This window comes from Vicia villosa, linkage group LG5 (assembly GCF_029867415.1).
Source record: "Vicia villosa cultivar HV-30 ecotype Madison, WI linkage group LG5, Vvil1.0, whole genome shotgun sequence".
NCBI classification, from domain to species: Eukaryota; Viridiplantae; Streptophyta; class Magnoliopsida; order Fabales; family Fabaceae; genus Vicia; species Vicia villosa.
The window spans coordinates 122,858,091-122,930,179 of NC_081184.1; the positions used below are offsets into that span (position 1 = coordinate 122,858,091).

At 36.0% G+C, this 72,089-nt stretch overlaps 2 protein-coding genes across 2 annotated transcripts; one reads left to right on the forward strand and one right to left on the reverse strand.

Moving 5' to 3' along the window:
* Nucleotides 1-17,638: 17,638 nt before the first annotated feature.
* LOC131607195 (cation/H(+) antiporter 19-like) lies at nucleotides 17,639-21,587 on the reverse strand. Its single transcript, XM_058879216.1, has 3 exons — nucleotides 21,202-21,587; nucleotides 19,348-20,349; nucleotides 17,639-19,140 (listed from the first exon to the last, which is right to left on the reverse strand). Exons 1-3 carry the CDS (start codon nucleotides 21,391-21,393, stop codon nucleotides 17,884-17,886), a joined length of 2,451 nt encoding a protein of 816 aa, XP_058735199.1. The 5' UTR covers nucleotides 21,394-21,587; the 3' UTR covers nucleotides 17,639-17,883.
* Nucleotides 21,588-48,924: 27,337 nt separating this feature from the next.
* On the forward strand, nucleotides 48,925-49,725 carry LOC131607196 (norbelladine synthase-like). The gene is made up of 2 exons (XM_058879217.1): nucleotides 48,925-49,155; nucleotides 49,240-49,725. The coding sequence occupies exons 1-2, from the start codon at nucleotides 48,972-48,974 to the stop codon at nucleotides 49,533-49,535; spliced, it is 480 nt and encodes a 159-aa protein (XP_058735200.1). The 5' UTR covers nucleotides 48,925-48,971; the 3' UTR covers nucleotides 49,536-49,725.
* The last annotated feature ends 22,364 nt before the right edge of the window (nucleotides 49,726-72,089 follow it).

Consider the following 72,089-nt stretch of genomic DNA (forward strand, 5'->3'; position numbering starts at 1 on the left):
TTCACTCCTTGCAGCAGATATATGATGTCGGGCTTCTTGCGGCACATAAGGCTGCTGGTCATGAGGCAGAGGCGAATATAAACTGAGAGCGGGTGCTGAGATATTACTTCCTATATTTGATAGGCAATCAACTCTTTGTGGATACGAGCTCGACATACACAGACGTCGTTTACCTGACGTACTCATCGAATATCACACGTGTCCATGAGTACAACTGGGGAGCGGCTACATTGGCGTACACCTACCACAGACTCGGAGAGGGATGCCTGTGGAAGGCAAGGACTGTGGCTGGGAGTTGTACCCTCTTAGTAGTAACAATCTTATACCCTTCTACATTTTCTCAAAGTTAATTATATATTTGTGATAATATGTTTGATCACTGTTTTTTTTAAGGTTGGATACTACAACACTTCCCTAACATTATTGGCTGGGGAGAGGTGTCGGGTTACACTGAAGACATGCCACGTGCTAGAGCCTTCGCCCCTCTCGGAGAGAATCAGGTGTCGGATCCTTACAGGCGTTGTCTTGACTGCATCGCCGCTGAGGACGTCCGATATGACTGCTATGATGATCATCGTGAGACGGTTCCGTGGGATGACATCGCCCTGTATTCTGGATGATTGGCTGCCAGTTCGACCACTATTGTTCGTTATCTTCCGGAGTGTGTCATGCGTCAGTTTGGCTACCATCAGATGATACCCCGCCACCCTTCTGACTCTGCTCCCATCGCCATGACCCGTCGGCAGCTAGATGATGTCTTTGCAGGCTGGGAGCATCACATGGTTCCTGACGAGGCTCGGGCGACCAGATCATAGGTAGACTAGAACTGCGTCGATGGGTACATCACCTGGTATCACAGAGTGTCACACCCATACATGATTCCCACCGCACCTAGATCGCCGTTCAGACTAGCCCACGAGAAGATTTTGCAGACTCATCAGGCTCAGTTGGACCACACTCACGATCTTCTTACTCGGTGTCGTCAGATAGCTGACATGGGACATACAGGCATTGCAGATGGTTTCTTCCCTGAAGAGTCTGATGCCAGGCATGTAGTGGATAGTATGATTAGACTGACAGAGGAGACATTTCTCTTGATATAATGAGATGTATATATCCAATTTTGAAACGTTTCTATTTCTATTCCCTTTTCATTTCTTTTTACTGAATATAGGATGCTTTATCTTGCCTTTAGAATTTGAATAGACAAATTTTTCATTATTCACTTCTCTTTTTGATGATACACTGAGTATAATTGTCTCTGATAAATATATTCTATAAAATATCAAAAATGAAAAAACTCTATCACTTTTGTATTCATAAAAAAGTGGATTTCCTTTTTTAAAGATTGCCTTAAAAACTTTGAAAAAAATAAAATCAACATGCTAGACACTATGCGCATGAAAAAATGAATTTAATTTATCTTTTTGAGAACACATTAAACATTATTCTCTTAAATATTATTGTATCTGATAAGAAAAATTCTTAGGTAGACACATACATAAGAATTTTTTTTACACATAACCAATCATAAAATTTTAATTAATTAAAAAATAAATACAGAATTTTCTCTTTCTTTCATAATCTCAACCACCCCATAAATCCAATTAAAAACAAAATTTAAATTTAAATATTTAAAAAAAAAAATTTTTATTGATTATTCTTAAAATATGAATTTATAGTGGTTTCTATGCAAGAATTTCTCATCGTACCTATAAATATAAAAGTTATAAAAACTCTGTATTATTTCCATGTTTCAAGCATATATTTTTAGGGGAAAAAATTATCATATTAGACACTGAGCATAAATTATGAATTTTATTTAGTTTTTTTAAGATAATACGAACATTTTTTTCTTAAATATAATTATTTTGAATAATTACAATTTATAAAGAAAATAAAAAATATTAGTTTTACATATTATTACCAGATTCCAAACATATGATTTTCCTTTATGAAATATAAAAATTATTTCAACTTGAATATAAACATATGGTTTTACATATTAGTTTTACATATTATTTCCAGATTCCAATATTAGTTTTACATATTTTCAACTTCAATAAAATAAAAATTAATCCACGCCTTAAAACATGGTATCTTGAAAATATGAAACTGTTCCACAATAAAGATCCTCCTATGCTAGAAGTCAAATATGGAGGGAGTGCTGGGCCTTGTTTTAGGTTTTGCTGATGTTTGAGGGTTTGGTTCAGCCCCCCTCTCTTGTTTCCTTCTGACTTCTTATTAATACAATTTTTGAGTTAAAAAAATTTCAATTGAAATACCTATCAAAAATTATGGGGATGGTTTGAAAAATCCCCCTGCAAAAAAAAAAGTTACAAGAATTCCCCTAACATTTGAATATTCTCTCGTTTTAAACCTTGTAAAATTTTTATTTTTGAAACCAACCTTGCCACTTGAAGGACTCTATCATTTTGAACCCTGTAAATTATTTTTTATAGTAAAACCAACATTGCCCGTCATATTCCAGAGGGTTTTAAAATGATATAATCTACAAGATTATAGGGTTCAAAATGACCGAATCTTCAAATGGCAAGGTTTGTTTTATAAACAAATATTTTACAGATTTAAAACGAGAGAATCTTCAAATGTTAGGGGAATTCTTGCAACTTTTTTTTTGTAGGGGGATTTTTCAAACCAACGTCATATGACAGGAGTGAAAATAGGTATTAACCCTTAATTAATTGGTTATGGCAACAGTAGTCTTCAATAATGCAACAAAAAAATATCCATGTCTGTCAATCCAATACAGTGATCCAAATTGTAACTTTCCCATTTTTTTTCTCTTGAAATTTAATAAGTCACCATGTTAGGTGGACGCGTATTTAAGCTACTATTTTATTAGCCCGTTTGAATAAGACCTATTATTTAGGAGAAATAGGGTTTGTTATTTGTTTTACTACTCTTTAGGTATGTAAAGAGTAGAGTTGATTATTTTCTTTTGCTTGTAAGATGGCTATATATTAGCTACTGATTAATTGACTAATATTACATTCCTCCACTTATTTTTTGAAGCTTTGTTTAAATCTGATTTCCAGCATTTGGTATCAGGAGCTTTCAAAAGGGGGCTGCTAAATAGGAGTGTGAGAGTGAGTGAAGCATGACAACCTCTGAGAAATTTGTGACTCCAATATTTGACGGCTATTACGTTCATTGGTCGATGTTGATGGAAAATTTCTTGAGGAGCAAAGAGATGTGGAACCTGGTAGATGAAGGTATTCCAGTACCAGCAGTCGGGATTTCATCGGCAAGTAAGGCCCAGAGGAAATGTATCGAAGAAACAAAACTCAAAGATACGAAAGTTAAGAACTATCTCTTTCAAGTGATTGACAGAGAGATCATGGAAACCATTTTTGACAAAAGAACCCCAAAGGCGATATGGGATTCGATGAAACAGAAGTACCGGGTATCCACCAAAGTAAAGAGAGCGCAACTGTAGGCATTGAGGAAGGAGTTTGAAATGTTGGTTATGAAAGAAGGAGAAAAGATCGATAGCTTCATTTCACGAACCCTCATGGTGGTAAATAAAATGAAAGTGAATGGAGAAGATATGAAGCAAAGCATAGTGGTGGGTAAGATTTTGAGATCTTTGACTCCCAAATTCAATTTTGTATGTTCAGTTGAGGAGTCAAATGACATAGATACTAGGGGTGATCGTATCCGAACCAATCCAAAAGCAAAACCGCAAATCGAACCAATCCAAACCGAAACCGCAAAAAACCGCGTTTGATTTGGATGATTTTGGATGATTTTTGGACTGAACCGCGCGGTTCGGTTTGGTTTGCGGTTTTTATTTCACAAAAACCGAACCGCATATTTAACTTAAGTTTTGAATTTTAATAATTAATTTACTATCTTTCCAAATCCAATTGCACGCAGCCACACCTCACGTTTTGAATTTTAATAATTAATTTATTAACTTAAGTTTTGGCATAATCCACTTAGTTTTTGTATTTTATTGAGCTACATATATATGTAATTCTCTACTGTCTAATATATGTATTTCATTTATAATGTATTTTTAGTTCTTTACTGTTCTTGTAATATAATTTCTTTTGTAAGGTATAATATCATATATTATATTGACATTGAATTACTTTCCTTTTTCTTTTTATTTCAGTACATTTTTATTTTATAGTGTAAACCGCAGTCCACCGAACCGATCCTAACCGCATTGGTTTGGTTTGGTTTGGTTTGGATCACTTTTTAAAAATCAACCGAACCAAACCGAACCGCATGCATTTTTATCTCGCGGTTAGGATGGCTTTTATGCTCAAAACCGAACCAAACCGCACCGCGAACATCCCTAATAGATACTATGACTGTTGATGAGCTCCATGGAAGTTTACTTGTTCAAGAGCAAAGAATTCAGGGGAATCATACGGAAGAATAAGCATTAAGAATTTCTTACAAGCCACGACGGGGAAGAGGCTCATTCCGAGGGGGTCGATGTAGAGGAAGAGGGAGGTCATCTCTGAATAAAGCCACTATAGAATGTTTCAAATGTCATCAGTTGGGACACTTTCAATATGAGTGTCCTAATTGGGAGAAACGGGATAACTACGCTGAACATGTAGAAGAAGGAGAAGAGGTTCTGCTAATGTCTTATGTTGATGCTAATCAAACCAAAATAGAAGAAGCTTGGTTTCTTAACTCTGGGTGTTAAATCACATGACAGGAAACAAATAATCGTTCTCAGAGCTAGAGGATGGATTTAAACAAACAATGAAGCTTGGGAATGACACTAGAATGGCAGTGGAAGCTAAAGGGAGTGTACGGCTTCAAGTGAACGGTGTTATTCAGGCAATCTAAAATGTTTCTTACATACCTGAGTTGAAAAGTAATTTGTTGAGCATAGGGAAACTTCAGGAGAAAGGTGTAGATATCCTAAAAGAGGGTTAATTATGCAAACTAACATGAGTGGAAATAGAATGTTTTATATGTTAGGATATATGGCAGGGAAAGGAAATTCTATGTGTCTTCAGGATGAACTTTCCTCTGAAAAAGAATCGCACCTTGGCATCATCGATTTGGCCATCTGAATTATTCAGGATTAAGAACACTTACATACAATAAAATGATAGACGGTGTGTCTCTGCTCATAGTTCCAGAACAATTATGTGAAACGTGTTTGGTTGGCAAACAACATGGAGGACCGAAACAAAATTCTTGGAGAGAATCAAAGCAACTTCAAATTGTGCATTCTGATATGTGTGGGCCTATCAAACCTTCTTCCAACAGTGAAAAAAGGTATATCATAAGTTTTATTGATGATTTTTCATGTAAAACATGGGTTTATTTTTTACATGAAAAATCAGAAGCCTTTAGTGTATTCAAGAATTTCAAAGCATTTATTGAAAAAGAGGCTGGTGCGTATATAACTTGTTTGAGAACAGATAGAGGAGGCAAGTTTAACTCAAATGAATTTGGAGAATTTTGTAAAGCTCATGGTGTAAGCAGGCAGTTGACAGCAGCATACACTCCACAACATAATGGAGTTGTCAAACGAAAGAACAGAACAATCATGAATGTAGACGCTCAATATTAGCCGATAAGAAAGTTCCAAAAGTGTTTTGACCAGAAGCTGTAAATTGGTGTGTTCACGTTCAAAATAGGAGCCTGACCGCGGCGGTAAAAGAGAAAACTCCAGAGGAAGCATGAAGTTGAGTGAAGCCAACAATAACTTATTTTCGGGTGTTCGGTTCCATAGCACACGCTCATGTTCCATACCAAAAGAGTAGCAAGTTAGATGCCAAAAGCAAGAAGTGTGTATTCCTGGGTGTTAGCAATGAATCTAAGGCCTATAGATTATATTATCCAACCACTAAGAAGATCATCATTAGTAGCGATGTTCAATTTGAAGAAGAAGAAGAAAGCTGGGATTGAGGAAGAACAGAAGAAGAACTGAATTTGGATGTTCTAGAAGATGATAATGAAAGTGAAAAAGAGAACGCCGAGGAGGATAATATCGAGGAGGTCATGGGAAGAAATGCTACTTCTTATTGTTCACCAGAAAATGAAGTAGACATTCAAGAAGTTGCAGATGAAGGGAGGGGTGAAAGAGTCAGAACAAAACCAGTATGGATGGAGGACTATGAAACTGGCTAAGGCCTCTCGGTAGAAGAAAATATGCATGAAATGATAATGGTAAGAGAGAATGATCCAATTTCATTTGTAGAGGCAGTCAATAGCAAGAAGTGGAAACAGGCTATGGAAGCAGAAATGGAAGCTATAGAGAAGAACCAAATTTGGGAACTGATGAATTTACCTAAGGATGCCAATCCTATTGGAGTTAGGTGGGTCTTTAAGACCAAACTTAATGAAAATGGGGATGTTGAGAAACATAAAAGTGAGATTGGTAGCTAAGGGTTATGCACAACGTATGGAGTTGATTAAACCGAAGTATTTGCACCAGTAGCAAGGCTCGATACCATTCGAATAATACTTGCAGTAGCAGCACAGTGTGGCTGGGAGGTTTTTCAGCTTGACGTAAAAAGTGTTATTCTTCATGGTGAACTCAAGGAGGAAGTATTTGTACAACAACCTGAAGGGTTTGTTAAGAAGGGAGAAGAAGGGGAGTTTTACAAGCTAAAAAGGGCTCTATATGGCCTTAAGCAAGCGCCAAGGGCATGGTATAATAAAATTGAGGCTTATTTTCTGCGTGAAGGCTTCGAGAAATATTCCAATGAGCATACTTTGTTCACCAAGTCAAAAGGAGGTAAAATTTTAATAATTAGTCTTTATGTAGATGATTTAATGTTTACTGGAAGTGATGTGAGCATGTGTATGGAATTTAAAAGGTCAATGATGATAGAGTTTGATATGTCCGATTTAGGAAGAATGAGGCACTTTCTTGGAATGGAAGTGCTACAAAATTCAAATGGTATTTTTATTTGTCAAAGAAGATATGCACGAGAAGTGTTAGCAAGATTTAAGATGGAAAATAGCAATAGTGTGAAAAATCCAATTGTACCGGGAACAAAGTTGTTAAAGGATGAAGGAGGAACTAAAGTTGACGCAACATTGTTTAAACAAATGGTTGGGAGTCTTATGTATTTAACTATAACTCGTCCTGACTTAGTGTGTGGTGTAAGTCACATAAGCATGTACATGTCGAGACCAACCATGTCATATTGGTTGGAAACCAAAAGAATTTGGAGGTATTTAAAAGGGACAACTGGGCTAGGCATTTTCTAGACAAAGAATGAAGGTTGTTCAAAACTTCTGGCACTCACATATAGTGGCTATGCGGGTGATCTTGATGATAGAAGAAATACCTCTGGGTATGTGTTTATGATAGGATATGGAGTTGTATCTTGGTCGTCTAAATAACAGCCTGTGGTGACTTTATCAACTACCGAGGCAGAATATATCGCAGAAACTCTATGTGCTTGTCAGTGTATATGGCTTAAGAGAATCTTGCGAAAGATTGGAGTCGAGCAGGTTGAAGGAAATATAATTCAATGTGACAGCAGCTCTACCATTTAGTTGGCTAAGATTCCAGTTTTTACGGAAAAGTAAGCATATCCATGTGAAATTTCATTTTTTAAGAGATTTAGTGAATGAAGGTGTTGTAGAATTAAAGTACTGTAACTCTCAGGAGCAAGTAGCAAACCTGATGACAAAACCACTCAAACTTGAGCAATTTGAAAAACTCCGTAGTATGCTTGGAATGGTTAGTGCGTCAGAGTTAAACTAAAATACATGTGTTTTAGTTTAAGGGAGGGAATGTAGGTGGACACGTATTTTGTTTTTAAGCTATTGTTTTATTAGTCTGTTTAAGTAAGGCCTATTCTTTAGGAGAAATAGGGTTTGTTATTTGTGTTACTACTTTGTAAGCATGTAAAGAGTAGAGTTAGTCATTTCCTTTTGCTTGTAAGATGGCTATATATTAGCTACTGATTAATTGAATAATATCACATTCCTCCACTTAATTTTTGAAGCTTTGTTTAAATATGATTTCCAACACACCAGCCAGTATTTTAAGTTATAGGAGTTGATGTGTTAAAGGACAAAACTTAGGTACAATTATTTAGCTGTGGTTCTTACTATTTTCCAATGAAAATATGACAAATATACTTAAATATCATTTAGGGAATGAAAATAGCAGAAATTTGCATACGTGTAAGAGAAAATTATACACTTATCATATTTTTATTAGAAAATAGTAAGAACCACACCTAAAGAATTATACCTAAGTTTTGTCCCATGTTAAATACATACGTGGCATCGATGTTTCACACCACCATTTCATTAGTTTTTTTCTTGACACTCCATCTCAATAGTATATATTGTGAATATGCTAATTTGATCCTCACAGAAACTCTTAATATAAAATGATTTAGTATAGACTATAAAAATCAGAAATTCTCTCTAATGGTATATATTTACCATTTTTAGAATCGACTAGAAAATCATATATAGAACTTTTGTATTTTATTGTTGTTAATGTACATGTAATTATAATAGAAAAATACAATGAAGAATTACATCATGGTAGAATTTGTGACATGGTATTAGAATCAAATATGTGAAACTTTATTATCTTTGCGGAACGACGACACATTGACGTAGGAAGACATTTTAAGTTATCTGAATTTGTTTTAAACCAAAAATAACAATTTAATAGTTTTTTCGCAATTTTTTATATTTCTGTTTTGGATTAAAAGTTCATTAGAATTTTTTTATTTTTTTATTTTTTTTAATTAAAAGTTCATTAGAGTTTTTTTCTTGTATTTAAATATTTTCGGCGCGAGTCAAAGGTAATCTTTGATATAATAAAATTCAGTATTTTATTTATTTATTAAATTCTAGTGTTTATCTCACTGATTTTGTGTTTGCAATTATGTGTTCTCATTCTAGGTTTAGCGCTTGCTAATTCCTAGTGCTTCCGACTACATTTGGTGGCATCATAGCTTGTTTTCTCCTGTTTCTTTATGTAACTTGATCAGCCATGAGAGATCAACAAGTAACCAGTGCAGATCTTGAGAAAATTATTGCGAATTTTACTGCGGCTCTAACTGCTTTGATTGAACAGGAGGAAAATTTAGAAAAACATGTGAACAACGCCAACAACGGGAATCAGCGAAGAGATAAGTGAAGAGAACTGGTTAGACTTCCGTAGAGTGCCAACAATCATCATACTATTATTGCTGAATATTCGAGTTTTGAAGAAGAAAAACCCTACGAGGAAGAGGTAGTTGATCATGGGAATCGACATAACCATGATTATCGAGTGGGAGATGATATTCCATTATTCTATGGAACAATGGGAGTGGAGGAGTTTTTGAATTGACAGACTGACGTCGATAGGTTCTTCGACGTTATGGGCATCCCTGAGAATAGACAAGTTAAGATGGTGGCAATCTGACTGAAGAGTAGTGATGTTGTTTGGTGGGATAAACTTGTTGTGCAGAGGTAGAGTAATAAGAAGGGGCCAGTCAGAACTTGACAAAGAATGAAATAATTGATGCTGGAGCGATTTTTTATCGAAGAGTTATGAACAAATTCTTTATAAGATGTATATTGAGTGTGTTCAATGCAAGAAAATTATGACTGAATACAAAGCTTAGTTCTTGTGTTTTTTTAGAACAATGGATTAGGAGAATCAGATATTTAGAAAGTGACTTGATACATAAGTGGCTTAAACGGATCCTTGCAGGAGAAAATGTGTTTACAAACTGTATGGATCGTGGCTGAGACATCAAGTCTAGCTTTGAAGGCATCTGTAATACGGTGGGAGAACTGACTTTATTAAAATGTTGCGGATAGTAAGAGTCGCCACCGACTTTTATTTTATCCAATTGGAAAGGCAAAAAAACAGAAAAGACCTTTGAAAGATTTTGAGTTCGGGGGTAGGTTATACAAAGGGAAGGTGTAAGCACCATTTGTATCCATGGTTATCCATGGGCTCTTAATTGCTCAGCTCACTTGTTTGTTTGAATTGTTTGAAAAGAAGTGTAGTGTGTGTTTAGAAAAGGGATTTGAATAAGAACTTTAGCTTGTAAAATAAGCGTAGCCTTTTTGAAAGTAATTTGAAAAGGAGTGGGAAAAGTATTTTTAATTTGAATTTGAATAGAGCAAGCATTTAAGAGCACCTACCCTAAGAGTGGATCTTTCTTGTTCTTTAAGACTTTCGTTTGAAAGGGCTATCCATACCATAAAGAGGGTATGTAGTCCTTTCATTGGATGTGCGGGTCATCAAAGGGTCATCGAGAATTATCGTTTTCCATAAGGCTATCCATACCATAAAGAGGGTAGGAAGTCTCAAGGAAGGATGAAATATTTATTTAGGCAACCAGTGAGGATACCTTAGCATTCGAAGGGACAATCATCATTTTATCGCAGGCAACCTCGAGGGACAAGATTGTATAAACTGAAGGCAACATCGAAGGGACTTATGATATTTGATGATGATAATGAACTGAGGGAAACATTGCTAAGGTATCCTCGTATTCGAGGGACTTGACTATTTTTAATCGAAAGGCAGCAATAAGAGGGATTACCTTAAAGGTGCGTGGGTGCAACAATCACGTGGTTATATTCAAATATTTTACCTTATAAAGTTAGTGATCTAAATTAATTAACAGACTTATCACTCCCTAAATTACTAACCACGCAGTTAAATAAGAGTTATAATTTGCGGAAAATAAAATGCGGAAAGTGAAATCCTACGCTATTACAAGGCTTCGGGATAGAGGATTACATAGCCAAAAACTCGGGAAAAAGGCAGAAAATAAAAATGCGGGAAATTAAAAGGCAGAAATTAAAAGTCCTAAGCTATTACGAAAAACCTTGGCAAGCCTATACACATTTTCTAGAATTTAAATGGCAAAAATAGATAAATAAAATAAATTAAAGGCATGCGACATACACTAGAATAAGAGATGAGAAGAGAAGATCGAGTTGAAAGAAAATAAGGGTTAGAGGTTTTTATGGTGATAAACCCTAAATCTTGAAGGTTAGCCTAATGGGTAAAATACCTATAGGGTTAAAAACCTGAAGAATGTTAATGGGCAGCACCTACCTAAGGTTAAAAACCTAATTTGGCTAAATTAATTAAAATTATAAAAAAAGGTTAATAAATCCTAAAATTAAATAAATTAGCCTAAAAATGATTATTAGCCTAAAAATAATTATTAGCCTAAAAATAAAACCCTAACCCTAATTCATGAAAATGAACAACATCCACCTAACGGAGAAAATTTAAGGTTTTGGTTTTTAATTAAATATTAATAATAAAAGAGGGTTAATTAAAGGAAAAGAAAAAAGGAAGAAAATAGAACCAAAAGGAAGAGGCTAAGATTTGATGTGGCAATCCTTGAGGGTGCATCGTGGGAAAGTGGCCAACAAAGTGTTTGGCCAAAACAGGGTTAATGGTCAAAGGAAGTACATGCAAAAAAGGATAATAATAATAATAATGTTAATGATAATATTAATAGTATAATAATAATAATGTAAGATAAAAAAAATTGGGGTTTAGAAAATTAAATTATGGCCAAAATTACTAATAACCTTGATTTGACCAAAAAAACAAAAAGTTTTTGGTCAAATACGAATAACCTTGATTTGGCCAAAAGCCAAAAAGGTTTTTGGCCAAAAAAACACTTGGATACTCCTTGAGGTCAAGGGATAAAGCTCCTTCTAGTTGATCAATCCATAGAAAACTTGTTCATAAACCACTGCAATGTTACGGTTAAGCAAACAAATGGAAAAATCAAAAAATGATCAAAATAAAATAAAAAAAATATAAAAACCTGATTATAAATCAAATAAAATAAGATAACGAAGCTACACATTTTTTGAGATTTTTTTGAAAATATGAAACTAGAAATTAAATCAAATAAAATAGAAAAACTCGAAATTTGCGATTTTGAGCGTCAAAATCCTAAAGGTGTATTGTTCCTCGATTTTTTTCTGAACTTCTGGCAAAAATTCATAGCAAATCGTAACAATAGTTTCAGAATTCAGCTGATAGGCTGGAAAATTTATCACTCTGCTGCAACCAGAATTAGAGTGACGGAAGATTATTCGTAATGGTCAGAAACGATGGTAAAGGGTTTTTTTTACAATTCAAACGATTTTGATTAAAGAGTATTGCAAAATTATTACTTTTTTAATAACTAAACTAAGAAATGTACAAATAAAATACAAAGCAAAAAGATAAAAGGATAAAAGAATAAATTATAAAGGCTTAAATGCACTTTTGATCCCTGTAAGTTAGCGAGTTTTTGATTTTCGTCCTTGTAAGTTTTTTTGTTTGAGTCCTTATATCTTATTTTTTGCTTGCAATTTAGTCCCTAAAGTCAAAATCTGTAAGTTTCCTGCGGATTTTGATATTATGGACTAAAACGAACGTGAAATATAGGGACTCAGACCCAAAAAAAATTACAGGGACGAAAATCAAAAACTCGCTAACTTACAGGGACCAAATGTGCATTTAAGCCAATTATAAATATATTCTTGATAAGTTTATTCTTTATTTAAGTATTTATAAGCAACACTAGTTGTACTTTCCAAATTATCATGATTTGTAATAGAATGTATTTCTCACATTATTTATTTTAAGAAAATTTCTTTGGCCACCTCCCTATGGGGGTCACCCCCAGAGAAAATACCAAAATACTCCTGCTTCGGAAGTTCATTTCTGAAAGCGTTTTTTTTTTGAAAAAATTGACTTATTTCGGAAGTTCATTTCCGAAAACATTATTTCGGAAGTGAACTTCCGAAATACTGCGATTTCTGCAGATTTATCAAAACACTCCCCCTCCCCCAATCATTTACCCTAAATCAAAACAAAAAGTGGCAAAGGCGAAAATTTGTGCAAACAGAATTCCAAAGCTGCATCAAGGCTCCAATCAAACTGCTAAACAACATTCAAAAGCCCTCAATCCTAACACTTTGTAAGTTTTGAAATTTTTAGATCTATTATTGAAATGCATGTTATTTAGGGTTTTAATTGCATAAATGATATATGGTTAGGTTGTTAGTAGTATTTAGGTTGTTTAGAAGCATTTTGATTTGGTTTGAAGTTTGGTTTAGGGGTCTGCCATGGAAGTTGCAGAAAAGTGCATCGCAGGGGTGTTTCGGAAGTTCATTTCCGAAAACACCTCCCTCCCAGTTTTCGGAAATGAACTTTCGAATTGTATCAGAAGTTCAAATTTTTTTGTTTTTTATTTTGTCTCGCATATTAATCGATTTCAACTGTTTACAGGAACATGTCAAACAACCAACAAGCACGCAGGACTGCGTCTTCTAAAGAGGGCGCTAAGGGAAGAAAGGGTTCTTCAAAGAAGGAGGTGAAAGAGGTGAAGGAGGTGAAGGAGGTGAAGGAGGTGAAGGAGAAGAAGAAGCTTTTGACTGGTTCTGCTTCTCGTCCCCTGGGAGTCCATGGCTCGGACGCGCAGGCTCAGCCTTCAGGCGTGATCAACGCTGATGGTTCTGATACTGAGTGGGATGAAGATTGGTATAATTATCTTCATTCGGAGGAGTTCGCTCGTCGAGAAGAATAACGTGTTTTTATTTTTTTTGATGTGTATTTTGTAACGCTCGTCGGGCAGAATAACATGTTTTTGTTTTGTTTGACGTGTTTTGTTTTGTTTTGTTCGGATTTCGGATTGTATCGCACAATGTTTTTGTATTGGATTTATCATGTTAATAAAAATACGTACTACTGTAAGTAACAAATGACGGAGGAGGTGTAACCGGGGCCGGAACATATGACGGAGGAGGTGGATGTCCAGAGGAAGAAGAACCGGAGGTACGTCCACCGCGAGACAAAGGAGCCAATCATTGTAAGCTATAGTTTATCATTATCATCTGGGGACGTCATTTCTAAAAAATCAAGATTAAAAATAATAAGATTTTTTTCCTAATTTTTTGTAATGACGTCCCCTGATGATAATGATAAATTATAGCTTACATTGATTGGCTCCTTTGTCTCGCGGTGGACGTACCTCCGGTTCTTCTTCCTCCGGACATCCACCTCCCCCGTCATATGTTCCGGCCCCGGTTACACCTCCTCCGTCATTTGTTACTTACAGTAGTACACCTTTTGAAATTTGGAAGCCTTTTTTTCTCCCCACCACTCTCTCATCCCCACCTACCCGTGTTCAACAATATGTAACTTTAATTTTATGTAATATTATCGTTGTAATATTCACCCGATTAAATAAAGCGAATTGTTGTTGTTTTTCATTTTATTCTGTCCAGACATATTTTCGGAGGTTCATTTCCGAATTCTCCAAGGGGGGTGCGTTCGGAAATGAACTTCCGAAACACCACATTTTCTGAAAAGTAACTTTATTTCGGAGATGCATCTCCGAAATCAATATTTTATATTAAAAAAAACACGTTTTCGGAGATACATTTCCGAAAACACCTTTTTTAAGATAAAAAGTACAGTTTCGGAAATGAACTTCCGAAACAAGGGGTATTGTGGTAAATTCACCAGGGGTGGGCAAGAAGGTTAGGAGGTGGGTGAAGAAAAATTCTTATTTTAATTCAACCGGATCTGCTCAAACACTTGTAACTCTTATGCTAAGAAGAAACCTCCAAATACACACACTCATGATTCATATATTTCAACTTATGTTTGTTGTAAGGACGAGTGAATGGAAAGCACTAGCAACCAAACACACGGAGTGTGCCATTACAAGGACAGTTGTGATACAAGGCAAAGAAGTGGGACTCAAAACGAGTAAGACTCCCTATAGGCAATCGGTTAATCACATGAACTGCAGACATAAAACTATTATCCCAAAAATGAAGAGGAGGGGAAGCCTGAAATAGCAAGGTAATACCCATTTCGACAATATATATGTGCTTGCATTCGATTGTACCATTTTGGTGAGACCTATGTGGATATGTGACTCTATGAGAGACACCTAACTCACTTAAATACTTAGTGAAGGTTTGAAATTCTACCCCATAATCGGATTGAATAACTTTAATGGTAGTGTGAAACTGATTTTGAACAAACTTGGGAGACAATTTGAAGGCATGAAATGTTTCCAACTTGTTTTTAAGAAAATAGATCCAAGTGTACCTCGAATAAGCATAGAAAAAAGAAACATAGTAAAGAAAATCAGAAGTCGAAGGGAAGGGGCATGACCCTAAAGATTTGTGTGCACCAATTCAAAAGGAGAATGATACAATGTTATAGAAGCAATGGAATACAATAAATGAGAGTTGCCAATACAACAAGAGTTACATGACATAGTCAAAAAGCTAGTCGGGAAAGGAATATTACAATGCTTTAGGGCCTATCGAATGGCATGATAGTTAGCATGACCTATTCGAAAATGCCAAAGAAGACTAGATCCTGTGTTATTTACACCAGATGTCACAGAACATGAAAATAACTTAGCATTATTACAAACAGTCGTGCAATTGGAAGAAGACATGGAGGACATGTTGGAAGGAGGCACAACCAAGCGAGGAAAACACTAAAATCCACAAGAATCACGAAAAACTTCAAGAAATGTAAGCCTAGAAACATTAGATTTGACGAAACACTTATTAGCCAAGAATTCAAACACAGCATTGTTATCACGTGAGAACTTAGAAACTAACAACAGACTTTTGGTAATACATGGTACAAGAAGAATATCATTAAGTGCAAGTGTAGTAGAGGTACATAAGGAAGAAGAAATATGAGTAGAACTTACACATTTTAATGCTAGGGATTGACCATTAGCTACACTCACATGACATGTAACTGAATAAGCTTTCTTATAATGATAGTAAAAAGCACAAAAATTAAGAAGGTGAGAAGCAACTGAGTCTGCAAACTAAGCCTGACTTTCAATATATCGACGTAATAAGTACGCATGTGTTGCGGACATAAGGGATGAGGCTCGAGAATCAAATGCTTAAGCGTTGAGAGAATCTGAAGTCAGATCACAACATTTTGAGGCGAGGCCTGAGTTTGAGCTGGTGTAAAATACTCATCTAATCGGGGCCAATAATCAATCACAACATGACCATATTTTCCACAAAGCTGACAAGTAGTTCGAGATCTAGACGGGAAACAACCTGTACCACGCCTTGATCATGAAATGTGCGTCCACGTCCTTGACTATGAGCTGAATTTTCACGCACACCAACTGTTTTGTTGATTAGCATTCATGGTATTTGCTGAAACAGAGGAAATAGCCAACTCCTGACGGAATTTATCAAGCTTTTCCTCCTACACATCGAGGAACGCTTCAACATCATAGAGATATCGAGGCTCGTGAGGGCCTTGTGCCTCCTCAGGGAAGTCGTTGAGAATGAAGTCAATTTGATCCTATTCATAAATGATATCTCCAACTGCAAGCAACGAGTTTGCAATAGTTTTAACACGTAAAACAAATTCAATGACTGGACTGATACCTTTCTTGATTGATTTCAATTCAATGCATAACTAGCAAACACGAGCTTTCATATGCACATTGAAGTACTTGTGAATTCTATCCCAAACTTCAAAGGTGTGCTTACAAAAGATAACGCGGGGAAGAACAAATTCATATATCATGGAGAAAAGCCAGATGAAAATAGCTTGATCTTGAATGGTCCACTCTTCATATTCATTAGAGATCTTGAATAATAGGCGTTTTAAACTTAATTGGAATGTGAGGATTCACAACCACTTTTTGAGCTCTCTGAGCTAAGATTACACCTTTAACCTGCTAATTCTAGAGCAGTTAATTGTTCTCCTGCAATTTTATGGAAAGTTTCAGACCGAAATGATGTGAAGTTGATAAATCAGGTGCCGAAAAACACCATGTGCGATGGTGATTGATGAATGTTACCGCCTGGTGCAGTCAGTGTAACATTGGAAGATCTTCCATGGAGACTCAGTGAAGAAGATGAATAATAGAGAGAAAGTTAGTTACGTAACAAAACTCTGTTAGAGAAATGAAAGAGAGCGAAAGGGATCGACTCGACAATTAATACCATGATAAAATGAATTTTTCACATTATTTATTCAATCTCACTTAACCTTTACAAAATCATAGCCACCTATATATAGCAAATAATGCATGGTGGATGATGCAAGAGTTGGTTACAATTATGCATGTATGTGCATGATGATACACACATTTTGTCATACATTAATGCCTATGTAACTTAATGCCTAAACTAGCCTCCTAAAAACTTGCAAAAATTAGACTTGTTCTGCTATTTTCATAGTCTGTGTGATTCTTTTACTATTGGAGTACATGCATGCTGCCCCATGTTTGGTTTATTTAGACTACTTTGTGGTGTTTTCCGTTTCCTCTATCCACACTTGCATCTTTCCGTTGGAACATGTCTCTTTGTATATAGTTGTGTTGGTTATTAGCACTATAAACATGGAATACAATTAAGTTGCCAAGTTCCACTAAGTTTTTATTTACTCAAACAAACCAAGATCTTTGTGAACTCTTGTAAACTTGATCAAAGACTCAATTCTCTCGTATTCGATTGTTTTTGGATTGATAAATCCTCATTCAATTAAAAGAAATTCGACTTACTTTTGATTCAGATGCTTTCCTTTTTCAACAAATAACTTATTTATTTTGAAGTGTAAACAAATTTCACATTGATCATAGTCTCTACAAGCAATGACAATTGTGATTCAATAGATCATGTAACAATTTTCTTAAATGGCTAAACAAGCAACACCACACTATTGGTAATTAACCAAAATTTTGGAAGCAGAAATGACATCACAATAAGATGTCACATAATTCTTATTCATAACAACCCAATTATTTCTCAAACAAATTCACCTTACAACTTCAGTCTTGTTCATCCTTTTTCTATGTCATATGTAAAGTCAGTATCCAAACTCATGCAAACAGAAACATTAGCTTAACCTTATTGTTTTTTCCTCTTCTATACTTCATCTCTATCTCTTGGTGTGTCAGGGATATCAGAATAATCAGAAACCTCCATCACCAAAGGATGAATATCTGTCTTAGGATTATATTGCTGAAAAACTAGGACTGATGCAATTGTAGAGAAATCAGAAGATGCCAAATAGCTTCCAACAGGACCAAGCTCAGCACAATCACTTCCATCTAGCAAAGGTACTACTGGAGGCATTCTTCCTACACAAATCAGATTGCTTTTGTTCCTTTCCCTCAATACAGTTATAACATCGTCTTTGCTATCCACCAACCTTTCCTCGTATACTATAGACTCTTCGCTCTTACAAGAAACACTTATAAAGTCCGACCAAAATTGGTTATCCTCTTTTTTATCTTCGTCGTCTGTGCTATCATCAGCCACTTTTATTACTTTTCGATTCTCGTCAGCTGCTACACCGATCAGCTTAGCACCGAATGCCAGTGTTTTTCCTGGTGGAGTAATGAACTTGATGACAGTGAGATAAATCCCCGGATGTTCAGCCATTCTCATTCCGTATGCGAGTGCTTCACGATCGTCGCATCCTCCAAAGAAAGGTACAACGACATTGTAAGAAACGTCACTAGCATGAACTTGACTTGTCCCTCCAAGGCCGCGGTCGACCAAAATTCCAACCGAGCAGGGAGCGTGACTGAGTACAAGGCCATTCATTATGCGGAAAGATTGTCCTAGTGACTCCATCATTCCATCAGCACGCTGGTGCTTATGGAACGGGAGTAGAATCATTGCGACCCGCTTTTGGTGAGCACTTGAACAGATGTCTTCGTGGATGTTATTCAACGACGAAATTGCTGTCATTGGACGGACATTAACGCTAGTTAGATGTCCGTAAGCTTGAAACGCAATAACCATTTGATCGTTGTTGTCGCCTTGTTTTTTGTTCCAGAAGGGCAGGCCATTGTTTCTCGCCTTATGAACCATTGTTATCGCGGAAGGTCTTTCTGAAAGTTCCATTAAATGCATTGCGTATATACATAATCTTCCTCGCTTCCGTGTCCCTCTTGAAGATTCGATTAGATTGACTAATGTGGGAATGTTCCATGTGCTGTGGAAGCAAGCTAGTATTCGAAGTTCTGTGTCTGGATCTTTGCGCTGAACTGTTTTAATCATGTATGGTGATCCATGCCTAGCAGGTTTGTATACTGCCATCACTATCGGTGTCGTGATGAAAGTGGTGAACAATGCCATTAAAACACATATTGCAAATGCTTGATCATTCAGTACCTACAATTTTTCACACAGAATTAACATATATGGTTATATTATTAATCGAATTTAGATTTTTTACTATCAAAATTTCACGCATTCATGCAGTCAGTATATCAGTGGTCGTTGGATCGAGATTGGAATATAGAACATGCTATATAGATCCAACGTACCACGATGTGCTGAATGCGTGAATGCCTCTTTTATATAGTCCCGAAACGATACCTTGCGATCCTTGCCGATGTTAAGAACAATAAGTTCCACCAAGCCCTTGGTGTTCATGAGAAATCCAAGGGTCAATGCTTCTCTAAAAGGCACTTTACACAACAATGACACAGAAAGAGTACCAACAATTTTGCCAAAGCAAGCAGTAAATATAACAAGGAGTAATAGTAACCAAGACATTCCTCCACTTATAGTAGCCACATTAGTCTTCAATCCACTAGACACAAAATAAAGTGGCAACAAAAGACTCATAACAAGATCTTCAATCTTCTCGGTCAAAACGCCAGCGAAAGGTCCATCTTTAGGAACAACAATTCCAGCTACAAAAGCTCCGAAAAGTGCATGAATACCAATAGTATCAGTCATAAAACTACAAGCCAAAACAACTGTCAAGGTGATGCAAATGTAAATCTCCCTCACAGGTTCACCCTCAGGGGAATGTTTGGCCATCAATGCAAATAAAGGCTTTACAGCAACAACAACAAAGACGATGAAACCCGCACCACATAGCAGGACCCACAAGGAAACAAGAGGGGAAGTGTTTGATCCCGAAAGAGCAATGGCAAGAGCAAGTAGTATCCATGCAGCAACATCATTGACAGCAGCAGCTGACATTGCCATACGACCGACATCGGTTGTCAGGAGTTTGAGCTCAGCTAGGATGCGAGCGAGGACAGGAAAGGCGGTAATCGAAAGAGAAACGCCCATGAAGACGAGGAAGGCAGCTGGATTAACATCTTTGGATATCGTGGCCCGAAGAACAACTGAAGTGCCTATGCCAAGTACAAATGGGACACTGATCCCAGCAAGGGCTATGCATAAGGCTTTTGTACCTGTTCTGCGTATCGATCGCATGTCAAGTTCAAGACCTACTAGAAATAAGAAAAATAGAAGGCCAATGTTGGCTACTGTTTCAAGAACTGTTAAGCTTCTTTCAGGAAAAAATATCTCTAGAAATCTCTTGTTCCTCCCAATTGCTGATGGTCCTAGTAATATCCCTCCCTGCATTTTTTTCCCAACAAAATAAATATCATGTGACACACATATGATCCAAACCCAAGTCAAATTTGTACATGAATTTGATATTACAATATTTCATATTAGATACATATACACAGTTGCATTATTGCATAGTAACAAATCATATATATCAAAATCAATAATTGATTATCTCATAAACAATTGAGATTACTTTTTATTGAAAACTCTGTATCCAAACCCTAAGACACACTAATCTGGGGATCAATCACACTGAGGGCCCAATTGAAACAAGAGCAAAACTCACTGAGATTACTTATACTTTATTTCATGGTTTTAAATTGCGGTTAAGGTCGCAGATGTAGTTGTTGCGATGCGCATTGCGCCGTTGCGATGTGCATTGCGCCGTTGCGGCGTGAATTTTGATTAGAAGATATATAAAATACACCACTAAAAATCTCTTAAAGTTAATATTTTATATTAAAATTACATGTAAAATTTGAAAACATAAATAAAATAAATGTAATAACAAGCATAGGTGATTGTTTCAAACTAGGATACTGATACATCATTTTTCATAGATGTCGGTGTTATATAGCTCTTTAGCAACGACATCTATGTTAAAAAATGTCTGTCAGACACCTCTATGAAAAAAGGTGTGTCAGATACAGAGTCAATGTCAGAGTCGGATACCAACACCGACACGATACCTTCAATTTATTTATTTTTTAAAATTATTACTAATAATAATATGTTAATGTGTCAGTATCGTATTCGGTTTCTGTGTGTCTGGTGTTCGTGATTTATAGGTTAAGAACAATTAATAAAAGAAATGAGAGCAATGAAATGTGTATAATAAGATAAGAAAATGCTTACAATGACTTCTGCAATAACTCTAGGTTGTCTAAGAGGCTTGCAAAGAAATGCAATGAATCTCGTAAAAGCAACCACCAAACATATCTGAACAATCAACAAAGGAAGTGCATAATCCATTGGGTTTTCATGTTGAAATGCCCCATTGGATGTGGCCTTCATTGGTTTTGGACACATAGATTCATGGCTAGCCATTTTCAATTGATGTATCTATGTAACGTTATGTAATGTATACACTATATAACAACAAAATTTATGTATATAGAATGAGATCCTTCTTATTCTTTCATCTGTAGTGTGAGTGAAATGGAAAGAGAGAAGAGGAAATAAAGTTTCCAATTATGGAATATGAGATAGAGCAATAAGTAGTAGGAGAAGAAAATGCATTAGTTACTAATTGTGTTGTGATGAGAATTTGTGAACACACACTCTCGAAAATTGTGCTCCATAGTGATTGGTCCTGAATGGCAATGAAGCTTTGTGTTTACTATCATGCTATATATAGTGTTTTGTGTTGTTAGTCGAGTGTGACACGAGGGGTATGTCTTTTGTTTGTGTGGAAATTAAGAAAATTCTTTTATTTGATTGAGTACCATACCATACCTTAAAATAAAATTTATTAAAGTTTAAATTTATTTAAGATATAAATTAATATAAAAAATTGATTTGATATTAATGGTACACTTGTGTATCCATGATAAGAGGTGCAAACTTTTAATTTTAATGATTAGTGGTTTGGTTGCAAGGACAATTTATGTAAATTACGAATTTATATTGGATTATTATAGTTTTCTATTTAAAAAATAGAGAACTTAAAAAGTAAAGTTTGTGGAAAAAGAATGGGAGAACTTTTAAAGATTGTTGGAAGTAGTTGATTTATTTTAAAAGATAAATTAAAGCAGTTCAAAAGTAGTCTTAGGAGATGGAATGTGGAATTAGTGTTTGAGAAATTGAATTTGGAAGTAGAAGAGAACAAAGATGAGAGTAATAGAGTTGATGAGTTGCTCTATTGATGCTGGGAGAACCTGGGGGAGGAATTGGTTTGTAAAAGGAATTTAGTTGTTAGTTCGTTATGGAAGAATTTGAGTACTACAGAGGGGATCCTCTTTCAGAAATCAAGGTTGTAGTGGTTAAGAGATGATGGTTCTAATAACAAATTTTTCCACAGCATTATGAAGGGTAGAATTAGGAGAAATTTCATATGATTTGTTAACTCTGATAGGGGCGTTGTTGAATCAGTCGATGGAGTTAAGGAAGTGGTTTGGAAGCACTTTAAGGAGAAATTTAGAGAACCTGAAATTAACCGGCCTCAACTCGATGGTATTGATTTCAATGCCCTTTCTGAGCAAGACAACAGTATTCTGGAAGCATTCTTTTCTAATCAAGAAATTAAGGAAGTTGTTTGGGAATGTAAAGGATCAAAGAGCCCGGGCCCATACAGATACAAATTTGTATTCATAAGGAATTGTTGGCACTTCCTTGAAAAGGATTTTGTTAGATTTTTTAAGGACTTCCACAGTAATGTGAGGCTATCTAAATCCTTCTCTTCATCTTTTTTAACTCTGGTTCCGAAAAAGAAGAGTTTGTCAAACCTTAACGATTTCAGGCCTATTTGCTTGGTTGGAGATAGGATTACTCTTATCAAATATGTGCTTAGCGACTTATCAATCTTCTTACTCTCGTTCTACAAACCTGTGGCGAAGATATGGAGAGAATTTGTGAAAATTCAATATAGTTTTTGTGGGGTAAGAAGGAGGATAGTATGAAAATTCATTGGTTTTGTTGGGGCCCAATTTGCAAACCTCTTTTGATGGGTGGTCTTGGAGTGAAAAGTATCGAAAAATTCAACTTAGCTCTCTTGCTGAATTGGAAGTGGGGAATTCTAGTGGAAGAGGAATCGTTGTGGGTGAAGATTTTGAAGGCTAGATACAGAGATATTTATCACAAAGTTCTAACAAGAAAGAATGATGGAAGGAGGGTTTCTGAATCCTCTTGGTGGAAAAACTTAGTATCGTTAGTAAAGAATTTGTTGGGATATGTTTCTGTTTCTCCAAGTAACATCAAATGTAATATCAGAGACAAAAATTAAACTCCATTTTAGACGGCATCTTGGTGCTCTCCTGAAAGGTTATGCGATGTCTATACAGACATGTACCATGTGAGCATTAAGAAGTCAGCGGTAGTGGCAAGTATGGGAGTTTGGTTGAACAATTCTTGGCGGTGGGACAACTTTGGGATCAAATGAGATTTGGAGTCTAAATCTTGGAACTCTCTACAGTCCATTCGGATTATTGTTGAATAATTGTCCTATTGAGGAAAAGGTGGATATTCACATGTGGCAACTGAATCCAATTTTTGGTTACTCTGTTTAGTCAAGATACGACATAATTTATTCGATTGCACTTTTTGATGAGGTTAATGCAGATTGTAAAGACGCTCCTATTAGATTATGGAAAGTGTCTGCTCCGTTCAGTGTCAAAGCTTTCGGGTGACGATGATTCCTCAATAGGCTTCTGAGTAAGTATCAATTGCATAAAAGAGGTGTTCTTTCTTATCCTAATGATTTATCTTGTGTTTTTTGTTTTTATTTTATGGAAAATCTTTATCATGTTTTTTTCAACTGCAAAGTGGTCAAAGTTGTGTGACAGAAGGTGGAAGATTTGCTTGGTATCAATAGAAGGGATGAAGGTACAGGTTGGTGCAATTTTCTTAATTTGGTCTATAATGTTAGGTTCAAAAATATGAAAAATGGTGAGTAAGATATGATTTAGTTCAAAAAAAATTGCAATTCGTCAGACTTGATTTAGTCGATTAAGTTGAAAGTTTGGAAGTGGTCGCTTAGTGGAGACATTCCCAACCGTAACTTCGATGAATTTTGTAAGGATCCCATCTCTTATTTAGTTTAAGTTTTTGTTGGTTGTGAATTTTTCTTTTTCCAGACTGTTGTCAGTGTTTCCTTTGTAATCGGGCAAGAGAATCCAGTGGCGGAGCCACGAATTTTAGACAGCCTGGGCAAAAATAACTAATTGGGCTAGGCCATTGGTTATTCATCTGTTTTAGTTTTCACACTCTGTTTTTACTAATTTTGCCCCTAGTTTTATCTAAAAATCGGCTATTAGATTGAAAGAATACGAAGAAAGTAGGGGGTTGAGCCCAAACGCGTGTCCAGGCTCGCTGAGTTATAAAACCGCCTCTGAGAGTACCCCTAGTGTTCTTCTAATATAATACTTGCTTTTTTTAAAAAGTTTTCTATCTAGAATTTTTTTTATTAGTAATAGTGTTAGTAACAAAGTTAATAACGAATAGAATAATTTTGTAAAATGTGAACTTACCATAGAGTCTAAAAAACCATAAGAAAACGAAGAATAGAGTGAATTAATGATCATAGAGAATACCTCGAATTTTACGTGATATATTTTATATACAAATGTCGGTTATAGATGTTCTTAACCAATTTTGATATAAAATGCGATAATAATGAACATTTGTCTAATGAAAATGTAGTGTAAAGCTCTTGAGTGGATTGTTCGGTACTTTCGATGTTTTAGTGGAGCGATCAAGAGTGAAGATAACCTCTTCTTTTAAAGTTTGTGACTGGTCCAAAACTAATAGATTGGAATTTAATTTTTATAATATTTGTATCGTATAGACCAATTTTAATATTATATATAAAATGTTTTTACACTACATGTCATTCAATCAAGAATGTGTACTCCATTAAATCACATATATATTTTTAAATTATGTTAATAACATAACATATTAATAATTTCCATAAAAAATATAAAATTATTTTATATGGTATGACACTACCTTTAATCTCTATATGTAATAACCAAAACTTTAAAAAACAAAACATGCACAAAAACGAAAAAAAATAGTCTATTTACAAGCACTACTAATTATTTAAACTAGCAAAATATTAGGAGTACGCTTAATGTTTGAGTTGATATAGTGATTAGATAATGAAATTAAACGCAAAATGGGTTGAGATTGATGGTTACATTGTTTGAAATATTGAAAATAAAAAGGAATAAAGCATGCTAGAAATATATTCCTTTTTTTTTGTTAAGGAATAAAACTTATTAATGTAATATTCTATTCGATTTATCATTTTATTTCTAATGGTGAGTATGACACTAAATGGAATAGTTTTGTACTATTTTATTATGCGTCACACGGTGTTTCTCAAAATTTAAGACTAAATACTTAATATTTGTTAGGAATTGTATTGAAGAATCTTGCAATAACTTGTACATGAAGAATTTTCAATTGCATATGATCGTTGTATTGATGCTCTTGCAGTACATACAATAATGAGAGGAAAAATTAAATTGAAAGATTCTCTAAAATGATTTTTATATAACAAAACCTTGTAAACCTTACAACAAACTATATACGTAAGGGAAAATGAAACTAATAAATAACTATAACTATGTAACTAACCAACCATTCCAAAATACAAAATGTAACAACGGTTAGTTTTACAAAGTGGTGATTGTTATAGGCCTGAACAAAGGTCCAAAAAGTTAAGAATAGAATCCAAGGTACATTTTTATTTTATTTTTACTTTTCATTATATTCATCTTGATTTTTGAATTGACTTGTGTAGCGTTGAAATTTGTGAGAATAAAGTCATTGAATAGACTTAGCTCATTTGTTTTAAACAGAGTAGTCACCGCTCTTTATTGTTTCTAAAGGAAATGGAAGAAAGAGCGAATAAAACTCAAAAAAAAAAATTAAAATCAAAACTAATAAAACAAACAGAGATTTAGGTACCGGGGGTTTGTTATGCAAGGGGAAGGTTTTAAACACCCCTCACATCTATGATACTCCATAGGAATCTCTTTGAAAATATTATTGTTTTTGTTACTGTTATTTTGAAAATGTTTTTGTGAATTTGTTTAAATATAGTGTGGGGATGAGAAAAGAAAGTTTTGAAAGTGAGTTCGATAAGACATCGCATCTTAGACCTACATACCCCTTTAACAATAGGGAAGTCAGAGTTTTTGTAGTTCCTCTTAAAAGAAAAATAAAAGAGCCAAAGTGGCCAAAATCTTTTTGGGTGTTGAGCTTTAACAATACTCAACGGGTTTTAAAAATGTTAAGCTTTAACAATACTTAACAAGTTTAATAAAAAAGGGACTAAGCTTTAACAATACAAGGTCAATGGACTAAGAGTAGTTTCACCTGGAATAATTCTCCTCTTAGTACCAAGGTTTAAAAAAGGGGGTTGATTGAGCTTTAACAATACAAAACCAAGGGTTGAGTTTAAAAAGGTTGAGCTTTAACAATACAAAACCATTTTTAAAACAAGTGCGAAGCTTTAACAATACTAAGCACAAAGTAAAAGAGATTTGGACTAGAGATTGAGTACCTTGACAATTTTAGTCAATACCATTCTCATTCCTTTGGATTTTTCAACAACAACTTTAAGTAATCAATCAATGGATACCTCAAGTGTGTGTGATAACATGTGTCACAAAAGACAAACAAGTGAGTATAACAAAGAAGTCAATGTAAACACAAATGATAATGGACAAAATGATGTTTATACATTGGGATCATTTCATGTATGAATGAATATGATGGATGGATAAATATCTCATGCATATTGTTAGTAAACAAAGTATATATACAATGATAACACAATGAACAAAGTACAATGATACAAGGATAAAAATCAACAAATATATGTACATAAACAAAGACAATGATTAAAGCAACAAGTTATATTAACATGACTTTTTTTTTAGGATCAAAAGATCATGAGATTAGGATTTTAGGGTTTTGGTGATATACACCTAAGCCTAATCATTTTCTAAAGTTGTGCAAACCCTAAGTGAGCAACCAAGGGATCATGGCATGAACTTCAAAGGAAGCTAGGGTAAGTCCTAAAATAGTCACACAAATTTAATCAAGACATTTGGTGAAGAAAACGTCTTTTGTTTTTTACTAAAAGGCCTTAAAAGGCCTAAAGGCACTATTTTGATTTAATTAAAAAATGATTAAATTAAATTTTTTTTGGATTTCTTTAAAAATATATTCACAAAATATATCACATCAACAAGGAGTGTGCAAAAAATTAACTCAAAAGGAGTTAGTTTGCTCATGAAAACAACTTGAGAAAAATGATGAAAAAACAAATATTTTTCAAAGTAGGTCTCAGGAAACCGGTTTCCCAAAATGAGGAAACTGGTTTCTTCTTCGAGAAAAAGAAATTTTGATTCAGGAAACCGGTTTCCTAAAATGAGGAAACCGGTTTCTCCTTCGAAAAAATCAGATTCTGCTGCTGAATCACATTTTGTTCAAACTTTCAATATCTTAAAAATGGTAACTTTCTTATTTCTCAACCAAATGCAAAAATGTAAACATCAAAGTTGCTTATAATTTTGCAAGGAACTCAACTATGTGCTTAGAACAAATTAATATTGATAGTAGCTTTCACATTTTGTTGAAACCAAAAGTAAGCTAATTTTTCAAAAGTTATTTAAATGACAATCAAGCTCAAGAAATGTCTATTTTCATAGGACTTCAGGTCACACAAATCACATGAACAATAATGACTCAAGAATGAGCATAAATGATAGCTTAAATTATGAGTTTTAAGTTCAAGATTTTCTTACCGAACAGGAAGAGATGGTAACCTATTTAAATGATGTTCCAACAATAAAGGAAGGATTCTATGAGCTTCCTTGAACCTCCCTGGTGCTATTGATATGCTTACTTTGCTTTGAACTACTCTCAATCTCTCTACCCACCTCAACACGCAAATACGACAAATGAAGACGGAGGGTGGTAGCGGAGATATTACAGATGTGATGTAAGGGTTTGGATAGCTTCTATATGATATATGAAGTGTTTGGATGATTGGTTTGCAAAGAACTTGAGAGAAACTCAGAACTTGCAAGTTTGAGCTAAAAATGACAAAAATGGAGGAGTGACTTTTGAGATTTTTCCTTGGGGTTTTTTTGAGGGTGGTGATTATGATGAACAACTTCAAATGATGTTTAGAAGTTGTTTGAATGATTGTTTGACACTCATAACCTCTCTAACTTGAAATGACTCAAAAAGTGCAAATGACTAAAAATGAGAATCTCAAGTGAGGGGGTGACTTGGAGAATTCTGGTGTGTTTGATGCAATGAGAAAGGGCCTCTATTTATAGGCACAAAATATGGTTTGTGGAGGGAAAAATCAGATCACATGTCTTCATAATTTTCAAATTATGTACTTTTGCTTTTTCATGAAGAAATGGGAAAATCCATAGTTCCAAGATAAGGTACAAGCATGCTTGGAGTTGTTGGTTTCTTTCTCAGCATTTTGGAGGCTTGCTTGTGACATTCAACTTGCTTTTGTGCTGAAGAAAAAAGTTGGGAGCTCAAGGAGAGTGGGCTTTGTGATTAAAGTCACTTTTCCAAAATGGAAGTCACGGCTTTTTGCTTGAAATGGCATTATGCATTGGTTAAGACTTAAACCACTTGGTCTATAGCTCAAAAGCTTGTGTAATCTTTTGATTATGGTGTTTGGAACAAGAAATAGGAGCTGCAAGGAAGGAATCTTTCATTAAAAAATGACTTTGCTTCATAACTTCTTCATGTTCATGGCTTGCATTCAAGTGTTATGGAGCCTTCTTCACAAAATCATATCTCCTAGCTCAAGTGATGAAAAATCATGCTAATGGTCTCTTTGAAAAGCCCTTGCTACATACTTCAATCCATTTATTAAAAGTTTTCTCAAACTCCTTTGGGATCTTGGTGAAAAATGACCATAAAGTTAGAAGAAATCCATGTTAAAACACTTAAAATTTCTCCAAGTTTTTTGAACATAAACTTCTTGATCCAATATCCCTCAAACTAATCATTTTTTGAAGAAATGTTATTATTGACAAAGTTGTTTATTTGATCAAGATCTACGACTTTCATGTTGGGAGATTTTTGAGTTTGTAGGTGAATTTTGAAGTTCCGAAAATGAGGCAAAATACACTTAAAATCCAATTTTGAATTTTTGTTGACTTTTTGATTCTTAATTGATTTTCTTGATTTTTCTTAATCAAATGACTTTAATAATCATATGTTGATGATTTTGATCCTCAAAAGTTCATAATTGACCAAATTTCTCAAAAGTCAAATATTGACCCACACAGTTGACTTTTTCTAGATGAACTGCACTCTTGTGGATTTCCATTGAATCAAGCTCTCCTCTTCAAAAAAAATTATGTGAATGGATTATAATGTTGATTTGGAGGTCCTTGAGTCATATTTTGAGCCATGGAGCTATGTCCTGATTAAAAGTCAATTTCCCAAATGAGTTAGGTCAAAAACCCCAATTTGTGCCAAATTTTGCTCGAGCCTCTTGATCAATTACCTGCCTTAGGAAATAAGCAACAAGCAAATTAAAACACGATTTTTCCTTTTTTTTGTATTTTTGTTAGCAAATGTAACATAAATACTAATAATGAAGATGATGATGATGATGATGATGATGATGATGATGATGACCATGCTATGCACAAAATGGGGTGGGATCTCAATGGTCAAAAATTGGAGTACAACAACTTGGTAGTTGGAGTGTTAATCTTGCAGGTCCTATCGTGCTACCGTATTAGAAGATCAGCACCACCGATTCAAGATTCCTCATCACCGGCTTAAACTTAATTCTGGTTCTAGAACAGAATGGTGGCATAGTTTGTGGGAATTGAATCCCTATCCTAGGTCCAAACTCAGATTCATGCCAAAATCGTCGAGAAATAAAGACACTTACCTCCAATATCACCACAAGGATCCTTGATTAATTAGCCTTTCAATTGCGTTTCGCCTCAATTATCTATCATCAGTGAAATCCCTACCATAATGATTTTGAAGGTAGATCCCTACCATAATGATTTTGAAGGTAGATCCCTACCACAACGACTTCGTAGGTAGATCCATAGTGTAACGAATTCCAACGTAGTTCGGCTATCGAAATACCTCTTTCATATGATGAAGTTTTTCCGAACGATAACCCGAGATCATATAGTATTATGATTCCTAGATCGCGACAAGGTAAACAAAATCTTGAATGAAAAATTACAAGCGATTGAAGTGATTGTCGTCGTGAATTGACACCTTGTTGTGATGTGAAATTTTAAGTATTATGATTTTACTTTACGACATTTTATTGTCACCACTGAGATCCACATCATCGTCATAACCAATGGTGATCTTTCATTAGAACGCCTCTTCCAACTGGCAATCTGACACTACTTCAAGAAACAAATATCTGAGTGCACTAAGACATTCGAAAGATGAGGAAGCACTAATAATCTTAAATACGAAACTTTTGATGGTTTCGATAGTCTCCATGATGATGAAATTGCTTATGAGATACCTTGTAGGAAATAAACTCCCCGCGATAAATTTTGATCTAGTGAAGTCGAACTGTTAAATATTCGTCGATCAGAGCTGAGCGTATTTTATAGCTGAGATCTTTTGACCTTCAGTAACTCGATATCTCACTTTCGTGGAACAACAAGGATTTCACCTTTTTCAGGGAAGAATACGCGGGAGGAAAGCACCCAAGACTCTTGTAACACCCTAAATATTCCCCGTGAATTTTTATAGTTATCAGAGTAAAACAAAATACAAGTACTTAGGATATAACGATCTCAACAAAAATATGCTCATTTAACACATACTTTTTTGGAATTTACGAAAATTATAATTATAATAATCATACAAGTATCAAACTACAACTTCTCATTTAAACATCCTAAACAATTCGACTTTTCACAATTTCCAACACCAAAACGTAATCATGTTTCTAAACCAAATAATCATAGTTATAACATTTTAAGAGATTATACATAATTCCACACAACATAACTAAAAACACAATGTTCCGTTCCCCCATTGTTACATATTAGAGCAGACACCGACTCTAATAAAAGTATGCAAGACTCCATCTTCAACTCACTTCGACTTCGAAGTATTCCTATTTTTCTGCACGATGCCGTATAAAGAATCATTCCGACAGAAGGGTGAGATATCACAACAATATAATAAGTTATATAATAGCAACTATGCAACAGATATCTCATGCATGTTATCACAATTCAAGCTTCACTAATTTAAACCATCGTCATCAATTTAAATACACACCAATATACACAAGCACACCCAATTCATCGTTCACATCAGCATATAATTCATGCCTCAACCATACAACTCAATTATCATGCAAATTATGCACCTTCATGTTATGGGATTGACTTGACTTCATGCATGTGGTACCAACAAGGCATAAGCCCTCTCCAAAGTGCCTGATAATGGGCAATAACAGGGCATGAGACCTGAGCAACATGGCATAAGCCACCATAAATAGGGCATAAGCCCTTAACAGTTTGTCAATCCAGGCCATCAACAAGTCATAAGCATTCAACCATGAATGCATTCAACATCGATATGCAACAACATGATTATGCAATTTCAGAGCATGAGCTCTCAAAATTCTGTCATTCCAGGCCAACAATCGGCGACATCTTTATGCACTATATCATGCAATTTATTCAATCATCATGCCTACAACATCATCGTTAAAACACAACAAATATGTCGCACTTTGTATGACACCGACACGCGAGGCATAAGTCTCCAACAGAAAACAACTATTTTTCGTTATCGAAATTATTATCACATTAAAAAGAACATTTTTAGCTTCCTGTAGGTTTAAATGGTGCGCCAAACGGACACCCGAGTCAAAAGTTACAAGTTTTCAAAGTTTTACGAAGATACAAACAGCTGCATCATACTGCAACATACACTGATAAACATAAAACTTAATTACACATCATTAAAATTAGTTATAGAAACATGAGACCATTTTTAAAATAAATTACATTGTATTAGCTTTCTATAGGTTCAAACGGCGCGTCAAACGGACACCCGAGTCAAAAGTTATGGATTTTCGAAGTTTTAGAAAAATATGGCAACACAGCATGTAACCGGTTACATGACCCAAAAATTGCGTTTTTCATAATTTTTCACACATGTAACCGGTTACATCAACCATGTAACTGGTTACATCATTGAAAAAGTGTCAAAATTTATATTTTTCTTCTACTACGGGATTGTTCCCCAAAACCCCAAAATACCAATTTGTGATCAACATAAAAACAGTCTAAACACCAGATTTCGAACACAGATTACATACCATATTCTGAAAGAATTCACCACAATAATTTCATCAATTACCTTCATATATAGAGATTAACCTATGAAAAAATTGTATCAAAACCTAGTATTCAACAACTCCCACATATCCATAATTATACCACCTATTATAGAGTCAGAACCTCACTCTTACCTTAGCAAAGATTCTTCAAACTCCTCTAATGGAGGTTCTCCCTTGAGCCCTAGCTTTTGCCTCTTCTCCTTTTCTTTGTTATTTCTCTTTTTCACGTACTCACAACTTCTCTCCCCCACTTCCCTTTTTCTATTATTTTATTATATTATTATTACTATTACTGCTAATTCCACTTAATTAAAATAATAGTAACAATTTCCACCAATTATTTAATTAAATAATATCCACCTAATATTAAATTACCAAATAATTAATAACTAATATAGTTTAATAAGTTTTACTCTTTACACCACCAATTTCTACACTTTTGCTCACACACCCCAGTACCTTAGTTCTACTCTTAAGGTCATTACCCTACACGAAGGTAGCTCAGTACATCAAAACACCACAAGTACCATACTATTATCAATTATCATATAATCATATCACGGACGACCGATTAAAATAATAAATAAAATATTCTGGGCGTTATAACTCTCCCCCACTTACAATATTTTCGTCCTCGAAAATTCACCTAATACAATAACTCTAGATACGTCTCTCGTCTCTTACTCTCTGACCCCATATCATATTTGGAAACACTTCGATTAACACTCATCCATACATAAAGATAACACAAAAACGATTCAACCAAATACATGTCATAATCGTTCAACATCTTCACGATATAACAACTAACAAACATAGCAACCGCTTAACAACATTTCAACGTATCAACATTTCAACATAGCAATAACAACAACAACACACATAGATTCTTCCTCGGCGAGTCAAGTGTGTTCTCAATTGTCGCACGCTCGCGACAAAAACAAAAGAGTCGCCACTAACATATTTACCTCACGAAGAGAAAGGAACGTCAGTAAATCTAAAACGAATAAGAACAAGATCTTACGACCAGATAAAGGGTACGGAAGTCAGTTACGCAAGGGGAAGATATTAGCACCCCTCACGTCTGTGGTACTCCACAGGATCATCAAAGTTTGTTTCTAATCAAAGGGTGTGTTAACTAGTGTGTTTACTTGCTAAAAGGGAAATGAATGCAAAATATAGGGAAAATAAAGAATTATACTCGCACGGGCCCTACCCTGCTGCCTACGTATCCTTTTTGAGGACTCAGAGTTACCGTAACTCGGCTCAAATGTTTTTGTTTTTGTTTTTGTGTTTTTTAGTTAGGCGGTGTTAACGTTCACACTCTTGCATAAGGTACGACCTACGATGCGATTGAGCAGAAATAACATGCCCTTAATGAAAGAAGAGTCTCCGACGAGGCGAATAGACTTGGTTTGTATATTTTAGTGGGAGAATCCCTCTTTATGGAGTTTCGATATTTGTTGGGTGTTTTGAGTGCATTGTTGGTGTTTTTTAAGGGAAAGAGTTTAAGTATTTATTAGGTGTTTTGAAGTTGTAAAAGAAAAAGAAAATGGGAAAGGAATATACCTAATTGTCATGTTAATGTCTACCTAGTTGTTTAAAGGTTTTTAAGGGAATATCTACCTATGTTGGCATATAAAAGGAATTGATTCTATCGTAAGGGAGCATACAAAAGAGAGTACGCTAAGTCTAACAATCCTACGGGGAAATACGCTACATAAATGCCATAGCACGCAAATGCAATAATATATAAAGCAGTAGCACACAAACGAGTTCGGCGCGTGAAGCAAACACCTTCGAGGCGCAGGCTAAGTAGTAGAAAAGGGGGTCCCGCCATAGCCAAGGGGAGCGGATCACCCGAGTCAACTAAGCATTAGACCAAACCGCAATAAGGATATCGGGCCATAAACAAGAGGAGCGAGTCCCTCTCAGCAACCAAGCCGTCACACCTTGGGAAATACGGGTTTCTTAACCGCAGTATCACGTTACCGGGGCAAGAAGGATCTGGGGGGAAAGGTGCGTGTGTACACCAAGCATCAGTGTCAGGTAACGCTAGCTATAGGAAATGTGGGGGTTCGATTTCATGAACCCTCTTTCACTTACCCTTTTGGGGCCTTCGACTTGATGATCTTGGGCACATGTTGAGAGCTCGGAACTTGCAAAAAGTGAGCATAAGAACGACACAGACTGAAAGTTGCGGGGGTTTATTGTGAACCCTCCCCGCTTACCTTCTCGAGGACTTACAATTTCCTTTGTGAGGACTTTCTGCAAGCACAAACGTAAACACACCAACAAAAACAGAGTCTCCCACGAGGACTTCCAGATGCGGGATGCCTAGTTCTACTTCTCATGTTATGAATGATGCAGAAAGTGATAAATTACAGAAAGAGATAAAAGGGAATATGAAATAATACCAAACAGATAATAATCTGGAAATAGGAGCAAAAGTAACAGAAACCGTCCTCAAATATCCTTTCACAAGCTAGCACACTTATTAGACATAACAAGGAAACACGACAAAAATCGCGCGATCGAATCATGAAACAAAATAGAAGTAAAATTCTAATTAAATCCTATATAAAAAAAAAATCTAATCAAGCATAATGTTTTCATGACATTTTTTATATAAAAATAAGAACAAAACTATGTAACAAAATACCTAAATTCTAACAAGGAAATACATGTTTTTTATTCTCTTTTTATATCATGCTAAACTTCAACAAAACTATGGTTTTTATATGTCACTTTTATTACCTAAAAAGATAGAAAAAAAACTAAGTGAAGTCCTAATTCTAACATGAAATAAAATGGAGTCAGGTTAATGCTGAATACAGGGTGCATGCATAGCAGGGGCGCAGGGCCCAAGGAATTGGCCCAACAGAAATTATTTTTGTTCAGTTTTTCTTGGCACAAAAATGGAGGAGAGATGGGCCATGGTGGGAGTGTGAGAAAGCATTGGCCCAATCAGATTATTGAGGATCCATTGATTTGATCCAATCCAAGTTTCTCAGCACATTATTAATTCACTAATCAGACTTTATGCTAAATCAAATGCTATGTCCACTAACTCCAATTAATCATCATCAGCACTAATAAACCAACTTTATTCATAATTAATGACAATTAAAAGAGAATGTTAATTAAAAGGGGATTAAGTTATATCAAATTGTGACCATTCACGTATTCAAGCGCCCATCCTCTCCCTCTCTCAAATGGCAATGGCGGCGCGGCGGAGAAGCTCGTCTTCTCCGATCAACAACCCCATTCGCCGTGAATAATCAAACATCTCAACCTCTCACTCTAGAATCCTCCATTTATCTCCGTCAATTAAGCCTCATCTATCTCCTTAAATTTAACGTCAATTAAACCTCCTCTATCTTCTTAAATCTAACTCAACGGAAACCAAATCATAAAACTCTCGTAATCCGATTACAATACTTTTATTATATATTTTATTTTAGTCTAATATATTTTAGAACACATCAGAATTATTTGTAATTTTTTCTTATTTTTTCATGAGATTTTATTTCCAATTTTAAGTTGCTATTAAATTTATTATGTCATTAATTAATACTAATGATTTACATTTTGAAAATGTAAATTTTTATTTGAAGAAACTAAAATATATTAATCACAATATAATGTATTAGAAGAATCGTAAAAAAACACATCAACATTTTCACATAAACATTACCAAAAATGCAAACATTGTCATATAAGTTAATTTGATAAATAATATTTTTTTTAAAATGAAATCTAAATGCTAATTTAATAATGAATCTTGTATAAATTTAAACATATTTTTAAAACAGAATTTAAAACAATTTATATCTAAAAAATCGCAATAAAAATCATTTATTATGATTTTTCAATATGACATTATTTTTTAGTAAAAAATAGTACTGTCTATCTTGATTTTAAATTTCTTTTTAATACAAAATTAAATTAAAAAAATCTAAATACTTCGTTTTATTATTTTAGTATAATTAGAAAAATAAATATAATTTGTTACATTGTTAAAACTAAATATCCCCAAATATCTCATCATCAGCAGGGCCGTCTCAATATTTTGGAGGCCCTGTGTAGAATAGTCATATTTCAATCATGACAATATAATTAGAGGCCCTATTTAACCTAATTTTAATAGTGACAAAGATTTATGAGGCCCTATTTAGTTACATTTTAACCGTAAAAAATTTGAGGCCCTATGCGGTAGCCCGCCTTGCACACCCTCAAAGACGACCCTGATCATCAGTGCATCCTTAACATGGTTCACACATAGTCAAATATCATCAGCGCATCCTTGACATGGTTCACACATAATCGGACATCATCAATAGATGGTCGGACATGATTCACACATAGTTGACCATCATTGGTGCATCCCTGACATGACTCACACATAGTCGGACATTATTAGTTGACTCCCTGACATGATTCACACATAGTTGGACATCATTAGTGCATCCCTAACATGGTTCACACATAGTCGGACATCATCAGTTGACTGTCTAACATGGTTTACACATAGTTGACCATCATCAGTGCATCCCTGATATGACTCACACATAGTCAGACATCATCAGTTGACTCCCTGACATGGTTCATACATAGTTGACCATCTCCTGTTCATCTGTAACATGGTTTACACATAGTTGACCATCATCAGTGCATCCCTGACATGGTTCACACATAGTCGAATATAATTAGTTGACTGCATAACATGGTTCACACATAATTGACCATCATCAGTGCATCCTGTTAGAACAAGATTTGTTCTTATCAATTATCTTAGTTTTGATGATAACAATAATATGAATTTTGCTTAAGATAATATGGTACTCTAATCCAATGCAATTTCCCTTTCAGGAAATATATATAAAGAGTACGCATAATTCAGCGCTCAGAAGATGTGTCTCAAATGGTTCAGCATGCAACATCAGAACATGGTCTGGCAAGACATCAGAAGATGGTCGAAGCAGAATCAGAACATGGGTCTATGGAAGCATCAGAAGAACATGAGATCAGAAGCACTGAAGATCAGAAGATGGTATCACGCTCAGAAGCACTTCAAGGTCAGAAGATCAGAAGATGCTGTGCACCAAGCTGTTTGACTCTGATGATATTCAAACGTCGTATTCACAAACATCAGATCAGAAGGAAGTACACGTGGCAGACTACGCTGACTGACAAAAGGAACGTTAAAGCTACTAAAGGCTACGTCAGTAGACACAGCGTGAACAAGGCTCGAGGTAGTTGACAAAAGCGTATAACATTAAATGCAAAGCTGTACGGAACACGCAAAGCATTAAATGCATTCAACGGTCATCTTCTCAACGCCTATAAATATGAAGTTCTGATGAGAAGCAAGGTTAACGATTTTCGCACCAATACAATTCTTCATTCACTTGCTGAAACTCTGTTCAAATCAAAACTCAGAATCTTCATCTTCATCAAAGCTCACTACATTGCTGTTGTAATATCTTAGTGAGATCAAGCTTAAATTGTAAGAGAAATATCACAGTTGTGATTATCGCTTTTAAGAAGCATTTGTAAACTCTTGAATAGATAACATTAAGTTGTAAGGAACTAGAGTGATCAGTTGATCAGTATACTCTAGGAAGTCTTAGCAGTTAGCTGAGCAGGAAGTCTTGGCAGTTGGCTGAGCAGGAAGTCTTGGCAGTTGGCTGAGCAGAAAGTCTTAGGAGTGAACTAAGCCTAGAGTGATCGTGTTGATCAGTAGACTCTAGAAAAGTCTTAGGAGTGAACTAAGCAGTTGTTCCTGGAGTGATCAGGTTGTGATCAGAAGACTCTGGAAGACTTAGTTGCGGCTAAGTGGAAAACCATTGTAATCCGTGCGATTAGTGGATTAAATCCTCAGTTGAGGTAAATCATCTCTGCGGGGGTGGACTGGAGTAGCTTCGTTAACAGCGAACCAGGATAAAAATAATTGTGCATTTTATTTTTATCGCTCAAGATTTTAAGTCACACTTATTCAATCCCCCCCTTTCTAAGTGTTTTTCTATCCTTCAATTGGCATCAGAGCGCCGGTTCTAAGGTGCAAGCACTTAACCGTGTTTAGAAAAGATTCAGGAAGAGAAAAACGCTTCATTTAAAAGATGGTTGATGAAAGTGAAAGGACTATACCTACACCTGCATCTACATCTGGCTCTGCTGAGCAATACAACGGTAACAATGGTTATACTAGACCGCCGGTATTTGATGGTGAAAACTTTGAATACTGGAAAGATAAACTGGAGAGTTACTTTCTGGGTCTAGATGGTGATCTATGGGATCTTCTGATGGATGGTTACAAACATCCAGTAAATGCCAGAGGCGTGAAGCTGTCAAGGCAAGAAATGAATGATGACCAAAAGAAGCTTTTCAGGAATCATCATAAATGCAGAACTGTTTTGCTGAATGCTATCTCTCATGCTGAGTATGAGAAGATATCTAACAGGGAAACGGCCTATGACATATATGAGTCCTTGAAAATGACTCATGAAGGAAATGCTCAAGTCAAGGAGACAAAAGCTCTTGCCTTAATCCAGAAGTATGAAGCCTTCAAGATGGAGGATGATGAAGACATTGAAAAGATGTTTTCGAGATTTCAAACTCTGACTGCTGGATTGAGAGTTCTTGACAAAGGATACACCAAGGCTGATCATGTAAAGAAGATCATCAGAAGCTTACCCAGAAGATGGGGTCCGATGGTGACTGCATTCAAGATTGCGAAGAATCTGAATGAAGTTTCTCTGGAAGAGCTTATCAGTGCCTTGAGAAGCCATGAGATTGAGCTGGACGCAAATGAGCCTCAAAAGAAAGGTAAGTCTATTGCATTAAAATCTAATATCAAGAAATGCACTAACGCTTTTCAGGCTAGAGAAGAAGATCCTGAAGAATCAGAATCTGAAGAAGAAGATGAACTGTCCATGATTTCCAGAAGGCTAAACCAACTCTGGAAGACCAAGCAAAGGAAGTTCAGAGGCTTCAGAAGTTCAAGGAAATTTGAACGTGGAGAATCTTCTGATGAAAGAAGATTTGACAAGAAGAAGGTCATGTGCTATGAATGCAATGAGCCTGGACACTACAAGAATGAATGTCCAAATCTTCAGAAGGAAAGTCCCAAGAAAAAGTTTCATAAGAAGAAAGGTCTTATGGCAACCTGGGATGAGTCAGAAGATGATTCAGAAGATGAGCAGGCCAACTGTGCGCTGATGGCGACAGAAGATGACGGATCAGAATCTACATCAGAATCAGATTCTGAAGAGGTATTTTCTGAACTTACTAGAGATGAGTTAGTTTCCGGTCTAACTGAACTTCTGGAACTCAAGTCTCAGATCAGTCTCAAATACAAAAAGCTGAAAAAGCAATTTGAATTTGAAACAAAGAAGCTTGAGTTGGAGAATTCTGAATTAAAGGAAAAACTTTTAAAATTATCCAATAATGTTGGATCTCCTTCTGATTCAGAAAAATCCACTCCCAGTCTGAACCATATTCTGAAAGAATATGATTTAAGTTTCAGGAAGTTCTTATCTAGAAGTATTGGCAGAAGTCAGCTAGCTTCTATGATATATGCTGTGTCTGGAAACAAAAGAGTTGGCATTGGTTATGAGGGTGAAACCCCATACAAACTTGAACCTGTTGATGAAATGAAAATTACATACAAGCCATTGTATGATCAGTTCAAGTATGGCCACTCACATGATATTAGGCACACCTCACATGCACAAAGTTTTCACATTACACACACTAAGAAGCATGTGACACAACCTAGGAAATATCATGAAACTCACATTAAGAATTATCATGCTGTTCCTCCTATTGCTTACAATGTTAAACCCAAGTTCAATCAGAACTTGAAAAAATCTAACAAGAAAGGACCCAAAAAGATGTGGGTACCTAAGGATAAGATTATTCCTATTGCAGATATCCTTGGCTGCAAGAAGGACAAAGCACAACATGTCATGGTACCTGGACTCTGGATGCTCGCGACACATGACAGGAAGAAGGTCTATGTTCCAAGACCTGGTGCTTAAGTCTGGAGGAGAAGTCAAGTTCGGAGGAGATCAGAAGGGCAAGATAATTGGCTCTGGAACTATAAAATCTGGTAACTCTCCTTCCATCTCTAATGTACTTCTTGTAGAAGGATTAACACATAACCTTTTATCTATCAGTCAATTAAGTGACAATGGTTATGACATAATCTTTAATCAAGAGTCTTGCAAGGCTGTAAATCAGAAGGATGGCTCAATCCTATTTACAGGCAAGAGGAAGAACAACATTTATAAGACAGATCTGCAAGATCTTATGAGTCAGAAGGTGACTTGTCTTATGTCTGTTTCTGAAGAGCAGTGGGTCTGGCACAGGAGATTAGGTCATGCTAGTTTGAGAAAGATCTCTCAGATTAACAAACTGAATCTTGTCAGAGGACTCCCAAATCTGAAATTCCAATCAGATGCTCTTTGTGAAGCATGTCAGAAGGGCAAGTTCTCCAAACCTGCATTCAAGTCTAAGAATGTTGTTTCTACCTCAAGGCCATTAGAACTCTTGCACATTGATCTGTTTGGACCAGTCAAAACAGCATCTGTCAGAGGAAAGAAATATGGATTAGTCATCGTAGATGATTATAGCCGCTGGACATGGGTAAAATTCTTGAAACACAAGGATGAGACTCATTCAGTGTTCTTTGATTTCTGCATTCAGATTCAATTTGAAAAAGAGTGTAAAATCATAAAGGTCAGAAGTGATCATGGTGGTGAATTTGAGAACAAATCCTTTGAAGAATTCTTCAAAGAAAATGGTATTGCCCATGATTTCTCTTGTCCTAGAACTCCACAGCAAAATGGGGTTGTAGAACGAAAGAATAGGACTCTGCAAGAAATGGCCAGAACCATGATCAATGAAACCAATATGGTTAAGCATTTCTGGGCAGAAGCAATAAACACTGCATGCTATATTCAGAATAGAATCTCTATCAGACCTATTCTAAATAAGACTCCCTATGAATTGTGGAAGAATAGAAAGCCCAACATTTCATATTTCCATCCTTTCGGATGTGTATGCTTTATTCTGAACACTAAAGATCATCTTGGTAAGTTTGATTCCAAAGCACAAAAATGTTTCCTTCTTGGATATTCTGAACGCTCAAAAGGCTACAGAGTATACAATACTGAAACATTGGTTGTAGAAGAATCAATCAATATCAGGTTTGATGATAAGCTTGGTTCTGAAAAACCAAAGCAGTTTGATAATTTTGCAGGTTGTGATATTGACATATCAGAAGTTGTTGAGCCAAGAAGCAACGCATCAGAAGCAGAGCTTCTCAGAAGCAAAGAATCTGAAGATCAAGTATCAGCTTCTCTGGAGGATCTAAGCATATCTGAAGAACCATCTGTCAGAAGATCATCCAGACTCATCTCTGGTCATTCAGAAGACGTCATTCTTGGAAAGAAGGATGATCCAATCAGAACAAGAGCATTCCTTAAGAACAATGCAGACTGTCAATTAGGTCTTGTTTCTTTGATCGAGCCAACTTCTGTTGATCATGCTCTAGAAGATCCAGACTGGATAATTGCTATGCAAGAAGAACTAAATCAGTTTACAAGGAATGATGTTTGGGATCTTGTTCCTAGACCAGATGGATTCAATATAATTGGTACAAAATGGGTCTTCAGAAACAAGCTCAGTGAGAAAGGTGAAGTGATAAGGAACAAAGCCAGACTGGTGGCTCAGGGTTATAGTCAGCAAGAAGGGATTGATTATACAGAAACCTTTGCACCAGTGGCCAGGTTAGAGTCTATTCGTCTATTAATTTCTTTTGCCACTCAACATAACATCACTCTCTATCAGATGGATGTTAAGAGTGCCTTCTTAAATGGTTATATAGATGAAGAAGTTTATGTCCATCAACCTCCTGGTTTTGAAGACTCTATGTCTCCGAATCATGTGTTTAAACTAAAGAAATCATTATATGGATTGAAGCAAGCTCCCAGAGCTTGGTATGAACGCTTAAGTTCTTTCCTTCTGGATAATGGTTTCACTAGAGGAAAAGTGGACACTACTCTCTTTTGTAAAACCTTTGAAAAGGATTTTTTAATCTGTCAAATATATGTAGATGATATTATTTTTGGAACATCTAATGCTACACTTGGAAAGGAGTTTGCTAAGTCTATGCAGGCTGAGTTTGAAATGAGCATGATGGGAGAACTCAAGTACTTCCTTGGAATACAAATAAATCAAACATCAGAAGGAACGTATGTTCACCAAACCAAGTATGTGAAGGAACTTCTGAAGAAGTTTAATCTTCTGGACTGCAAAGAAGCCAAAACTCCTATGCATCCAACATGCATCCTAGGTAAGGATGAGGTAAGTAAGAAGGTAGATCAAAAGTTATACAGAGGTATGATTGGATCTCTTCTATATCTGACTGCTTCTAGACCTGACATTCTGTTCAGTGTTTGTTTGTGTGCTAGATTCCAATCAGATCCTAGAGAATCTCATTTAACTGCTGTTAAGAGAATTCTAAGGTATCTAAAAGGTACTACTAATGTTGGCTTAGTTTACAGAAAATCTAAAGAATACAACTTAGTAGGATTCTGTGATGCTGATTATGCTGGAGACAGAATTGAAAGAAAAAGTACTTCAGGAAGTTGCCAATTTCTTGGAAGTCATTTGATCTCCTGGTACAGCAAGAAGCAAGCAACTATTGCTCTATCAACGACAGAAGCAGAATATGTCGCTGCTGCTGGCTGTAGTACACAGATGCTCTGGATGAAGAGTCAGTTGGAAGATTATCAGATATTTGAGAGTAACATTCCTATATTCTGTGATAATACTTCTGCTATATGTTTATCTAAGAATCCTATTCTTCATTCAAAAGCTAAACATATTGAGATAAAACATCATTTCATAAGGGACTATGTTCAGAAGGGTGTTATATCTTTAAACTTTGTTGATACAGACCATCAATGGGCTGATATCTTTACAAAACCCCTGGCTGAAGATAGGTTTAAGTTCATTCTGAAGAACATCAGTATGGATTTATGCCCAGAATGAGAAGATGAGAAGTTCTCATGTATGAGTATCTTCTGAAATGAATGTGGAACATTTTTTTTTAATCAGAAGCTCTGATTGAATTCTTTTAGAAATTATGATTCGGTTATTACTAACGTTTCATTGTCTAAGTTGATTCAGAACCTCTTTTAAAGCAAAACAGCTGTTACGTTTTATCTCGGGATGGTAAACCTGTCGTTACTATTCATGGATAAGCGCGCGTGCAGTTGAAGGGACGCCGACCATAGGTAACTGTGCTAGTCACCTCATTTGTCTTTATTATCTCTCCTCACGTCACGTAACATTAAATGCTAGTCATCATTCGTTTCATTTTATTTTCTTTTAAATACTCTTCAAAATGGTTTTTGGTTTCCTATCTCTTTGTTTTCCTCTTAAAGTTTTTTTTCTCTCTCTCTCTCTCTCTCGTTTTTCATTTCTTCTCTCAAAACCTAGCGTTCACCCTAAGTCTGTTGAAGCTCCATGACTCAAAGGCGACAGATCTCTGTGCATCTCGGGATGGCTCTTCTAATACCTCTCAAGTCAGATCCTTCTTTGATGTTGTTATCAACTTTCATCCAAAGACAGAAGACTTTCTTGAGTTGTGAGAAGATAGGCTCAACGTCTATGTTGAGGGAAAGCCCCGTTTGCAACATTAGCTCTCTGTCTGTGAACTGTCCCTCACTTCCTCCTTGGTTCTGGGATCTCTCCTACAGTGGAGGTTTCAGTCTGGAAGACAAGAAGTCCTCCGGGATTCTTGATGGGTTGACACAGAGCGTGTCTAGCTAGGGCTCTGTTTTTTAATTTTTGTAGTGATTTCCTCTTTGGAAATCCTTTTTGTATTTGCTAGGAATGTTTCTCATCTTGTTAAACATAGGAACTTCTTGTAATATCTTTTGATTATCAATGAAAAGTTTCTTTGTGTTTTACATTCCAGTAAATGTTTTCTTTTGTCTTATGCATCTGAATCTTTTGAAATATTCTTTTTGATGTTATGACAAAAAGGGGGAGAAGATAAATGATAAATGATTTGATTAAATCTATCAGTTGCTGGGTAAAGGCTCCCACACATTCACTAACAAGAACTGCAAGTTCTATATGGTTTAAGTGTTTTGCAGGTACAGAGAAGTGAAGTGAATCTTCAGAAGCAAACACTAGAAGCAAAACCATAAGAAGCGTTATTCTGTAAAAGGAATAAGCTCTTGGAAACTGAAGCAAGCTGAGTGCTGTCAAGCTTCAGAGATCAGAAGCAAGAAAGAAGAATGAATCAGAAGCACAGATAATTGAATTTGAATATCATTGTCTATCCTGTTCTGACAAAATTCTATTTGCTCTGATACATATAATGTTATGGCTCTGATACATTATTTGCTCTGATACATTATTTCAGCCTATATGGCTCTGATACATATAATGTGTTCAAACATACATTTTATGTTCTAACTCGTTCATGCTGACTTTTGTCGTTTAGTTTTTGTTCTGTAACATTTCAGGATGTAGAGATGCTCTGATGATGCTCTGGTACATTCAACAATGTTCTGATACAAATCTAGCATGAAGTGATGTTGGTAGACATTCAAAGTTCTGAAGCTATCCGAGGGAAGCAGAAATCAGAAGATGTGAATGTTCTAAAAGATCCAGAAAACTCAAGTTCTGAAGCTGTCCTGAATGGAAGCAGAAGTCAGAAGCTGTGAATGTTCTGAAGATCAAAGAAATTCAAGTTCTGAAGCTGTCCACGATGGAAGCAGGAATCAGAAGCTGTGAGTGTTCTAAGGATCTAAAGAAATTCAAGTTCTGAAGCTGTCCAATGGAAGCAGAAGTCAGAAGCTATGAATTCTCTGAAGGCAGAAGCTTATATGATCGTCTCTACCGAAATAATCAGGGAAGTCTTTTATCAAAGTTCTTCGAGTATTTATTTCAGGGGGAGATTATTTATTTCAGGGGGAGATTATTTATCTCAGGGGAAGATTGTTAATCTCAGGGGGAGACATATTCATATGCTTATGCTATAGCTGTGTAATTTGTCTTTTGCCGTCTACTCTTTCTGATCGCAAATTCATATCATTTATATATGTTTTTGTCATCATCAAAAAGGGGGAGATTGTTAGAACAAGATTTGTTCTTATCAATTATCTTAGTTTTGATGATAACAATAATATGAATTTTGCTTAAGATAATATGGTACTCTAATCCAATGCAATTTCCCTTTCAGGAAATATATATAAAGAGTACGCATAATTCAGCGCTCAGAAGTTGTGTCTCAAATGGTTCAGCATGCAACATCAGAACATGGTCTGGCAAGACATCAGAAGATGGTCGAAGCAGAATCAGAACATGGGTCTATGGAAGCATCAGAAGAACATGAGATCAGAAGCACTGAAGGTCAGAAGATGGTATCACGCTCAGAAGCACTTCAAGGTCAGAAGATCAGAAGATGCTATGCACCAAGTTGTTTTTGACTCTGATGATATTCAAACGTCGTATTCACAAACATCAGATCAGAAGGAAGTACAGGTGGCAGACTACGCTGACTGACAAAAGGAACGTTAAAGCTACTAAAGGCAACGTCAGTAGACACAGCGTGAACAAGGCTCGAGGTAGTTGACAAAAGCGTATAACATTAAATGCAATGCTGTACGGAACACGCAAAGCATTAAATGCACTAAACGGTCATCTTCTCAACGCCTATAAATATGAAGTTCTGATGAGAAGCAAGGTTACCAATTCTTAACAACTCTGAACGAAAATAAACTTGCTGAAACGCTATTCAATCAAAGCTCAGAATCTTCATCAACTCACTACATTGCTGTTGTAATATTTTAGTGAGATTAAGCTTAAACGTTAAGAGAAATATCACAGTTGTGATTATCGCTTTTAAGAAGCATTTGTAAACTCTTAGAATTGATTACATTAAGTTGTAAGGAACTAGAGTGATCGTGTTGATCAGAATACTCTAGGAAGTCTTAGCAGTTGGCTGAGCAGTTTGTAACTAGAGTGATCGTGTTGATCAGTAGACTCTAGAAAAAGTCTTAGAGGGTATCTAAGCAGTTGTTCCTGGAGTGATCAAGTTGTGATCAGAAGACTCTGGAAGACTTAGTTGCGGACTAAGTGGAAAACCATTGTAATCCGTGCGATTAGTGGATTAAATCCTCAGTTGAGGTAAATCATCTCTGCGGGGGTGGACTGGAGTAGCTTCGTTAACAGCGAACCAGGATAAAAATAATTGTGCAATTTATTTTTATCGTCCAAGATTTAAAGTCACACTTATTCAATCCCCCCCTTTCTAAGTGTTTTTCTATCCTTCATAAGGATACCCTATAGTAACCGGAACGTTCTTGATAACTCTATTGCTTAATTTCATCATAATTCGCTAAGGAATTAGGATTTAGGATGAATGATTAAAGGTTTGCTCGCTAAGGAATTAGGAATAAACATTCTTGAGAACCGGTAGTTGAAGATTGATAAGTTGTTATTGAAATAAGGATTTTGAGTTGTTACATGTTAATGCACACACCTACCCTGGCATGTTACTCATATTTGGCCAAATACATCTTTTACTTTTATTTCCAATTGAATACATAATTTCCAAACCAAAAACCCCCAAGCTAAGGCTTTTTGTTTAATTGAATTGAAACATAACTCTGTATTGATACGCAGTCCTTGAGATCAACATTCGGGGAATTTCCCCTTTATTACTACAGAGGCAAAATAGTACACTTGCTATTTTACCGATCACTATCTCCTATAATATTCCTCTACTGTAGATTCTGATAGACATCCCTCAGTTTTAGCACATCTTTCATGATCCAAGACTGGCTTTCTCTCATTTGCATCTGCAGAATTAGACAGTAAATCACAAAAATAATAGCTAATACTATAATTAGGAGAAAAAAGAAGTCTTACAAAATGTGTCTCTAATATATAAAAAGTACACCACTATACTATCTCAAAAAAGGATATGGATCCTCTGCAGTGGCTGGATGGTCCAACTTAGTTACAACCATTCATTTTATTCTAACTCATGCAGTCAACAAAATTAATATTTATATGAATGGCCAAGATTGAAGCATGACCAATATAAATGGCTAAAATTAGAGTAGGACCAAAAACATGAGGGGGCAGGAGACGATCTGTTTGCCTCAAAAAGAGATATTAAATAAAGGAAAATAAATAATATCATGCATGAAATCCCTTAGACTCTCAAATTGAACAAAATAATTTAAACGAGATATTAGATAAAACAAAATAAACCATATCAAACATGAAATCCCTTAAATTCTCAAATTGAACAAAATAATTTGAAATTAATCAAAATTATTCAATAAAAAGTATATAAAAAAAGAATTGAAATTAATCAAAATGAACAAAATATTAAAATTTAAAAAGAGAAAAACTAGTGATTATGAAAGTGTGAAATGACAAACGGGTCACATGTGCAAGTTGAGAAATTTGTGAGTCAATGAGAAGGAGTCGTTCACACAAAATGAAAAGATAGAAATCGTGATTGAAGGAGAATAAAAGTATAATGAAAAATATGAGAATTGTGACTGTCCATGAATTATGGATAATGACAACGAAAAATAAAAATTCATCAAATGAAAATTTAAACAAATTCAAAAAAAGTTGTTGAATTACGAAAGTATTCGATGAGAAAGAAAGAACTAATATTCAATGAAAAGAAGAAAAATATAAAAAAGAAGAATGATCGTAGTAATCTCTCAGAATCATAGTTTTGGCTAAATTCAATAGTCTAAAAATAAAATGACTGAAATGTAAATTTATAAAATAAGAATTCTAAAATATAATTAATTAAATTTAAAACTAATATATCTAAGATAAAAAACAACTTAGATATTAAAGTTTGAAAGTTGACTTAGACATGTCATTTAATTATTTGTGCCATGTCATTAGGAGTATTTTACTCCAATTTATCAAGGGGTAGCCTAGGCCTCACCATTAACTATATATATATGTATGATATTTAAAAATTTTAATTAATAAAATTATAAATATAATTTGTAATAAATATTAGGGTCTAGTTAAAAATATATGTTAATGTGAAAGTGTAAATAGTTGTTTTTTTACACTTACTTGAATAGTGAAGAAGAGAGGGACACCTCAGAGGCTCAGAGTAGTTGTTTGTCCTTGTGACCCGTGATATTCAGCAGTTTGTCTCTAATATTTAACGATAACTAACGTGTTATTACCAAAAATATTATTTAACAACAAAATTGAACTTGTATTTAGCTGGCCACGATGCTATCAAAATTAAACAAAGTTGAACTTGTATTTAGCTGGCCACGATACTATCAAAATTAATGGAATTTTCCATTTTTAAATAAACGTAGTTTGGACATACTAATAAGTCCAAAACAAAATATATGTTCACTGAAAAACATAGAAGAAAAGATAAAAGATAGTCCTAAACTTTTTCATATCTATAAATAAGTAACAAAGTCTCTACATTTTTAAAACTAGCAAGAGTAAGCTTTTGTGATAAACAGAAAAGATGTCTGGTCAACTTGAGCATGAGTCGGAGCTTGACGTGCCAGCAAGTGAAGCATGGGAACTCTTTGGAACACTTGGTATTGCAAAACTCGCTGGAGAAGAGATGCCTGAATTGTTTCAGAAAGTGGAAGTAGTTGAAGGAGATGGAGGAGTTGGGACTATTCTCAAACTCACATTCACACCAGGTTTTTTATATTCTTATTTATAGTTCTTGTGTGTTTATTTTCCAACAAAAATAAAATTGATTGTTTTGGTTGGAGTTTGATCAGGTATACCTGGGCCAGCAAGTTACAAAGAGAAGTTTACCAAAGTTGATAATGAGAAACTCATCAAAGAAGCTGAGGTAGTTGAAGGTGGATACTTGGATTTTGGATTCACACTATTTAGAGCTCGTTTTCAAGTTATAGAGAAAGGTGAAGATTCGAGTATAATCAAATCTACAATAGAGTATGAAGCCAAAGATGCAGCTAATGCTTCACTTGTTTCAATTGAGCCATTCGCAAAAATTGTACAAGTTGCTAAGAATTATCTCGGAAGAAACAAGGATGCAAAGGAAGCAAAGTAGTAATTATCTGCTTCACTTTATTTACACCACCAAATAAAAAAAAAATACAGTAGTATATATAAAATGCAATTTTCAAAATTTTAAATGATTTCCTCTTTGTAATTTACATATGAAAGTATCATTCCCCCAATAAACACATATCACTTTTTTATTAATAAAATGAGCAAGATTGTGTTTGGACCCGACACAACAATGTATTCAAACTCATTATCAAAATGAAATTAAAAAAGTGCATCCAAACTATCACCCTAACACCCATCCAAACAAAGTCTAAAACTTGTCAATGGTCAATTTTATATAAATTTGCATATTAAAAGTGTTCTCATTAAGAGATGAGACCCATCCAAACAAAGTCTAAAACTTGTCAATGGTAAATTTTATATAAATTTGCATATTAAAAGTGTTCTCATTAAGAGATGAGATAGACCTTACTCAATGTATGTTATGAACAATTACTCAAGTTTTAAAGTTATTAGGATTAAGTAAATTTTGTTGGCCTTGTGTGTTACCAACACCAGCGAGCGGCCCAGCAGAGTAAGAAGAAGTCCAATCTGGCCGAAAGACTACTATAATTAATGGGCCTTATTTCTTTTTATTTACAAGTAAATTTTTCTTGTTTTGTGTTTTAGGCCCAAGTCTCTTTAAACTATCTAAAAACCCTAGTATTTATAGTTGTAATGTGTGGTAGTTGAAGAAAAGAAAAAAAATTATGTTTTAAATTTGTTTTACGTTTTTTCCTCCCTAGTTTGTAGATCTGATCGTTAATTCTTGTTCATTAATCAACCTTGGTAACATTGGTGCTTTCAATGAGAGTTGAACTCATGGCTCCTCCTAAACCAACTAATCCATCAGCACGTGAAATTGTTAAAGAAGCTGTCAACACAGCCGTTCAAACTTCTCAACTCCACATAAACAACGCTCTTCAAGAAACCCAACAACAGCTTGATGAAAGGTTCCACAAATCTACCATGGATTTGCAGCAACACATTGGACAGCTTCATACACGTTTAGATAATGAGAATCAAGCAGCTAACTCAAGGTATGATTCCTGTAATACGGTGGGAGAACTGGCTTTTTGAAAATGTTGCGGATAGCAAGAGTCGCCACCGACCTTTATTTTATCCAATATATAGAAAGGCTAAAAGAACAGGAAAATACCTTTTAAAAAGATTTTGAGTTCGGGGGGTAGGTTATACAAAGGGAAGGTTTAAAGCACCCTTTGTATCCATGGTTATCCATGGGCTCTTAATTGCTTAACTCACTTGTTTTCAAAAAGAGTTTGAAGTGTAGTGTGTGAATAGTAAAAACTTTGTTTAAGGACTTTACCTTGTAAATAAGCGTAGCCTTGTTTGAAAGTATTTTGAAAAGAGAGTGTGAAAAAGTTTTGAGTTTAAATAAGAGCAAGCAATTAAGAGTACCTACCCTAAGTTTGAAGAGTCTGTTCTTTTAGTTTTTCAAGGTGAAGGGGCTATCCATACCATAAGAGGGTAGGAAGTCCTTTCATTGGATTTTGAAGGGTCATCGAGATTATCGTTCGCCACAGACTGTCTCTTCCATAAAGAGGGCAGGTAGTCTTTAGGGAAGGATAGAATAGTCATTTGGGCAACAGGCGAGGATACCTTAGCAATGGGACAATCACCATTTACCGAGGCAACTTCGAGGGACAAAATTGATGATGATAATGAACTGAGGGCAACATTTGTTTTGCTTTAGGTATCCTCGGAATCGAGGGACTTGACTATTTGATCGTAATTAAAGGCAGTAGGAAACAAGGCAATAGGCAACAAAAGAGGTTACCCTAAAGGTGTATGTGTTGCACAATCAGGTGATTCAATTCAGTTATATTATTTTGTAATTAGTGAGCTATGTTAATTAACAGGCTTGCACTCCCTAAGATTACTAACCACGCATTTAATATAAGCAAAAATTAAAGGCAGAAATTAAAAGTCCTACGCTATTACAATAAACACATGTGGGCAGAAAAATAAAGGCGGAAAAGAAAACCTAAGTTATTACAATAAAACCCTGAGGGTAACAGAAAATAAAGGAAAAAAGGTAGAAAACTTTTAACAAGGCTTTGGGGCAGATACATTATTTGACAAATGATAATAAAAATAAAGGCAAACCCCAAATGGGGGAACAAGTTAACCACAGTTAATAGAATAAATAAGGCAAGGCAAATGGTATAAGGCAAACAAAAAGTTTTGAAAAAGAGGGTAAACCCTGATTTTCTAGAAAAGGTTTTTAAAGAAAGAAAGCAAAAAGAAAAGGTTTTTTGAAAACAAGGCTAACAAACCTAAAATTATATTATTAATCTAAAAATCTAAATTAAAACTAAATTATATTATTAATCTAAAAACCTAAATTAAGACTAAATTATATTATTAATCTAATTCTAAATCAATTACCTAATTACCTAATTAATTTATAATTACTAAGTTAAATTAATTCTAATCAAATTACTAAATTAAATAAATTGAAAAATATTAAGTGAAACCCCTAATTCTAATTGGTTGATTTTAATTAATTAAAAAATAGTAATAATAAAAATAAGTTAGTGGAAGAAACTAAAAAGAAAGGAGAAAATAAATGGACCTGGGCTACAAACCAAAGGGGGTGTGAAGAACATAATGCTAGGCCCATTAGGAGGAGAGACCCAGCGTTTGTGATCCTGTGTGGGTGACCTTTGCAGCCTCATGGTGCACCTGCCATCCAAGAACGTCAGATCCAGCATTGGAGAGTAACGATGGTTGAGATCTGAGGGCGTATGGAGGACTTGCGTTGGTTGCGCGCGTTGGATTTGAAGATAAGACGAAGTTAAAAAAATAAACTACCTAGACCAGACTCGAACCCAAGTCTTCTAGGTTGTCACCCTGCATTCTTGCCAATTGTTCTGCGTCAGTCAATTGTAAAGGAAACAAACTCAAACATAGAAATATAAAACCTGAATGAAAATCTAAAAAATCAAAACACAATTCAAAGTGGGCCCCTGTATCGTAAGTGAGCCAGTAGAAAGGAGAGAGAGAATTGCTGGATATTTGACTGGCGAATCGTATTCCTTGGAAGTGCCACGCCACCACTTGGTTGAGTCAACGCAGCCACCGGCAACGGAGCAACCGTCTTATCCGACGAGCCATGGACGTAAAACCTACAAAAGCGCATGAAAAACAAAAAACGAAACGTCCAGGTCACCTTAAAATGTCCTCCTGATCACGGATCCGAGGTCCTTTTGGCCTGAATCCCCCAGGAAACAAGGATACGAAGAACAAGGACCTTGGAGCCCTAACAATGGCTTCTCCCTATTCCTGCGTGCATGCTTCAAACAAAAGGATCTAAACACCTCCAAGAACGATGTTAAGCATGTATGAATGCATCAAATCTATTTATATCACAAGAATTAAGACTTTGAAAGTCAGAAAAGTTGCAAACCGTGAGTTGGTTGGAGAGATGATTCTGGGATGCTTCGGCCTTCACCAATGATTGAAACGTGTTGCTGAGAGCCTCAAGAAATTGAATGAATGGCTGGAAAGAGTTGAAACTTGATGGAGAATAAACTATTACATGCCCTAGTTTTCTTGAGTTTTTTGCAACTTGAAAACCCTATTTTTCTCTCAATTTTTGTGCTCTTTGCTTCTGAGTCTGAAGTATATATATAAGGGATCCTTTTTAGGTTAAAAGTTTAAGGAAAGAATGGACTAATTTGTGAGAAGAAGATTGATTGGAAATTTCTTCAAATATTTCTATTTTTGTTCAAATCTTTTTCCAATCATGTCTTTCACGAAATTAGATCCATATTTCCCTTATTAATTGATTAGAATTGATTAAAAAATCAAATCTCACATTAAAACTAATTTTCAATATTTTATAATGATTTAGTTGTATTTTAATGAATTAAAATTTAAATAAACAAAATAAATATTATAAAAATAAAGTAATTAGTTTAGGGATGCTCATAAAGCCCATGGACACGTTTGGCATCCATATTTTAGGCCCATTAGTCCAAAAACACAAAATTATGCAATTAGGGTTTTGTGTTTTCTTGAAAATCGACCAACTTCTGAGCCTCATATCTCCTTCAATATTTCTCATATGAACATGTTCTTGGACTTTTTGAAAAGCCCAAGATTTCCTCTACAATCCACTTTGGAACCTTTTTTGCATTTGGAGATTTTATCTTGGAGATATGGCTCTTGACAAAAAAACTGCTTTTTGCGAGCTCATAGAAGGACCTGTAATGTATTGGCTCATATCTCTCAAATGGTGCATTTCTTGACGTTGGACCCAACATCAAAGTTGTAAAGAATCAAATTTCCTTGAGAATGAGCTTTGGTTGGGGAATTTCTGAGAAAGTATGAGAGATATGATCAGTCAAAGTTGGATTGACTTTCTTCTTAAAACCCTAATTTAACAACTTGTCCTTTTGTGGATTTTTGATCTTTTCTTGATGAATCATGATCAACATTTGATCAAATGATGAATCTAACATTATAATGTTGATGTTGACCAAAAATTAGGAATTTTGACTGTTATTTGACCACAGTTGACTTTTAGGTCAAACTAGTCGACTGTTGACCATTTGAGCTGTTGACTGAGCAATCTTAGGATTCAGATCTTGAAACTTGAGGTGAGGATCCTTTGAATCATATGATAGGCCATGGAGCCCACTTGAGGTATCAGAAACTGATTTTACTTTGAGAAGATCAAAACCCTAGTTTGAGGGTTGTTGTTTAGGAGAATGTGCATCCAATTAAGTCTTGAGCTTTTGATACTTGGATGAGTTTTGTATGGAATCATGGTGGGCAAATTTTGGGGTATTAAAATTCCATTATGTCTATTATTACTAAACTAAGAGAACAGCCTGCTATTCCTTTATCTACACAAAACCTCAGCCCTAATATACCAGGCTCATCAGGCCTCTCTCAAAACCTTTTTTCAAGTCCCATGACCTCCCACTCCATTCCCCGCGTATCCACACCCATACATTCAACCACCGTCCCATATTTCCCTTCAATCCACACCTATTCCGAGACTGTTCCAAATACAGCAGCGCAACCTCCACCACTCCCTTATTCATCTTCGCCAGCCACTTTCATATCCCCCAATCATTTCCTTTTCAATTTCTCCACCTGTCTAACATTCCCCCTTTACCCCCCCTTAAGAACCCCCAAACTTGAGCTTGCCCCTTTTGATGGTTCCAATCCCTTGGAGTGGATCTTTCAGGCTGAACAATTCTTTGGTTTTTACAACCTACCCCCTGAAAACAGATTATCCTTAGTTTCTTTCTACATGAAAGGTGACGCCTTGAGCTAGTTTAAATGATTGCATCAAATTCATTTACTCACAGATTGGTTTTCATTTGTTCATGCTAGTTTAAATTATGAAAATCACCAAGCATCATTGTTTAAGTTAAAACAGGAAGGTTCTGTGGTAGAATATCAAACAAAGTTTGAAAAATTGGGTACCCAAGTTGTAGGGTTGCCACCGGAGGCAATTATGAACTGTTTTATTTCTGGTTTAAAACCTGAAATACATGCTGAAATAGCTATTTACAGACCTGTGTCGATTTCCCAAGCCATCGGATTGGCCAAATTAATTGAATCCAAATTTATTGATGCCAAAACCAAATTTCAAAAGCCCTTTTCTACACCTTACAGACCCAATTCTGCAATTCCCACACCTCTAAATAAAGATTCTAAACCACCCTCACCACCCCAAAATACCAAACTACCTATCAAACGCCTTTCCCTCACCCAAATGCAAGAGCGACGCGCTCAAGGGCTATGTTTCAATTGTGACGAAAAGTTTATTCCGGGACACAAGTGTGCTGCTGCCAACCGTTTTCTTTTACTATTGGCTGAGGATGACACAACCCCTGTTCTGTTAGAAGATGAGGATATTATACAAGAAGCAAATGCGGCGAATGCCAATGACACATATTTTCAATTATCCACTCAAGCATTAACGGGACAGTTTTCACCTCAAACCCTTAAATTTCAAGGTCTTATTGGTGGTCTTTCAGTAATGGTTCTTGTCGACACGGGTAGTACTCACAATATTCTTCAGCCCAGAATTACCCACCATCTCAACCTGCCCACTACTTCAATTCCCCAATTTTCGGTTATGGTTGGTAACAGCTCTCACCTTCAATGCGAGGGTATTTGTCACAATGTCAAATTAACTCTCCAAGACAAACCTTTTTCTCTACCATTTTATCTATTACCTATTGAGGGAGCTGATGTTGTTTTGGGAATGGCTTGGTTACGCACACTTGGTCCTATTCAGGTTGATTTTTCTATTCCTTCAATAACATTCAACCACAAAGAAGCCCAAATCACACTCACCGGGGACCCATCTGCCCTTCCCACCCTTACCACTTTTCGCCAGCTTAGACAACTTCTCCATACAAACTCTATTGCTTCCTTCCACCTAATGACTTTCCAACCTACCGAAATCTCCCAAACAGCATTACCTCTTCAACAACACACTTAACCACTTGACCAAAATATCCTAAAGCTTATCACAAAATACCCATCTGTCTTCCAAAATAAGCCTAATTTTCCCCCAGCCTGCACTCATGACCATCGAATCCCATTACTTCCCAACACACCGCCTCTGAATGTGAAGCTTTACCGATACCCACACTCTCAAAAGGAAGCTATGACTATTCTAATTCAGGAAATGTTACATGATGGTTTAATCATTCCTAGTAATAGCCCTTTTTCCTCACCGGTTTTACTTGTAAAAAAAAGATGGAAGTTGGCGCTTTTGTGTCGACTATCGTGCTTTAAACGCAGTTACCATCAAAGACAGTTTCCCCATCCCAACCATTGATGAGCTACTTGACGAGTTAAGAAATGCCAAAGTTTTTACCAAAGTTGATTTACGATCAGGTTATCATCATATCCGCGTTTCTAAGGAGGACACTTATAAAACAACTTTTAGAACTATAGATGGACATTATGAATTTTTGGTTATGCCATTTGGCCTAACTAATGCGCCATCTACTTTACAAGCAGCAATGAACGAATTATTACGCCCTTATCTACATCGATTTGTGTTGGTTTTCTTTGATGATATACTCATTTATAGCTCTTCTTTACGTGATCATTTGGTTCACCTAGATATCATTTTTAACTTGTTAAATGTGAACTCTTTTTGTGCCAAATTTTCTGTGTGTTTTTGCAGTGTCAAGAGTGAACTACTTGGGTCATATTATCTCAAATGGTGGTGTAGCTGCTGACCCAGAGAAAATTCAGGCAATCCTTGATTGGCATGTTTCGCATTCACTCACGACATTACGAGGTTTTCTTGGTCTCACCGGATTTTATTGACGCTTTATGCACCACTATGCCTCTCTCGCCGCTCCTCTCACCGATTTATTGCGTTCTTCCACTAAGTTTACATGGAGTTCAGAGGCCGATTCAGCCTTTACAAAATTAAAGTCAATAATGACCGACATGCCGGTGCTTAATCTACCAGATTCTACAAAGCCTTTTATCATTGAAACCGATGCTTCAGCTTTCGCCTTTGGTGTCGTTCTTTCCCAAGATGGTCATCCCCTTTCCTTCTTCAGCAAGAAGATGTCTCCCCGTATGCAAGCCTCTTCGGTCTATGTTAGGAAAATGTTTGCTATCACCGAATCCGTCAAGAAGTAGCGCCAATACCTGATAGGCAACAAGTTCCAAATCTACACAGATCAAAAAAGTTTGAAGGATTTATTATTACAGAGGATACAAACTCCAGAACAACAGAAATGGGCTTCAAAACTTCAAGGTTTTAACTTCGAAAGTTTTTACAAATCTGAGTCGGAAGTTCACCCCAGAAGCCATATACGTGTCACTCACGTCAGTAGTGCCGGATCTTATTGCTCATCTTTGCCATTTCTATTCCACAGCATCGGAAGTAAAGGCCCTTCTTTAGAAATCAGAACAAACAGAAGGAAATCACTACACTTTATCTCAAGGACTATTATACTACAACAACAGACTGTTCATACCTCCATGGGATAACTTGCGCACGGCCTTACTCGAGGAGTTCCACAGCACCCCTGTTGTAGGACATTCTGGCATTCAACCTACTCTGGCTCGTTTATCCACTTCGTTTGCTTGGCCAGGAATGTTGCAAGATGTTAAAAACTTTGTCAAGAACTGTGTGACCTGCCAACAGAACAAATATGAAACAACAAAGAAGAAAGGATTACTACAGCCTCTTCCATCACCGAACAATGTTTAGGAAGAATTAACTGTGGATTTCATCACTCACCTTCCAAATTCGTTTGGCCACACTGTCATATGGGTAATTTTCATACCCCAAAATTTGCCCTCATATATTCAAATCAAAGGTTCCTCATTTCATCTCAAATAACTCAAGGCTCAAAGGTTTCTTCTCAAGCAACTCTCTCCTAATCGAGGGTCTCAAAACTAGAGTTTGCAGGTTATCAAAGGAATTTGAGTTTCTAAGGTCTCAAATGGATCCCAAGGTGTCTCACATGTATCAAGGCACCTCCATGTCAAAAGTCAAGCTTCTATTCCAAGGATTGCTCACTCAATGACTCAGATGATCAATAATCGACTATGTTGATCTAAAAGTCAACTATAGTCCAAATACAGTCAAACTTCGAGATTTTTGGTCAACATCAAGTATGTGATGTTATATCCATAATTTCATCAAATATTGATCATGATCCATTAATAAAAACTCAGAAATGAACAAATTTCAAAAGTTCAAATTAGGGTTTTTTATAGGAAAAGTCAACTCAACTTTGACTGGGCATAACTCTCTCATACTTTATCATAAATTTCTCACTCAAAGCCTATTCTGAAGGAAATTGGATTCTCTACAACTTTGTCTCTCACGAGCCAAGGCCAGAAATGCTTCATTCAAGAGATATGGTCCAATACATTATAGGTCTTCCAGAAAGTCAATAAAATATACCTTTTGGGTCAAAGCTCATAACTTGAGCATGGAAACTCCAATTGAGATGAAACTAAAGGCATCATTTAGAGGACTCTTTGAGCTTTCCAAAAAGTCCTGGAACATGGTCATATGAAAAATATTGAAGGAGATACAAGGCTTAGAAGTTGAGCAATTTTCAAGAGAAGCATGAAACCCTAATTGACCAAAACTTGGTTTTTGAACTAATGGGCCTAAGATTTGCACTCTAAACGTGTCCATGACCCATAAAAGGGTTCTTAAACCTTTTATTTTATTTTTATTATATTTATTTTTATTTATTTGAATTTTCATTCATTTAAACATTAATAAATCATATAAATATGAAATAAATAAGTTTTAATCAAAGATTCAATTGCCAATCAAATCCAATCATCCAATAATCATACTATTGATCAAATTTCGTGACATTTGGGATTGGAAAGAGAAGGATACAAGATTGAACCAAAATAGAAAGTTTTAATATAAAATTTTCAATCAAATTTGCTTTTATTCAAGGGCATGATTTTATTCTATTCTCAGAACCCTAATGCTATCATATATATATATTGTTAGCACACCACAAGAGAAGGGGGACGAAAAGATGGGCAAGGATTAGGGTTTTAAAGAGAGCAAAATATTCAAAGAAGAGGGAAAGTCGTATGTGATTGTCCAGGCCTTTTCACTCGATCCTAGCCTTGCAATTATCCTTGTGAAGATCTTAGGAGCAAGTTTCAATCGTTTCCCAAGCCAGGAGGTGCTCGGAATTGTTCATCTCATCTTCACCAAAGGTACCTTTCTTTCAAGATTCGGTTCCATTTATTTACTAATTGTTGATCACTTTATCATTCATGGCTACGCTCAGGGACGTGTTAGAGACATGTTAGGTGTATAGCATGTGAGTTTAGGGGCCTGGATCACGTATCACCATTGTTAGGGCACCAAGGACTTGCACCTTCGTTTTCCTATTTACGTACGTTATTTGGCAAAACTAACCGGTCCATTGAGTTCCTAGCACCTTAATGAGGTGATCTGGGCAGCTTTGGTTTGCATTTATTCATGATTTTGCAGGTTCTTGATTATGGCTATGGAGGTAGAAGAACCTGCGGAAAAATCCGCAGGTAAAGCTGCAGGGATTTTTGCGAGTGAATCCGCATGTGTGGGGGTTAGAGACGATGAACAGTTGCACCTGGCCCACGAATCACGCGTGGAAGTCTGTGAGTCGCGCGTGGCAGCCTTTGGTTTGTTAGTAAAAAAGTCTTCCTCTCTCCCCTCACGTGGTTGGCTCGTCAAAGGAATAAGGGGGCCCACGTTGACTGGTTCCATTAATCTCTCTTTTTTTTATTTATTTGTTCTTTGTTATATATTTATCAAATTAGAGATTTGGCTCAGCTGGTTAACAAGTGAAGATGTCACCAAGAGGGACTTGGTTCGAACCCCAGTCCAGACATTTATTTTACGAAAATTTATGTTATGGTTTCCCAGGGGATTCAGCGCTTCCCTTCCCTGCGTGCCCACCATACGTCCTCACGCGTTAGCCCCAGGATCTCCTATGATTCAGATCTAACGTTTCATGGATTGAGGGTACACCATGGACCTCTCAAAGGCTGCCACACAAGAGTATTGCCCAGGTTTCTTTAATTCTTTTATTAGTTTTATTTGTTTTATTTTGTGTTTTTCTATTTAGTATACAATTGAATTTAGGGGTTTATAATTTTAATTTTAGGTTTTAAGTGATAAAATTAGGATTAAGTTAATGACTAGGTTAGAATTTCTCCCGATTATCTCGACTATTGGATTTAATTTATTTTAATCTAACCTTTAATTATAAAATCACAAAACCCTAGAAAATTGTTATCAAGGCATTAGGGTTTGTTCGATCCCATTAGTTTTCTAGCCTAAATAATAGGATTTAATTTGTTATTCGTTTCGACTAAATCTATTGGTCGCGATGGGTAATAATCAATCCTTTAAATAATTAAATATAAATTAAAATAACAATTTATCCTGCTAAATAGTTTCAACCATTTTTATTGGTTGCGATGATTAGCTTGTTTTCTTCATTTTAATTCATTATTATTTCTAATCGAATCAATCGATTACAAGGGGTAATGATACAAATTAAATTATTAAAATTCCTAAAAAATACTTTTATTCGTTATTAGTGATAATTGAATCCATCAGTTAAAATTGGTAACGATACAACTACTAATCTCTTAACTATGGTGATCGAATCTATTGATCATTGCGGTTAATGGTAACAAATAAAAATCAGGGTTGTACGCCCAAATCCTAAATCACTTCCCAAAACCTTTTTTCAAAACTACGAATTACCATAACTACGATAGGCCACTCAAAAAGCCTCCAAAACCATATCAAATCAAATTCTAATTCTAAAGGCGTACAACCCTTCCCCGAACTACGTTGACTCTGATTCTCCATAAGGAGATACGTAGGCACTTGGATAACCAAGGCGAGACCCCCTCTTCCAAACTCTAATCATGTTTCAATATAATTAGCTTTTAACCCTGTTAACTGTCTGTTACCTTTCTTTATCTTTTGCCATAACCCTTGACTCTTTAATGCAAACCTTAGGAAAGGGTTGAGGGTGCCTAACACCTTCCCTCGACCCGAATATTGTATCTTATCCTGAATCTCTTAATTGTATAAAGGTTTCCTATTCGCCTTGGTAGAATAGGTGGCGACTCTAAAGGTTAATTTTAGGGCAGGTTGCTACAGTAATCTGTGACCGCCTCACCAATTATTGTCATTTCATCACTCTTCCTTCGCGATTCACCGCTCCAGATCTGGCTAACCGGTTCTCTGTGGAGATTTTTAAACTACATGGGATTCCAAAACCATCATTTCTGACCGCGATCCTCTGTTCATGAGCACCTTCTGGCGTTCTCTGTTCAAAGCACAAGGCACCAAACTCAAATTTAGTACAGCCTACCATCCTGAAACCGATGGCCAAACAGAAGTCGTAAATAGGTGCCTAGAGACTTTCTTGAAATGTTTTGTGAGTGACAACCCGCGGAAATGGTTCAAGTTCTTGCATCTTGCTGAGTTTTGGCACAACACATCTTTTCACTCATCCATCGGAATGACCCCTTTTAGGGCATTTTATGGCCGCGACCCTCCATCAGTTCTTGACTATGTTGCGACCAGCACCACCATAGATCCCTTGGAATCCTTGTTACTACAAAGACATAACATTTTACAGCAGCTTAAATCAAATCTTAACAAAAGTCGAATCAAGATGGAAAAACAAGCAAACAAACACAAGAGCAACGTAACCTTTAAGGTGGGTGACCGTGTCCTTCTTCGCTTACAACCATATCGGCAACAGACAGTGCATCACCGTTCTTCCCAGAAGCTCTCTAAACGCTTCTACGGGCCCTTCCAGATTGTTAAACGCATCAGAACTTTAGCTTATGAACTGGATCTTCCATCCTCTTCGCGAATACACCGGTAGTACATGTCTCATTACTTCGACCCTTCTTCGGAAACCATGGAGCCACCAGATGTGTTTCTCCCCCCATGCATGTTTTAGATTTCTTCATCTCCGATGGAAATCCTGCAGAAGACAACAACACAGATCAGAAAATTCGCAATATTGTTACAAAAGGGGTACTGATCAAGGGTCCGAAGCTTACGAACACCAACCTTTCTCACGAGGAAGCGCAACTGAGTGAGAAGACTAGAAAGAAGAACTTTCAGAATGGAAAGTTGAAGAGTGAGAAGAGAGTCTCTTTGAATGACTCGGTGGGAGAAAGTTTGACAAATGACTTGATGACTTCAACTACTTTGCATGTTCCAAGTACATCTACTACCCCACACGCTTCCCCAAACCAGCTGTCTCACATTTCCAACGGATCAATGGTTGATACATCTTCACCCTCCAAATGGCATCCGACTGTCAACAATGCTACCACGATTCCCACGCATGATCCTTCCGCTTTTTCCCTTCACGTGGCCTAGTTATTACTTCAGTTTTGGTGACTTCCCAAGATACATCCTGTACTCCAATATCTTCAAGAAATCTCACCCACCTCTCCCAACCTACCACGTCGACCCCAGCGTATCCAAATGAAATCTCATATTTGAATCTTGTGGACAAGGTTCTTGGTGGGCCCGGAAGTAATGTTACCAACACCAGCGAGCAGCCCAGCAGAGTGAGAAGAAGCCCAATCTGGCTGAAAGACTACTATAATTAATGGGCCTTATTTCTTTTTATTTATAAGTGTATTTTTCTTGTTTTATGTTTTAGGCCCAAGTCTCTTTAAACTATCTAAAAACCCTAGTATTTATAGTTGTAATGTGTGGCAGCTGAAGACAAGAAAAAAATTATGTTTTAAATTTGTTTTACATTTTTCCTCCCTAGTTTGTAGATCTGATCGTTAATTCTTGTTCATTAATCAACCTTAGTAACATTGTGCCATCACCAAAAATAAATTGGTGCTTTATGGTTAGTAAGTGATGGTTTGAGCTGACGTTGAGCTCCCCTATTTTTAAGCTATTGGGTGGCATATATTAGTGTCTATGCATGCATGCTACGTCTATTATAAATAAAATTCCTACATAAGTTTTACACAATCATTCACCTCATTTTATATATATTGCATAATGAAATTCGTTAGCGTACTTGCACTCTAAACATATACGACGGAGTTTGAACTAAGAGGTAGAAAGTGTGTCTTTTTGGATACAAAAATAGTATGAAGGGTGTTATCCTATATGATGTCAACAATCATAAAGTTTTTATATCTAGAAATGTCATACATTATGATCCTAAACATACATTATCTTCTGATAATACTTCAGATAACCATACTGATACACTTTCTACGTCTCCAAATAATATTGAACATACTAAAAATGATACTCACAATCCACTACAAAATTTACCTATAAATATTGAAACCTTAGAACATTCATCCACAAACCATAAAACCATAGAACAACCTAAGATAAGTCATGAAAAATTAAGTTATTTAAAAAAAATAACTTACATTGATCAATGTTTTATAAGCTTTCTTCAATCATTTATCTGTATCTCGCTCTTGGATGGTTAAAATTTGTGTTATTCTTGTAGTTATTCAATCATCATTTCCTTTTTTTACTAGTTCATTATGCAAAGTTACTAATATTTTAGACAAATAACTAGTAGAGAAGGAAGTGTTGGTTGAACAATTTTAAGCATTGAAACTTTTTCTCATTGTCTTGTAGAATTCCCTATCTTTCTTCTTACAATTTTTGGTGAGAATTCCCCATCTTTCTTGTGTTCTCTTTTGTAGTGGGTGAATATTTCTCAAATTTATTAATCCTTTGTCGGAATGCTTGAGCCTGCTTCTTTTCAAATATCTATTGTAGGATTTGACGAAAAAACACATATCCTCCTATTTAGTAGCTTTTTTGTCAGAATTATCGTTTTCTTGGGAAGACAAATCATTCAAAGAAATATCTTGCTTTTCTTCTTTCCCTTTTCTCATTCTTATTTGACTTTACTTCTCTATCGGCGAGTCTTTTCAGTTTATTTTCATGTTCGACTAACTTCCCAAACAATTTTGTGATATCCAAAGTATCAAGATAAATATATTATTCGATAGTGGTAACCTAAGGTCTCCACTCCCTGCACATAGATCTTAATATCTTGTTAGCACAATCTTTATAAGCTAGCATAGGTTTTATCCAAGTGTGGTGTCGTTTTCTTTTACCTCCCCGTTTCACTTGGGAGGACGGCACGCTAGACCCTTCACGCGAAATTTGGAAGGAGAATGCGCCCGTGGTGGGATGAATTTTATTTCAGTTCTTCCTACGATATCACACGAACTTTCTTATTTGTCCTACGAGTAGGAAAGGGGAAAAAAGATCTCAACTAAACCCTAGGAGTTTGCTAAGTGTGGGGATTTACACCTAGACTAGAAATTCTGGAGTCCGGGAGGTCGGTTATACATAGGGAAGTGTTTAAACACCCTACATATCTGTAGTACTCTACAGGAACCTTCTCTGTGTCATTGTGTTTGTGTTTATTGCTAATGATTGGGAAAGTTTCTCCTTTGTATTAGGAGAAGGAATTGAATTGATTTGAAAAGACAGACAGACAGACAAACTGACTATTTTTGGTATTTTATTAGCTCGCTGAGATTCCTTGTGAACCTCATGCCTACATATCCCTAGTGGAAGTCAGAGCTTAATGTAGTTCGGGGAACTAACTAGGGAAATTAATTATTTTTGGTGCCTTGCTTGAAGCTCAAGGTTGAAGCTTGGAATTGAATCTCTGTTTACAGTAAAGAGACATGAAATTATCTCTACAGAGAGGTATTTGTACTATTCTACCACAAACATTTTGAAAGAGTGACAGAATAACTGGATTCATTTCATTCAAGAGGGGGACCTTACTTGTGTGTGCAAGTATGCCAGTCAGATGCCTCTTAAATGAAAGAAAGATGCTCGTCCGAATTAGGGAAAGTGTACAAGTCTGGGGATGTGCCAGAGCATGTCTTTCAGAGTCCTAAATGGGAGACTTTGATTGAAATTGAAATTGAAATGTTTGTTTGTTTGAATGTGGTAGAGTAGTAAAAATATCTCTCTATAGAGATAAGCTATGTCTATCTACTGTATAAAAGATTTGAATTTAGCTGGCTTGTATGAGGCCCAAGCTTGAGGCTTTTTGATTGATTAATTAATATTATTGACTCTGGGAGATGACTCCATTGAGGATTAATTACAGGGTATTTTAGTGTTCTGTACAAAGCCCAGAATTGAGGCTGACTCTATTTGGAGAGTGTTTATTTGATAGATTTTATTTGGTGTTCTGTACAAAGCCCAGAATTGAGGCTGACTCTACTGAGGGAGACTCTATTTATGTGCCTTGTACAAAGCCCAAGGTTGTGGCTGACTGTAGCTATGAAAAACATTATTTTCTGCCTTGTACAAAGCCCAAGGTTGTGGCGGACTCTTAAATAAATGAATTGAGTATGGATGACTATATGGGGAAAGATCCTAAGTGTTAGGAATCTTTGACACATGAAAGTATGGTTTATCTGCCTTGTACAAAGCCCAAGGTTGAGGCTGACTCTTGACAGGGGAGTTTTATTGTTTGGTGCCTTGTATGAAGCCCAAGGTTGAGGCTAACTGTTTTTGTTGGTTTTAACTCTACTGGAGATTAAAAAGACTGTTTTTCTTTGGAAGTTAATCCTTTCCAGGGATTTTGACTCAGCTGGTGAATTTGTCTATTAAAAGACTGACTTTTATCATGTTTTTGGAGGCTGACCCTTTCCAGGGGTTTTGACTCTTTGGGGGAAATTATCTCCTAAGAGAAATGAATCTTTATTTTTTTGATTTTTTATTAATTGACTTTGGAGGCTAACCCTTTCCAGGGGTTTTGATAAAGTGATTGATTTGGGTAGCACTCCATTAATTATTAAGGGATGAAAGGATTGGCAGAAAGATTATCTAGTGAGACTTCTTGTTTAAAGCCCAAGATGAAGGCTGACTCAATGCTGAGGGTGACCAAACATGGATCCTAGACTCTGCTAAGGAAGATTGATGAAGATAAGGGAGACAGAGACTGTCCATGTCTCTCATTCCAAAAGGGTGTACTCAATGCAAAATTGAGACAAACTTAGCTTGTTTAAAGTCTGGTTTTAAATTGGAAGAAACTCACCAGGGTAGGCTAAAAGGTGACTAAAGACCTGTTCCTATGTTTATAAGAAACCTGATGGGTCCTTGTATACAAGCTCAAGAGGAAGCTGGAAATGCTTTTAAGAAGCCTGTGGGTCCTTGTACAAAGCCCAAGAGGAGGCTAATCGAGGGTCCTTGTTATAGCACAAGAGAAAGCTATGTGGTTTTGAACTTATTTTGGCTCTAAGCAAATGGGTAAGAGGTTTCACCGGGAATAATTCCTCTTTGGGTGGATGTGTCCTATATTTTGGATTCTAAGGTTTTTGCCAAGATGTTTCACCGGGAATAATTCATCTTGGGGGTTTGAACTACAGATCTCTAATTAGGAAAGAGCCTTCACCGGGAAGACATTCTCAATCCTAGGTCATATTCCTATAATATATATATAGTTTAACTGTCCTAAGGTTTATACTCAAACGTAGTTCTAAGCTAATATATGCACAGTTTATATTTGACAGTAATTTAAACAAAGACTGTAAATTGAAAGCTTGTAAAGCCTAACCTGGATGGAGTGGAAGCCATTGAAGAAGTATGTACAGAGCCTCAACAGTATTTTTGTTGTTTTGTTGATAACAGTTGAATATATATGATAAACAGTTAATGGTTTTTGAAAACAGAAGAAGTGAAGATGGACAAAGGTCACATAGGTATCTGAAGAGTTTCACCGGGAATAATGCCCTTCAAATACCAGAAGAATGTTTTGAAAACAGAAAGAAGATTTTGAAAATACAGTTTTGAAAACAAGCTAAGAAGAGAAGGTTTTTGGGACTTACACTCTATTAGAGGCCCAGTACTTTACAGTACTGGTGATAACAGAAATTTGAAAATGATTTGGAATGATATGAGGTTTTGTTGTTTGAAAACCTTAATCATTTGATTTAATCAGAGATTGAAAACAGTTTTGAGAATTGACAAAAATCAACTTAATTTAAAATAAAAATAAAGATTTTTACTTAATTAAGACCTAAACAATTAGGGTTTTATCATAAAATTATTCACACAAATAATTAGGTTAAAACAAAATGGAAACATATATTTAAAGTATTTAATAAAACACTTAAAACATACTATTTTATACCTAATAAAAATATATGAATTAAATAATATTTTTTATGATTTTTTTGATTATACATAAAATAGGTATATTAAATAACAAGTGTGTGAAAAATGAAGTGAAAATGATTTAATTTGATAGGTTAAATAATTGTGTGAAGTTGTGAAGAAATTTAGTGTGAAAAGTGATAAAAAATATGATTTTGTCACCTAGAGGGGTTGAACTCACGCCCTTTAGGTCACATACCCAAAACCAAACCACTGGGCCAGCGCGCGCTCAGTGTTAGTAACTTGCATTCAATTCATTATATTTTCAAACAAGTAGTAAAACCATGAAAAAATAAAAGGAACAAAAAGTCTGGGGCGAGGGGGATTCGAACCCCAGACCTTGGGCACGCGCAACACACAAACACTCTCTACCACTGGGCTATCACGTTTTAGTCGTTAATGAAACAGGTATCAATCAAAATAAAATAAACTTAGGCCTGAGTTTGAAAATTGCGCGCCACCACCATCTTCGTCTTCAACCTCAAGCTCCATGAATTTGAATTTCTGAACTCACTCGTTTCTCAACCATTTGCAATGATGTAAACATGAAACTTGCTCTAAATTCACTCACGATTCTAAATATGTAACTAACATGAACTATCATTAACTACATCTAACTAATTTACCAGAAATCGTGAAGAACCCTAAAATTTCAAAATTAAATTAAATGACTATACTGAAAGATAAATGGATGATGATAGAGGGTTTTCAATCCTCTGATGATGCTGAACAAGATAGAATCGAGCTATTTCACAAAGAGTACTTAAATTAAAGAGAGGGAGTTCAGAAACTTACCTCTGAAACTGAAGGTCGTGAGGGTGATTGAGAGCAACTGAGCTTGAATGAATGATCTCAATAGCTTCCCTGAGACTCAATGATGCTAACTGGATGCTTATTGTAGACTGAATCCTTCTGAATTGTTCTATGGACCTCCCTCGATTTCAGCTTCAAGTGAACATGGAGGTTGTTGAATTTGGAGTTACAGATGAGCTGCAGCCATCTGGTTAGCTTCACTATGACCTGAGGAGTGTGTCTGGATGATTGGCTTGGCTCGAAACCTCCTGAATCACTCCATGGACCTCCAACTGCAAATGCTCCAAAGTGAGAGCAACAATGGTGTTCCTCCCCTTACAGAAGTGATCCAGGTGCTTGGATCACCTCAAATGACCTCCCTTGAGATGTTAGAATGCTCACTTCCCAAAGATAAGCTCTGGTTTGAAGAAATCGATTCTTCTTGCCAAAGAACTTTGAAAAACAATGAACAAGAGAAGAGAAAGAGAAAGCAAGTAATATGGTTGCTTTGGTGCGTTTTTGAATGAGGAATGCATCTGTATTTATAGGCAAATGGATCAGTATAGCTGCAGAGGAGTGAGCTTCCTTAGTGAAGTTGATTTGGTTTCTTAGTCATGAAGGAAATTTGCAAATATCTCTTATGCAATGATGAGAATTTTGATTCCATTTGATCAATCCCCTAGCCCTCGATTTTGCTTGATCTTAGGGGACAATTCTGAGCTAGAAATGAGCTCTAATTGGTTGGTGAGAAGATTCCTTGGGTGATTCATCAATTTGCCATAAATTCACAAATGTAATCATTACATAATCACATGTTCTTGTTTTTAGAATCTTCTTCAATTCTTATGGCATGGTGAAAATGAATGCATGGCATGGTTTCAGATGTGTTATGGGTCGTGTAGCATCCATAAGAGAGGTTATTTGCACAAAATTTGCAAAGTCCAAAAGTGTCCATGACCTATAATTTCACTTCATGAGGCCAACTTTGAACAAGCATAACTCCTAGCTCAAATTGAATTTGGAGAAGGTTGAACACAATTTGGAAAGCCCTAAACATCTACTTTAAATCATTAGTTTATGTCTTCTTCAGAATCATTTGGGAAATTTGTGAAAAATGAGCCCAAAGTTGGATGAAAACTAGGTTAAAACACTTAGAAAAATTTCTAAGTGTTTATGACCTAAACTTCAAAATTTCCAAAACTTCATAAATGGTTGATCTTTTGAAAAAAGTTCCTTTGTAAGATGTTGTTTTATTTTGCAAGATCTACAACTTTCATGTTGGAAGTTTTTTGAGTTGTGTAGGTGAAATTTTGAGTTCTCACCATGCCTTCAAAAACCCTAATTCCCGACTTTTTGCTCCTTGATGAATTTCTTTGAATTTCTTTGGTCAAATGACTTTAATATCCATATATTGATGATATTGATCTTTGAAAGTCATTTTTTGACCAAAAACCTTAAAAGTCAATGATGGTCCTTCACAGTTGACTTTTTCCTGACAAAGTGAATTTTTGGACTTTTGTGTAGAAACAAGATCTTATCCTCAAATGAATGATGTAAATGGATTATATTGAGGTAATAGAGATTCTTGAATCATGTATTGAGTTTTGGATTCATGCCCTGATCAAAAGTCATCCATCTTGGTGAATTAGGTCAAAACCCTAATTTGTCGACCATGTGAAAATAATGACTGTAGGCTTTGAACTGAGATGTAATGTCCAGTGGATCTTGTTATATGAGTTATTTGAAGATGATTGATGTCTTTGAATGGTTCCCTGGGGCTTTTTAGGGTTTCCCAAAAGTGATCCCTGATTTTAGTCCTTGATAGGCTCAAAACCCTAGTCTGGTGACCTGAGTAAACCTGTACTCAGATGACTGGATGTCTAATCAATCATAGATGAGAAAAATGAAGTCCTTGAGCCCCATGATTGTATTAGGGACTAATCCTTGTATTGATTGATCCTTTGCCTGAGCTTTCTTGTCTTTGAGCATCCTCGATTGGATACCAGATGGAGAAGTGACTGCTCTGGGAACTTGTCTTGACCTGATGAAAAATCCTGAAGATATGCCATCTCAGGGGGGTCAAAAATTAGGGTATGACAGATGCCCCTATTTAAGTTTCTTTTATCCGGAGGGAGAGAGATTGAGATCTTGATCTCTCCTGCGTAAAAGAGACTTAAATATCAAAGAATGCCCGAATTTTGGGCGCTCCTGAGATGTTGTAATTGATAAAATCTTTGCATGACTTGATCCCGTTGTCGCACTTGGCGGGGGATGAGGAGACAAACTCCTGCAGAAATACTTGATGTGGATTCTGGTGAATGGATGGCAATGTAGGATGCGCAATCCATCTTCTTTAACTAAGTGCTGATACTTAGAAAAAGGTAAACAACCTCTCCTCGTTTCGGATGTCCATATCTCGAAACTGGTCTCAGTTGCGTTTGGACGATATCTCAGATAAAGAGAAAATCTCCAAAGGTTTGTTTCCTCATCAAACTTCTTACCAGCATTTGGAGGTAAGATACCATTTGACGGTAATAAAGAAACTTCAAAGGTTTGTTTCCTCATCAAACTTCTCATCAGCACTTGGAGATGAGATACCATTTGACGGTAAATAAAGAAACTTCAAAGGTTTGTTTCCTCATCAAACTTCTCATCAGCAATTGGAGATGAGATACCATTTGATGGTAATAAAGAAACTTCAAAGGTTTGTTTCCTCATCAAACTTCTCATCAGCACTTGGAGATGAGATACCATTTGATGGTAATAAAGAAACTTCAACATCTTCCCTTTTGACTTGGCATCTTTGAAAGATTGTCATATGGGCCCGCGCTCTTTTGAGGGGCTAATGACTTTGTTTGAAGGCGGACGAACTGTTTTCGGGGTGAAAACTGCCATTCGTCGACTGGTGCCTGGGGAATCAACAAACTGTTTCCCTAAGAAGAAAACTGTCATTCATCGACTCTGTGGGGATTTAAACATCCCAGAAACAGACAAACTGTTTGAAAAAAAACTGCCATTTGTCGATCTCTTGAGTATTTAACAGACAAACTGTCTTTCCTTGGGGAAAGGCTGCCATTTGCCAATCGCTAGGGGAACAAACTGTCTTCTACTGGGAGAGACCGCCATTTGTAGACCCTGCTGTGAGAAAGTGAGCAAACTGTCTTCTGCTGAAAGAGACTGCCATTTGCTGACTGCTGGGGAAACAAACTGTCTTCTACTGGGAGAGACTGCCATTTGTCGACCCTGTTATGAAAGAAAGTGAGCAAACTGTCTTCTACTGAAAGAGACTGCCATTTGCTGACCGCTGGGGAAACAAACTGTCTTCTACTGGGAGAGACTGCCATTTGTCGACCCTGTTATGAAAGAAAGTGAGCAAACTGTCTTCTACTGAAAGAGACTGCCATTTGCTGACTTTGTTGGGGAATCTGAACTATCTTCTGGATGAAGACTATCATTCGCTGACTCCGCTGGGGAATCATTTGTCGATCTGCTGGGAGATTCTGAATTTTCCTCTGACAAGAAGTGGCACCTCTTGACCCTGCTGGGGAAATACCAAACCTCTAGGGAATTCCGGAATGTGAAGCAGACTATCTTATCTGAAGAAGACTGTCGAATGTCGCTCTGCAGGAGATTCTCGGCTGAGGAATTCCAAAAGTGAACAAACTATCTCTTTGAGGGAGACTACCATTTGTTGACTTGCTTGAAGAGATCCTTGTGTATGAACTGTTGCCTTGAAGGAAAAAGTTTCTCCGGGGCTTGCAGGGGAAACTTGAGTTCATGCCTTAATGACTCAGGCATTCACAGGATCAAAGCCTGACTTGACTATGCAGTTATGATGTAATGTATGCATGAATGTTATGACAATGATAAAATGTAAAGTGAAGGTGAATAGAATTGTCGCAGATGTAAAATCCTATGATACGACTTGAATTCTTGTGAATCAGAAGAGGTCCTCTTCTTGTAGTTCGAACTCTGTTGGGAATACCTGGTTATCAGTGGTCCGCTGTCCGAAATGAGTAATATGAATTGAAGTAAAGATCCGTC

What these genes read in the sequence shown, in the direction of transcription:
- LOC131607195 (XM_058879216.1), bottom strand. Translation starts at nt 21,393, where the DNA reads ATGGCTAGCCATGAATCTATGTGTCCAAAACCAATGAAGGCCACATCC. An exon ending in GAGTTATTGCAGAAGTCATT is followed by an intron (nt 20,350 to 21,201) that starts GTAAGCATTTTC and finishes AAAAAAATGCAG; the next exon opens with GGAGGGATATTACTAGGACC. An exon ending in ACATCGGCAAGGATCGCAAG is followed by an intron (nt 19,141 to 19,347) that starts GTATCGTTTCGG and finishes GAAAAATTGTAG; the next exon opens with GTACTGAATGATCAAGCATT.
- LOC131607196 (XM_058879217.1), top strand. Translation starts at nt 48,972, where the DNA reads ATGTCTGGTCAACTTGAGCATGAGTCGGAGCTTGACGTGCCAGCAAGT. An exon ending in CAAACTCACATTCACACCAG is followed by an intron (nt 49,156 to 49,239) that starts GTTTTTTATATT and finishes GAGTTTGATCAG; the next exon opens with GTATACCTGGGCCAGCAAGT.